Source organism: Balaenoptera musculus, chromosome 1 (assembly GCF_009873245.2).
Source record: "Balaenoptera musculus isolate JJ_BM4_2016_0621 chromosome 1, mBalMus1.pri.v3, whole genome shotgun sequence".
Lineage (NCBI taxonomy): Eukaryota > Metazoa > Chordata > Mammalia > Artiodactyla > Balaenopteridae > Balaenoptera > Balaenoptera musculus.
The window spans coordinates 116611570-116667713 of NC_045785.1; the positions used below are offsets into that span (position 1 = coordinate 116611570).

General features: G+C 49.8%; 2 protein-coding genes across 2 annotated transcripts; both read right to left on the minus strand.

Moving 5' to 3' along the window:
• Window positions 1-3441: 3441 nt before the first annotated feature.
• On the minus strand, window positions 3442-11921 carry VSIG8 (V-set and immunoglobulin domain containing 8). Its single transcript, XM_036843244.1, has 7 exons — window positions 11719-11921; window positions 7554-7729; window positions 6798-6999; window positions 6451-6672; window positions 5587-5706; window positions 5074-5251; window positions 3442-4136 (listed from the first exon to the last, which is right to left on the minus strand). Exons 1-7 carry the CDS (start codon window positions 11765-11767, stop codon window positions 3854-3856), a joined length of 1230 nt encoding a protein of 409 aa, XP_036699139.1. The 5' UTR covers window positions 11768-11921; the 3' UTR covers window positions 3442-3853.
• Window positions 11922-21735: 9814 nt separating this feature from the next.
• Window positions 21736-49340, minus strand: CFAP45 (cilia and flagella associated protein 45). Its single transcript, XM_036837003.1, is given in 13 exon segments — window positions 21736-21928; window positions 22325-22549; window positions 27484-27677; window positions 28266-28379; window positions 30837-30983; window positions 34559-34650; window positions 34653-34687; window positions 36822-37000; window positions 38182-38352; window positions 38691-38835; window positions 40994-41130; window positions 43382-43507; window positions 49279-49340. Coding segments are annotated over 13 exon segments (1647 nt in total). The 5' UTR covers window positions 49282-49340; the 3' UTR covers window positions 21736-21849.
• Window positions 49341-56144: the final 6804 nt, after the last annotated feature.

Here is a 56144-nt window from a genome sequence, read left to right on the forward strand (position 1 = left end):
CTCACCTGAGGCTCCCTTGGAGCAGAGGAGACAGGGCTAAACCTCCAGACAGGTTGCTGCCTAAGTTGTGATTGGGTAATTAATTCTCAAAACTCCTTTGTTTCCAGCGAAGCATGGAAAAAAAAAAAAAAAAAACATTAATCCCTCCCCAGAGTCACACAGTGTGACTGGGCCTAGAGTCACTGAAATGTAACAGGGCAGCAAGCATAGTTATTCTGCTAGGAACACAGAAGAAAAATCACTGGAATTCTATACAGTCATGCTGTTGAGAATTTCGGGTTTAAGAGACGATGACTAGAGAATTACTTCCTAAAACCTAAGCAAGAGGATTAGAGAAGGAACTGAGTCAGGAAGGATGCAGAATGTCCCTTGAGTAGACTTTCCAGGGTTGGATGCCCTGGGAGACCCATTCACGGAAATTCTGTGGATACCAAGTTAGGTTTCTGATGGTTACCAAGGACATATAAATTATCTGAATAAGTTTTCATCAACCAGAGGAACTAGAATTCAGTTTCCACAAGGCTGGGACACAAAAAGGCAGAACTAGGAAGTGGGATGAAGACAACTGACTTGGTGCTGTCTGTGTCTCTCTGGAAAAACGAGAAAAATCAAGACTGAACTTAAGATTCCCTCTCTATTTATTTATTTATTTTTGGCTGCGTTGGGTCTTCGCTGCTGCGCGTAGGCTTTCTCTAGTTGCAGTGAGCGGGGGCTACTCTTTGTTGCAGTGTGCTGGCTTCTCATTGCAGTGGCTTCTCTCGTTGCGGAGCACGGGCTCTAGGCGTGCGGGCTTCAGTAGTTGTGGCATTTGGTCTCAGTAGTTGTGGCTCGTGGGCTCTAGAGCGCAGGCTCAGTAATTGTGGCGTACGGGCTTAGTTGCTCCACGGCATGTGGGATCCCTGACCAGGGCTCGAACCCGTGTCCCCTGCATTGGTAGGCGGATTCTTAACCACTGCGCCACTAGGGAAGCCCCAAGATTCCCTCTCTTGAAGCAACATTTGTGTACACAGCCTTCTGCCTGCCTGGGGACGTGGTCTGCCTAAGTTTTGCAAGCCAATCATTAAATACAGCCATTATTAAAATTTAAACTATATCAATTTACAATTAAGTGAATTCTACTGAGACACAGGAGATAAGTAGTCAAAATTCATCCCTTCCTAATTAGTTTCTATAGTTCATGATTGTCTCAGTTCTTGAGGTTATTTACTTCAGCAGGGATGGTGTGATACTGCACATTTCTCACGACTCCACGCCAGGACATCACACTGGTAGCCTGAAAGCAGCCACGATCGGAGAATTTTCTTCAGGGAAATAGCACATGATACACATCAGGGCTTCCCAGCCCCCTATACCCTCAACCTCGCTCCCAAAGGCACTGGTAAACATTTACCACCAGAAATGTTCTCCTCTAACACTGACAACGTTTCATGCAGGAGAAATGAAAAAAGGTCAAGGTGTCCCTGAAGCAAAACCTTAGAAGCAGAAACTTCCCTCCCTCCTCACCCAGAGGTGATGAGTGCAGTGATAATTCATTTAGGGATTTGGGAACTTCCCTGGCTTCCCTGTCGAGTCACCCTGCCAAAAGTTGTTTGCAGAGTCTCTCTAAAATCTCTTACTGCACTTTAATGAGCTTTTCTTGCCAGAGCCTCGCTGTTCTCACCCTTCAAAGGAAGGCTAAGTCTGAGCCCAGCTCCCTGGTTGCTAGAATGGGGAAGATGATGTCATTCAACATAACCTGTACAGCTGACTGCCTCTGTCCCTCACCTCCTTGCAGGAAGCTGAGCTGGAGGCTCCTCAGACTGGGAGAGCCTTCCCCAAGTCACCCTATTCAATCCCCTGCCTTAGGGCAAAAGTGTGCCAGGCCCAGCACCCTGCTGAAGCTCTAACTCTCTATTTATGAACAAATCATCCTATAGGTGCTCATAAATGTTTCCAAATAAATGAGGGGATGGGTGGTTCCTGCAGTTCTGTTCCCCTCACTGCTTAATCCCCTTACCCGCTGTATCCCCATCCATCCTCAGTAATCCCCACCTCCCCACCCTCACTCCAAGACATTTGTTCCTGGCTCCCTCTGTCCCACCATCATCTCTACTTTCTCTTCCCAAGCTCTATCAAGGCAGAACCAGAGATGCCATCACCCTTTTGCAAATACCCAAGCCAACCAGAAGGGTTTCCTAGTTATGTACAACCAAGCAGGGTTTCAGGGCTTCCTCTGTCAACAGACTCTGAGGTCCATCCATACCCCACACTTCACATGGCCACAGGGTAGAAGCAGAAAGAATTAGGAAGCCCAGCTTCTCCTCAAGAGAAGAAGAGGCAAAAAGAAAAGGAAGTGCCTGGGCTCTCAACAGGCAGGTGGCTGGGCAGAGGCAGGTAGAACAGAGTGACCTTCAAGTACTATGCTCTTCAGAAGACCCTCAACCCCTAGACTAGGCATAGGTCCATTTGTGTGCCTGTTGCAGTCATCCTGTATGGAGTACAGCCACTTGGTCCACTAGAGGCAGCTGAATTGGAAATGTGATGCTTAGGGCTCCCTAAGAGTAGAACTTGGACCAAGGGATAAAAACTATGTGGGGTCCAAAATTGGGTTGAATAGGAGAAATATGGATATATCTCTGACCGTCAGAGGCCAAATGGACTGCTTTGGGAGGTAGTGAGTTGCCACTGCAGGTATTCAAGAAGAGGTCTTTTGTCAAGAAAATATCTTTTGTCAGGAATGCAGTAGAAGGAATTCAAATGTCAGAGAAAAAGTCTGATGTCCTAGAGTCAAACATGCCCGGATCAAAACCTGTTATTACCTTTGTGGCCTTGGTTAAGATAACTAAATCCTCTGAGCCTCAGTTTCTTCATCTATAATGGATACTGCACCTCATAGGATTAAAATAAGGATTAAATTAGACAAAATATGGGAAAGCACCTGGCATTCAGAGGGTGCCCAATAAATGTCAATCCCCCTTCCATTAAAAAAGGGACTAGATTAGATGAATTTGGTCTTTCTACCCCCAGAGTATGACTCTGAAACCCTTCCTGGTTTTTTGAGAAGAATGGCATACATCTGGGAGAGATAAGGAAGTCAAGATTTGGTAGGTAAGGAGAGAAGGAAGGAGGATGCTGAGAATGGTCAGGGAATATTCAGAGAGGTCATCCTTGCCGTTACCTTGTTTCCTTTCTTTTGATTTCTGGAATAAAAGAGAAAAGTGGGATTCTGGATTTAAAATCAAGCCTGAGGAGTCTCAGTTTCCCCATCTGCATAGGGAAGGGATAGGATTAGACAGCCCCTTCCAGCTCTAACTGTTCCCGATCTAAGGAGGGGGAGGGGGGAAATGGTGCAGAAATGATGCGGGACGACAGGGAGCAACGCCCCTCCCCCCATCCCTGAGCAGGGCCCACCACCCTGACCCCATGCCCAACCCTCCGTGGAACCAGTCACCTCAGTCTCGAGTCTTACATTTTCTTTATTGTGCTAACACTGCCGCCTCGGAGCTCAGACCTCACACGCACGATTCAGTCCAGACCCCCACCCACCCGGCCCCCGGGGCTCCCTTGGCTGGGAACGCCTGGCCTCCGGCCTCCAGCGCTCTCGGACACTTCCTCCTCCCTCCCTCTGCCCGAGCCTCGTGGCCCCGGGGATGCGGAGAGGGCCGAGACGGCCTCTCTTCCCTCCCCCGCCCCCTCCCACTTTAGGGGAGGAGGCGCAGCCGCCCAACTCAGTTCCCGAGGGAAACTCTTCCAGGCCCCCTGCGGCCGGGCGGCCCCGGGCAGGCGAGGTCGGCGCCGGCCCGAGCGCGTCCCCAGCTGCAGGCAGAGAGCCCGCACCCTCCTCCTGGCCGGGCAGGAGCCCGGTGCCGCGCGCTCACACCAGGAGGCTGTCCTTGCACGGCAGCGGCCCCTCGGCGGCGCAGTCGGCTGGCTCTGCACTCTTGACCTTGACGTAGACCGGGGACCGGTCCGCTTCGCAGTCCAGAGCGGCGGCGGCGGCGCTGGACGCCAGGGCCGAGTCCTCGGTGCCTTCGCAGTGAGGAGGAGCGTACTTGAGGCGCAGAGAGCGCCTGACCTTCTGCATCGGGTACCCCAGGATCTGGGTAACGCTGCTGCCGCGCCCCTTGGCCTTGCACCCGGGCGCCACGTCGTCCTCTCTGTGGAAAACAACAGGCGCGCGGGTGAGCGGGCTCCTCCGCGGCGCGGCGTGGGTACGGCCTGGGCAGAGCCGGGGGCTCTTGGCAACCTCTCCTCTCCCGCGCCTCCCTCCGCCTCCCCTCGCCTGTCAACCTCAGCCTCGACCTACTCTTTTCTCTGCCTCTTCCTGGGCCAGTGACCCCGCAGCACTCCCGGGGGCACCATCCCCACCCTCCAGACAAGGCTTATCCACACGTGTCCGGACAGCCCACGGTAGGCAGGCAGCCCCATCTAGGCGCCCTCCACTGCCCTTCTGATCTTTTCGCAAGACCACCGGCTCGGATAGAGAGGGCACCTTGGAGATCCAGAAGGAGCTGCTTTCCCTGTCCTTTCCTTAACTAACCTTGACCTTGCCCTCTGTCTCTCTCTCTCTCTCTCTCTCTCTCTCTCTCTCTCTCTCTTCTCCTCACCTGCCTCTTAATCTTCTCCCTCTTTTCCTCCATACCCAGGGCATTGCAATCATTAGCACTGCTAGTCTTGTTCTATTTTTATCTCTAGTTTGTTTCTAATATAAGTTATTAGCGCTATTATTTATATTAATTAACTCTTCTTAAGTAAGCATGTCCAAGAGTTCTCACTGGTGCAATACAGGGGAAAAGTGAGAAAATAAGTACAGGCCCTGCCCTGCAGGAGCTTACAGTCTAGACAAGACAGACAGACAGGTGCAAAGATGGGAGGGAGATGGAGGGCAGGGAAGCAGAAGTGAAGACTGGACACGGGAAGGCGGAGAGAGAAAAGCCATACGACGAGTGGCCGGTCAACATGCTGGGGTCCCAGCACTCCATGGTGATGGCAGGCAGGGTTGGGGTGGGGGTCCCAGCCAGCCGGTGGCAGGCAGGGGTGAGAAGGGGCAGGGCGCCAGCCCCCTGCCGCACAGCAGCATGCATCAGATTTTACCTGATATCATTAGGCAAGTCACAGCAGGCCTTTCTGCGGACCTTGCCACTGTAGCAGAAGGCACCGCGGGGCCCCCTGCGGCAGCCCCAGACGAGCCCCCAGATGCCCAACGTCAGACAGCCCAGCATGAGTAAAGAGCCCAGCACTGCGCCAATGATTATTCCTATGTGCCAGGATGCTGGGGAGAGAAATAAAGATTAGTCAGGCTTTCTGCAGCCTGGCAGATGGCTGGCTAACCAGGAGTTGCAGGGGCAGGGTGTCTCTGGGAAAGAGGATGGGGGACCCAGGGGATCTCAGGGCCCCAGGACACACAGGGAGGACTATATGGGGAGATGCAAGTTAACCCCTCATGTTTGCATGTTTCTCCCAGGGCTTCCCAGCTGCCCCTGGCAGAGCTATGCGCTGATGGCAGTGGGAAGGCAGAGCCAGCTGAGGCTCCAAAATACAGCACAAGTTCCTCCAGTCCAACCCTCCCAGCCACAGGGCCCCCAGGGCCACTGTCCCTGCACCCACCTGAGACCTTTACCTCCACCACACATACGCTGTAGCCTACATTGTTGGTCACTGTGCACTGATACAGCCCATCATCCTTGGCGGAGATGCTTATCAACACCAGCTCACCATGGTTCAGGCCTGAAATTGAAGGAGCATCAGAGGGCTGTGGTGAGGCCGAGGGGCCTGGTCTCTGAGAGCTTCACCCCAGCCTAGACCACTGCAGGGTGGGGCATGGAAAGAGGGAAGGGTGTATGCACACACACAGGTCCACCCCACTCTCCAGGTGAGTCACCTTCCCCCTGCTGAAACAGAGAGGCAAGGAAGGGGCCCTTTTCCAGCAACAGGAGAGAAACTGTGAATTCACTCGGTGACCTTAGGGGAATATGTCCCCTCCCTGAGCCTTGGTCTCCTCATTTGTACAGCGAGGGCAGGGTTACACCAGAGGAAGTCTAAGGTCTCTTCCAGCTCTGATAGTCTTTGATTGTGAGTACTAGGCAGCTTCTGCCTGTGCCAGAAGCTTTATACACCTCATCCATTTAATCCTTACACGCCCCTGGAAGATAGACATTATCATTCCCTTCTCATATACTGTAGAATGAAACAGAGAGGTTAAGCCACTTGCCTGAGTCTTGTAGCCAGTCGTGGTCCAGCCAGGATTCAAGCCCAGCTCTATCCCAGACCATTCTCTTTCCAAATTAACCATACTGCTTTCAACTGACTCTCCCCTTTTGCCTCCTCTTCCCTCAATAGCAGCTTCTGGAACAGGCTCAGAGGAGGGGTCTCCCACAGGGGTTTTATGTTTGACTTGGTGCCACTGATGAACCAGGGAAGCCCCAGCGGGACCCAGCGTCCCAATCTTCCCCTCTCCCCGGGTCCCCTCACCTTGACTTATGGAGATGTAGAAGGATTCGTCGTAGGAGGCCTCAGAATGGAAGCTGCCCTGGGACTGATAGGAGCTGGCACGGTAGGGGCGGGTGTACCCACTGATCTTGTCCCACTTGTAGGTGAGAGGCAGGCTGCCCCCAATGACAGAGCACTTCAGTACCACGTTGTTGCCGTATGACATGTGGCCCTCAGACCAGCACTTGGGCATCGCAGGCCGTGCTGCAGGGAAGGGGGGGCAGTTGTGAGCCAGGGTCCAGCCAAGAGGCAGAGCCAGGCTCAGGGTGGCCAAGCCGCCCTTGGCTCTGAAGTCTGGGGAAGAGGAGCTCAGAGGAGTCTGGTCCTACCTTGGACAGTGATGATGACCGTCCGGGTGGCCACGGTGGTCTTCTTCACCCGGCACTCATAGGTTGCTGTGTCGGATAGCTGCAGGTTCAAGAGGTTGATGGAGGCATCGTACTGGCTGGGATCTGGGGCTGCAAAGCGGACCCTCTGCTGCAGACTGGGGAGGCCGGCGTGGTTGACCCTCTTGTTCTGGTAACTAAGGAACTGTGAAGAGAAGAAAACAGAGATGGTGAGACAGGCAGAGCCAAGGAAGGCCTTGTGGATTGGCTGTCTTGGGCAATTCACTGAACTTTTCTGAGACTCAGCTTTCTCAGCTGAAAAAATGGGAACCCTGATGCCTGATCCACTGACTTTCAACAGAATGTGTGAGATCAGATGAGATCAACCACTATCTGCCTAACGTCTACCTTCCAGGGGCATGTGAGGATTAAATGGGATGAGGTGTATAAAGCTGCTGGCACACAGAGAAGCTGGCTGGTACTCAAAATCAAAGACGATCAGAGCTGGAAGTATATCGTCTGGGCCAGGACAGTGCCTCGTCTTCCCTTTGGAGTGGGGTGGGAGGAAGTTGACTGACTGGCTGACTTGAGTGGTGATTACAGAGCTCCTCCCTGTTCCCTCATTCTCTGAGAAGTCTTGGGGGAAGTTCAAGGCCTTGGTTTTCTTATCTGCCCGGCTTTTCCCCTCAGGGTGCTGGCTGCCCAACAGGTAGATACCATGAAGTGTAGAGTAAGGGGAATCCGGTGCCCAGCACCTACCACATTCTCCTGACGTGAGGGTTCTGGGTTGACCTGCATCCACTCGATGCCCAGCCCATTAGGACCATAGTCCTCAGGGTCCAGGATGTAGGGGCAGCCCAGTTTGATACTGTCACCTTCCGCCACGTTCAGGATTTCCTGGTTATCCCCATTGATCCGCACAGCGGGCAGCAGTGCTAGGACACAGGCAGGGCAGATGGGGTAAGGGGAGCAGGACCAGGGCTTGGGTGGTCAGCTTCAGCCCCCCTCCCTCCACCATTCCTGTCAGTGGCAAGCCAGGGCTCAGTGGGGGTTCCACAAGGAGGAGGGGCTGCTCTGAGCGTGTGCATAGGTGTGTGCGTGAATTGATAGACGCATGTCTATGCAGACTTGTGTAAGCATGTCTGTAGTCTATGATCGTGTAGGGTTGCATCTATACAGTTTGTATATATATATATATATAGCTGTTAAGAATGCTTGTATGGGGGACTTCCCTGGTGGTCCAGTGGTTAAGACTTCGCCTTTCAATGCATGGGGTGTGGGTTTGATCCCTGGTCGGGGAGCTGAGGTCCCACATGCCTCGCGGCCAAGGAACCAAAACATAAAACAGAGTGATATTGTAACAAATTCAATAAAGACTTTAAAACCAGTCCACATCAAAAGAATCTTAAAAAAAAAAAAAAGAATGCTTGTATGTTTGCATGATTGCGTATCCATGTATGGGTGTATACACATATGTACATTGTATGTTTACGAGTGTTTGTGGCCGCTTATGTGTACTGTAGGGAGATTCATGCATATGACCAGGTAGAGTGTCTGCTTATATATTTACATGACAGCGCATGTGTGTGCGTGTGTGAGTGTGTGTGTGTGTGTGTGTGTACAGGCACATGGAGCACATAGAGTTGTTAAATGCTCTGATGGAAGAGACTCGTTGGTTAAAAGCCACCTCTGGGGCTTCCCTGATGGCGCAGTGGTTGGGAGTCCGCCTGCCAATGCAGGGGACACGGGTTCGAGCCCTGATCTGGGAGGATCCCACATGCCGCGGAGCAACTAAGCCCGTGCGCCACAACTGCTGAGCCTGCACTCTGGAGCTCGTGAGCCACAACTACTGAGCCCGTGTGCCACAACTACTGAAGCCCGCATGCCTAGAGCTCGTGCTCTGCAGCAGGAGAGGCCACTGCAATGAGAAGCCCGCACACCACAACGAAGAGTAACCCCTGCTCACCGCAACTAGAAAAAGCCCGCAAGCAGCAACAAAGACCCAACGCAGCCAAAAATAAATAAATAAATTTATAAAAAAGAAAAAGCCACCTCTGTCTGGACCAAGTGAGGTGGTCGTGTCTAGAGGCAGGAGGATGGACACCGTGGCCCCTGGAGTCCCTTTCCAGCCCAAGGAGCAGAAGAATGCGTATGTCTCTGTGTGTCTGTGTATGACAGCGCATGTCTGCGGCTGTGTGCCCGTGTGACAGTGAATGCCTGGTTGTGTAAGTGCTCTGAGTGATAGTGCGTGCCTGCGCGTGACTGTGACCGCGAGCCTAGCTGGGTCTGTGTGTGATAGTGAACGACGGTGCTGGGACCATGGCCACACGCATCTGTAGGACAGGTGAGCCTCGTGTGAAGGCGTGTGGCATTGTGTGCGCTTTGCGTCCTTCCCCTTGTGTGATTGTGTGGTCACCTCCACGTGCTCGCTCCAGTTGAGGCCTCTCCCACTACTGCCAGCCTCAGCCCCACTGAGTCAGCCTGAGATGAGGAGCCAGGATCTGGAAGCTCAGGACTGATCTCTCCCTCCCTAACCTGAAGCCCCAGGCAAGTGCTAGCCCCAACCGGTTGGACCTAGAGAGGAATATGAAGGTGGAGGTGTGCCCAGGGCCCCAACCCTGGCTGGGCTGGCAGCATGCCACCTCCCAGCCTCCTGCAATCCTCCCTCTGCCGGCTCCTCCCCCAGCCTGGCTCAGTCTCCTCCTGTGAGAGTCAGCAAGTCCTTTGGAGCCCTAGCCCTTGGTCTCAGCAACTCATCCTGCTCTGCCCTTCTCTGGCTCTCTTCTGGGACCACCTTCACACTTAGAGAGCATCTCACACACACAACTGCACACTGTCACAGCCAAAGAGATCAACACATAGACAAACTCTTATAAGCCTTCAAAATGCAGATACCTACCTAGGCAGTCCCACCTTCTCACACACACACACTGTCGGATCCATACAGACACACATCTACACACAAACACAAGTGCGTATTAATCCAGAAGACACACCCGCTGTGCACACTTAGAGCCCCGCATGTGTATTCATGCAAGACCAAACATACCTGCAGAAGCTTAGTCCGGTTCTACAGAGCCAGCAGGCACCCTTTCAACACCCCTAACAACTCAGGCATCACTGAACCTGCCCCTCGGAATCCTGGCTGGGTCGTCAGCCATGTCCTAACCCCCTAGGCTCCAGGGTAATCCAGAGCAGGCAGGTTAGCTGCTGGGGCTCTAACGGGACCTGGTGATGCCTCCTAAAGCGCCAGGCCAAGCTAACACCAGCCCACTCCTGAGATAAGGATCCTGATGCCATCTGCCAGGTCCTGGGCTGTCACAAAGCAAACCAGGAATGAGTCAGAACTCAGCAGAGAGCAGAGGCCCCACCCTGGGGAAGGACTGCCGAAAGTAACCCACAACAAGAGAATGGTCTCCATGCCCTGGGAGCCAGCCGGAAAGGAGGGTAAGCATTCCAGGAAGGGGACTTGAGAAGGAAGGACAAGCTGCAAGAGAGTGCCTCCACCCTGCACTAGGCAGAGTGTCTGCCCTTGTCCCAGGCCAGGGAGCCTCACCCTAGCCTTTCCGTCTCCCTAAAAGCTTTCTCAACCTTCTGCCAAGGGTTCCAGCTTTTCTGCACCCCTCGCTCTCCTGGGGAAGTCGCCCCTGGTGTCTCACCTTCATTCCTCTTGCTGTGGCACTGAGGAAGTACTTCCAGGGAATGTGAGAGAAGAGAGAGGCTGGAGGGAGGGAAGAAGACCAGAGTGGGAGAGAGAGGTGGGCGCAGAGACTTGGAGGGAGGGAAGGAAATCACAACAGACTCGCCAGGGAAGAGGGCAGACACCTCAATAGTCGTGTCTACTCTAAGCTTGTAAGTCCTTTGTGAATTTTTCAGCTTCTTCCAGAGCTCCTAACCCTCCCTCTGCAGATGAGGGAGGGGAAGAAAAGGGAGGGGAGAAAAAGTGGCTCCCACAGAGGGTATTGGTGCATTATGACATCAAGACACTATACACAGAGATGTCCCAGGTCCCCACAGCACAGCTCCTGAGTGAGCTCTGCCGGGCCAGCTCTTGCCAGACAGAGAGGGTGTTGCAGGCATCCTGCTAGAAATGCAGTCATTCACACATAGTCACACTCTCACACCAAGGCTGAAAATGCAGCCCCCCTTCCTGAGCTCCTCCCCCAGGCCCCCTTAGCCTGAACCCAGACCCCCAGGAGGGTCTCAGAGCCATTTGCAGCAATGCCCACACAGATGGGCCCTTGCTGGGACTTGCCCCATCCCAGGCAGGCAGCCGTGATGTCCAGTCCTGAGCCCTGCCTTGCAGACGTGCCCCAGGGAGCGGGCTCTGGGAGTTACCCTCCCCACCCTCCCAGGCTTATCCTAGACGGGGTGGGTGCTACCCTGGCACGCTCACAGCACAGGGGCCCCGAGCAGAGGTCTCAGGCCCCGGCTGTCCCTGGCCCACTCACACTCCACCAGCCTGAGGCTCTGCCCTCTCGAGGCAAGCAGGGTTGGGGGAGAGGCCCTCCTGCTGGAAGGACAGAGGCCAATGGAAAGGAGATCTTTCCCAGGCTCTTTCTCAGCCCCCAACCAGCTTTGCTGCTCACCTGCCCTTCCTACCCCACCCCCAGATCCCCCAGTAACTCAGGGCGAGCCCTATGCTCCCACGCGCAACATGTGCATACATGTATGAGCCCCACACGTTCACAGACACGATGAAGAACCATCCAAGAACACGTGCCCCAAACCTTCAGGTGCAGGGCTCTCCTGGGGAGAGGCCCCCTTGGCAACATCCAAACCCCGGTAGCAGCAGGGCGAGGGTGAGCGGCATCCTGCCAGGGCATCTCAGCCCACCTTCCAGGTTCCTCTGTGAGCCCTTCGCTGCCCTTTTCCTGCCCATCCGGCGTCATGCAGGCACCCCTGCCCCTCCCCAGCCCCATACCTGGGCTCAGGCACACGAGCAGAAGGTGGAATGCTCCTCCGACTCTCATGTCTCTAGGCTCAGCGTTTCCTCCGCCTGGGCTGGGATCCCTGGGGCCGGTGGCTATGGGGCCAGCGGTGTTGGGTACGTAGGGACCGGTAGACGGAGGGGGAGCTGAGGGCCCAGATGCTGCCCGGAGTGGCAGGAAGGTGCAGTGAGGGCCCGGCTGGGGAGCAGCCAAAGTTATTACTATGAGAGGGAGGGGGCCTGGTCCCCACCTTGGGGAGGAGTCCCAGGAGCCCTAATTAGCAGGGTGACACAGTGGCTTACCCGGGAATTACCCAGCCCTTCCCCAAGCTCTTCCCTATGCTGAGAGTGGTGCAGGACGGCCAACGGGACATGTAATTAGACATCTGTTAAACTTCCACTTCCTCCCGGCCCCAGCCTCGGGGTGACAACAGTTGCCCAATTTTACAGTGTCCACGGAGCTCCCCTCACCACACATTTACTGCCTCCTTCCCCAGGGGAAATGGAGAAGAGGAAGGAGACCAGGCTGGGGATGGAAGGGTGGTCAGGCCTTGAAGGGCTCACACTGACCCCAGGGCACTGGTGTCTGACACGCCCGCCCAGCGCAGGCTCCAGCATTCCAAATTGCGGTCCCCTCCTCCTATCCCTGACCCTACAGACCCCCTCCCACCCAGGTCAAAGTCTGTGGGAAAGGGCACCAGGGAAGGGGTCACTGGGGCTGGAGGGGAGGTCCTGGCAGATGAAAGGGCCCCAGGACTTCAAAGGGAGCCAGGCCTCCTGAGCTGAAAGAAGGAGGGAAGGGGTGTGTAGGGGAACAGGGTCTTCCCCTGGCTGCCCCCTCTGGAGCTGTGCCCTCCACCCATACCAGAGCGTGAGGTCACCCCCAGGTGCAGGGGATCCCTGGGAGCTGGGGGTGTTACAGGGGATCCAGACCCCCACCTCCCACACAGATCTACAACCAGTTCAGTGAGGCCTGAGAGGAGAGGGACCAGGGTGTGTGGAGTGGGCGAGGTGAGTGGGCAGGTGGTTGAGGGGCTGCTAGGGAGAATAGCGCCAGGAGGGCCGGGAAAGGGTGTGCCCGAGTGCCTGTATACCCTCTCACCAGGATGTGTCTGTGCATCTTTGTTGAAGAGCGTCAAGCCCCTCTACGTGCCCCTCTTTCAGGGATCGCTTGGTGCCCTGGCTTCTACGCACAGGAAGGGAAACCAAGGACCTCATAACCGGGACAGGCATCAGGTGACTAAGCCATCACAGTTCTGGGCAGGTTGGAGCTGGGGTGGGGATGTCCTGCTGGGCAGAGGGAGAAGATGGAGGGCCAGCCCTTGCTTATTGGTCCAGGGGGTCCCAGAACAGGCCTTGGGCCTCCCCTGGATTCCAGGACTGCCCCATCAACAATGGTAAGGGTCTGGTCATGAGTTGCCTTGTTCAACAGCTTAGCCCTCTCAAAGGAATCAAGGGCCTGCCCCCGTCGCTGACAGATGCGCAAAAAGGGTAGGGGGGAAGAGTTTTGGAGAGAGTTATGGGACTCAGGATGCTGCCAGGGCCCACCCCCTGGGAAAAAATAAGACAGAACAATAAGGAAGCACAAGGACTCCGTGCGTCTCTGCATTGCAGCCCCCCAGCTGCACTCCCAACGATAACAGGGCGCTCTGGGACCCACAAAATGTACACAATGAATAGCCTTATTTCCTTATTTATTTTGAGGATTATGGGGTTGTCCTGCGCACTCTGGAGAGCAGGGATCATTATCCCCACTTCACAGACGGGGAAACAGAGGCCTGGAGAAACATGAGGATTCAGCACAGGTGATGCTGCTGGGGCCTGAGTGGGGGGTATGCAGGCGTCCCGACTCTCAATCCAGAGTGGACCAAGAAAAGGGCATGGTGACCCTATGGGTTACCAGACCCACCCATGGGGAAAGTCAGTGATGGGTGGAGGGGTGAACAGGTGGGACCAGGAAGAGGGAGTCTGAAAAGAGAGGAGTAAGTTCGTGGTTCCATTAGACTGAAGTATAAGGCTGTAGTTTAACTGGGTTCTGGATTTTAGCTGATGTTAGAGTTGGAGTGAAGGCTGGAGCTGGGATTAAGGTTGGGGTTAGTTAGGTGGAATGATGAATGAGGTTGAGGTCAGATTTGAAGTTGGGATGAAAGTTAACACTGAGATTAAGCCTAGAACAACAGCTAGAACTGAGGCTAGGGTTTATGGCTGGGATTCATGTTACGATAAGGAATAGTGTTTTAGCTTCGTTTAGAGCTTTGCCTGGGAATACAGTTAGAGCTAAACTGAAGGCTGCGGAGATTGATTTAGGATTGGATTTATAACTGTGTTAGACTTTAGTTTGGGATTTGAGTTAGAATAGGCTGTGGTTAGGGTTAGAACTTGGCTTAAAGTTATATAGACAGAGGATTCATGGGGATCAAAAATTAGGTTTTATTTATGATATAGAAAGACCTTAGCCTCCATTCACTAAATCTAAGTTTGGTTAGAATTTTCATCCCTTTGCTCTGGGAGAATACCAATGGCACATGTTGATTGGGGTCCCAAGATTTTGGCAAGAGTTCCAGATACACATGAGCCCATCTCAGGGGTACGAAGCAACTGAATCCCACAACAAATGTAACCTCTGAAATTCTGCTCCACGACCTAAGCTCACCACCTAGTCAAGCTCCCAGAAGGGCATTTGGGGAGGGGATGCAGGAACGTACAGCAATGAGTGGGGCTCTGACACCAAATTGAACTGGAAGATGGGGTCCATCAGAGGCAGTTTTACTAGGGAGGAGGGGAGTTCTGGTTTTGGAGTCTAGGAGACGGGAGTTGGGGAAGACTGAGGGCCTAGATGCTCTCGGAAGAACAGCCAATTTTGAGGGCTCCATACAGGGGCCCCTCAAAGCCTCAAAAGGCAGGGCACATTGTTGCTCTCCTTTGACCCACCTAGGTCTAATTGCCACCTCCCTGCAATCTGGGGCCCATTAAAGAAACTGTCAGCATTCCTGCCCTGTGCCCTGAGCCCTGCAAGGGTTTTGAGGGGGCAGTGTTGGAGTGAGGGCACTGGGGCATCAGCTCAGTTTTCATAGCACAAGTCCAGCCCATGGCCCCTCCCCTGGGACCAGCCCACAGCTCACATTTCTCTGTGGGCTTCACCCTCAGCAGAGGAAGAGGGCCCATTCCTGGGAGGCCACCTCCCCCAACTCCTCCCTCTCTTCTTCCCCACCAGTCTCAGCCCCAAACATCCCATTGCCCCATCCACTTCCTTTTCAGGTCCCATAAAGGTCTGGACAGATCTCGGAGACTACTGGGATTCCCTCTGTGCCCCGAGGGAGAAAGAGATTGGGAGAGGCAGTGGTTAGAAAAGGAGCAGAGAAACACATGTGCCATCCAAATGGCCCAACCAGAGGCTGAGAGAGAGACAGGAGGCAGAGGGCCCAGGCTACAGTCAGGGTCCCAGCACACCAATTTCCAAAAGAGCCCCTTGCTTTTCCCTGAGTAATCCATAGCTCCCCGGGGGCAGAATGGCCTCTCTTTTCTGCATACCCCCCCCCAGATTGGGTTGTATTTGCTTCTGTTCTAAGGCAGAAGGAGAAACACAAAGACAGAAGCTTGGAAAGGAGTGAACAGAGGTACAGAAGCAGAGGGAAGAGGTGAGACAAGGACCCAGAGAAGCCCAGAGATTGCTTCTGAGAGGAGGTACAGCCCAACCCCAGAACATCGCGGGGAGGGACAGGCCAAGGATGTGGCCCATCTACTCTTCCTCCAAAGTGCCCTTCACAGCAACTCTGCACAACGCCTGTAAGCTCTCCCCTCACCTGCCTGGACCTACCCCCAACCCCTCTCCCCAGGCCTCCCAGGCTCAGGTTCAAGCTCCCCATCTCCCCTCCAGGGCCCCGGGTCTGCAGCTTGACCCTTTCTAAGCCCTCACACATAGAGTCAGCAGGCTCCTGAGCCCCTCTCCCAAGTCCCCCTGTAGACCCAGGCTCACCCCTGCAACATCCATGGAGTGAGAAGCAGCCCTTGGAGTGGCCATGTAGAGAAAACCTCAGAGGAAATGGTCTGGGAGCAGGAGGGCCATGGGATAGACAATGCCATGCTTAGAGAGGACGGACAGAGGCACAGGGCACACACAGTCACAGAGAAGTCAGGGAGCCCCAGCAGCTGCTGCCCTTCCCCCAGCTCTCAGTGAAGGTTTGGGGTTGGAGGACCCCCAGGTGAGGCCCTGGCTTGGACGAAAAGAGTGGTGGAGCTTAGAGGTGGTACAGGTGGTGTGATGGGAGCAATTACGTTGAGACGAGGAAGGGTTACAGTTAGTTGTAGAGAGAAGGACAAGATCCACGTGTGGGGTTCAGTTTCAGGAATGGGATTGGGGTTTAAGGACTGAGGCCTAGATCAAGGCTAGTGGACAAGAGCTTCTGACACGTGAGACACAGGGATTCCCCGGGTCTTGGCTCAGGCTTCCCAAGCCTCAGCGATTCCTGCTGGTCCACTTCAGAAGAAGGGGAATCCTAGGAGGGAGCCTGGATATGCCCAGCTCTCTCCCAGCGGGTGATGATATCCTGGAGCTGACCCAGACTCATAGGAGCAAACAGCCCTGAAATGGTCCCCATCCCTAAAAGGAGTGGCCTAACCTACTTTATCAGCAAAGCATCTTAGCAAAGGGCGGCTGATTAAATGTTATAAACTGAACTGTTATCAAGGGAACAGTGGAGGAAAGAAGAATTTGCTTTTAAAGAGTATGCGAATCCCTGATGACAAACCTGAAGAAGAATTAAGAGACCCTGAAGATAAAAGATATTGCACCTGGCTGAGATCAACCATATCCTTCATTCATTCAACAAACCAGCGGGGCCTTGTGCTAGGCCCTGGGGCAGCAGTGGTTAACAAAACTCTATCTTCTAGAGCGCCCAGTCTGGAGGGGGAGACAGACAAGGGAAGGGGCACCAACCCCTCATCACAGGCTGCTGAGCTATGGTGATATCTGGCAAGACCCCCTGGCCTGGTGGAAATGACCTTTAAACGGCGATCTGAAGGATAACTAAGGATGTGTCGGGCAGGACTGAGAGTGGAGAGAGGTGGCCGGAAGAGTATCTCAGTCCTTGAGAAATAAACCAGGGCCCTGCCAGACATGGCAGAGAAGAGAGTGAAGTCAGGATAGATAGTTGATGGGTATTTTTGGACTGAGGAGGGAAGATCCTTGGGAACTGAACCTCTGGGACCTCCGGAGTGCTCAATGGGGTCAGAGCCAGACCCTCAGGATAGACTAGGCAACTAAGATTGATCATCCTGAACCGTGTGTGTTTGGGTGTGGAGAGAAGGACCTTGTGATGGATTAATCCACGTGTCCAATGGGACTTTGACCTTTGAATTTATAGAAATAAAATGTGCCTTGGATTCTGCCATCTGGATCCCCCAACACATATCCACAGAAGGGAGCTGTGGTCCCCCTTGGCCCCTGGGGCAGCCCCAGGCCTGCCTGGCCTTCTTGGAAGTTGCCAGGGAAGGTGTGTGGAGCTGGCAGGTAGCAGAGCAAAGCTGGGTGTGTGTCTGCTTCAAAGCCTTCCCCACTAAGTCCTTCCAACCAGCCCTCACTCTGCTCTTCCAGTTTGTCTCTTGTTTCCTGGACACTGGGAGAGGGGAAGGTGGTACCAGAGGGGGTGGGGCTCAGAGGCAACACAGCTTAGCCAAGGCTGCCTGAGACAGTGGGAGTGTTAACTGTCACAGGAGAGCAACATGCCCAGCCCAAGGGATAAAGTGGAAGGTTCCCCAATTTCTCCCACTTCCTCCCTCCAGCACACCCCTCTCTCCCCCCACCAAATGCTCAGAAGAGCATCGTGTTCCAGAACTTCGGACACTTCCCCACATGGGGTCGGGCCACACAGCAGCTGGGGTAGGAGATACCTGAACAAGTGTCATGAAGAAAACTTATGTGATCCCAAAGGGCAGAACTAGGGCCCCACAGCGGATGCTCAGGAAGACACGTATTGACTCAACATTAAGAACTTTCTGAGCATCAGGGCTGATCTGAGACAATTTCGGTTTGGCCTTACGAGGTAATGAGCACCCCATCACTTAGAGTGTGCAAACTCAGACTGTCCAACCATTGGATTAGTTTACAAAGGAGATTCAAGGACCAGAGAGTCTTGGAGGTCCTTTCCAGCCTCGACATTCTAAAATTTGGTGCTCACCCCCACTAGCCTGGGGACAAACAGTCTTTCCCCAGGAGCCATGCAAAAATGCGCATGATTGGGCTTCCCTGGTGGCGCAGTGGTTGAGAGTCTGCCTGCCGATGCAGGGGACACGGGTTCGAGCCCTGGTCTGGGAAGATCCCACATGCCGCGGAGCAACTAAGCCCGTGTGCCACAACTACTGAGCCTGCGCGTCCGGAACCTGTGCTCCGCAACAAGAGAGGCCGCAATAGTGAGAGTAGAGGCCCGCGCACCGCGATGAAGAGTGGCCCCCGCTCGCCACAACTGGAGAAGGCCCTCGCACAGAAACGAAGAACCAACACAGCCAAAAAATAAATAAATAAATAAATTTTAAAAAAAATGCGCATGAGCTCTGGGCAGTTTCTCTGATTCCCCACTCCCACCCACCCCCTTGACTCCTCTTTCCAGGAGTCTCCTGAGAAAGTCACCCAAAATCTCAACCCTATTCCTGTCCCAGCCTCAAAGTCATCAAAGGGCAGGGAGGTGACGACTACCCCGCTCCCAAGAGGACATGGAAAATGCAGGAAGAAACGCAGAGCTGGGAGGCTGGGAGCTTTGGGAGCTACGGCAGAGGGAAAGTCTAAGCTATTTAAAGCCAGTCAAATCAAAAATAACTTAGCCCTTTCTGGGACTCTAGATTTCTGTGATGTTGGACATGAGCTTCTTCCAGGTAACCTTGGTGTGATTTGCCAGGATATCTCTCAGAGTGTGGGAGGGGGAGGGAAAGGGGGGCAGGTCACCTTGGCGGCAGCCTAGAATTGGGGAGAGACCTCTGGTCTGGAGTGGCCCATCCCCTCCCCAGCAGTCCTCTCCGAGGCCCCAAGCTCCCCAGAAGCAGCAGTGGGGTCGGACGAGTGAGAAAACAGAGTGAGGCGCTCCATGGCCTCAACACCCAGACTTCTTGTCTGAGACTAAAGTGTCTCCCCTCCACTGTCACCTCAACAGCTGCCACTCCCTCACCCCAAAAGCCCTGATTGGCTTTGAAATCTCCTGAGCCCCTTTCATTCGAGCTTAATCAGAGTGATTTTACTGAAACCAGTTAATGCCCAGCGGGGGGCCCGAGTCATTGACAGGGATGCTGAGGCTTTCAGGGGTGTTGGAGGACATCCCAGGGCTCCACTGAGTCAGGGACAGCCTGGCCGGGCCACCAGGGTGGGCTGCTGAGTCACGTCCAACTGGTGCTGCTTCTGCAGCAGGTGCAAAGGTTCTGAGACCGCCTCCAAGCCCCAGTGCAACATGACTCAGGCAACACGCACACATGGGCAGGGAGAGCGTGGAGCCCAGCCAGGAGCTGGGGCATACGTTCCTAGGAGGCAGCTGCCTGCAGACCTGACTCAGTGCTCCAAGGTGGCACCCAGCCACTGGATATTCCAGGCAGCACCAGCCCAGTCTGACACTGAAAGGACCGGAAAACCCAAGGAACTGGTAAGGAAGCTGGGAAGTCAATCAGGTACACATACCACAAAGTTAGTAGCTTGGGCACTTTTTTTTTTTTTTTTTTTTGCAAGCTTCTAATATCTTTACATCAACAAAGACAATCCACCAAACAGTACTTCTTACTTATCTCTAGATTTCCCCAGCGCTGCTCTACAGCTTGGAATCGCACAGCTTCCTAGATACCCCGAAGATGATTCAGCAGCTTGGAGGGGTGCACAGAGTTTATTTCTACCCTTGAGCCCTAGGAGGGAAACTTGAAGCCATCCCTAGGAGAAAACACTGCCCACCCAAAAGTCCAACCTCTAGCAACAAGTCTGAGGCTGGTTGTTCCCGAGCAGGACAGGTGGGGGCAGTTGGGGGGAGGTCCACTTCTTGGCCTGTACTCCAAGGGAGCTTGTTCCTCTCAGCCCTGAGATGGATGACATCAGTAGGGAGCTGGGCAAACTCCAGGCACCTGAGGTCCTTTCTGGCTTTCCTGGGAAGAGGGTCCCCTGAAACAAGTAAAGTCTCACTCCTTGGTCCCTGCAGGTATTTTTAATCGTGCAATAGGAATGATTAGAGAGAACCTAAGCAAGTATGCCAGCTGCCTCAGTGACATTGCCATGTCTTCTCTCCCATCCCAGGCTGGGTACCACATCTTCCCAAGACCCCTAGGGAGGAAGGGATTAATTTCTTTATGTAGGAGGTATGCACTTAGGGCTATGGAGCAGGGAAGGTGAGAAAGCCTCTTCCCCTAGCAGCTGGTGGGGCTGACCCCCTGGTCTGGGGGAAAAGGGGGCCGCAGTCTTCTCTGGTGGGGAAGGTGAGGAAGGTGCCTGGGGAAGCTGCAGTTGTCCTGAGGCAGAGGAAGCACAGGAAGCAGCTTGCCCACTCTCCCTGGGCCCTGTGAAAAGAGGACTCTTGCCAGAGGTCCTTGTAACCTGGCATTGTGAACACTGGGGACGCGCCCAGCAGCTATCCTCTGCCTCCTCTTAGTGCAGGACCCACCTGGCTCTGGATTTGAGAAATGAAACCGGGGGAGAAGGAGTCTGCCATAGTGATGGGAGCCGGATGGAGGTCCTTTCCCTTCAAAGGCATACAAAAATGGGGGAAATGGCTCCATCCCTGAAAGCTAGCACACAGCCCAAAATGGGAGCCTGATCGTCCAGGTCCTTCCAAATAGGGTGAGACTCTTCTAAAGCTACAAGAAATTTTGTGGGAAGCAGCACGGGGGCAGTGGGAAGCTAGAGCAGACTGACTGACACAGATGAGAAGCTTCTGTGGAGATGGAAACAGGTCTGCTGATTCACTGAGAACTGACTTCACTAGCATGTACCTAGCACATGGTAGGCACTCAGAGGTACTTGGATGAGTAAATGAATGAATGAAGAATATTTGGGGGAAAAGCGAGGCAAGCTAACACAGATCTTTATCTTTCGGGATAAAGCTTTGCGGAGCCTCACTTGTTGGAGAGAGGTGGACTAAGGAGAGCCGGCCACCTGAGTGGGGCGGGGGGCTGTGTTTGGGTGAGGGGACCAGGCTGGCAGGGTTAGACGCTGGGCCCTGGTCATGCCCCGATGGAGGATGGAGCGGGTGCCTATGTCGTGTCACCGCCTGGCATTGAAAGGGCTCTGGCATGAGAGGGCTGAGACAGGAGTGTGAGCCACAGGTTCAAACATCACCCTCTCCACATTCATGATCTGAGTCACAGGCATGCAACTGGTAAGAGCTCTGACACCTCCTTCCCCAGCACCGCCCAGCCCAGCCCTTGCCCCAGCCCCACCCTGAGAGAGCATCTCTAGCTCCTTGCCCTGAAGTGCCTCTGAGCTGGGCGTGGAACGGGGACAGAGATAAGCCTGAGCTGAGGGCTCCCCTGGTGGCGCAGTGGTTGAGAATCTGCCTGCCAATGCAGGGGACACGGGTTCGAGCCCTGGTCTGGGAAGATCCCACATGCAGCGGAGCAACTGGGCCCGTGAGCCACAGCTACTGAGCCTGCACGTCTGGAGCCTGTGCTCCGCAACAAGAGAGGCCGCGATAGTGAGAGGCCCGCGCACCGCGATGAAGAGTGGCTCCCGCTCGCCGCAACTAGAGAAAGCCCTCGCACAGAAACGAAGACCCAACACAGCCATAAATAAATAAAATTAAAAAAAAAAAAAGACTGAGCTGAAAGTGGACATGATGACAGCATCCCAGAGAGTCACAGAAAAGCCGGGAGACACCAGGACAAAGGGACCACCTGGCTTAGGAGCGCGACCATGGGAGAGCGTCCTTCCATTCTCTGCCTCTGAGCATCAAACCGCCCACAGCCTGGGGCTCCCATAACCTATTTTGCTCCTCGTTCAGTGCCCGTGGCAGCCACATCCCCGCAGCAAGAAAGCTGGACTGCTCCTTAGAGAAGTAGAATAGATTTAATCTGTAACTCAGAAGTGTCTAGATTAGCAGCAGTTATGGACACCGAGAGCCTGGGAGGAAGCTGCCCCCTGAAGGCATCCCGAGGGGCAGAGAGGCACCCTCAGTTCACAGAGGTGTCGGGTGGGATGTTAGCTTTGCGCTCAGCTTCAGTGCAGTACTTCTCAGGAAGGCCGGTGGCTCTGCAGGGGAAACACAGGTGTAAGGGGGTGTAAGGGGTGTAATGGGTAGGGATAGAGGAGGAGACCAAAGAGGAGGCAGCAGAAGCAGGCTCTGGGTGGCGTTTACAGAACCTAGGGACCTGTACCCCAACCCTGGTCCCCCAATCCATCCCCCAAACACATCCCTGTCGAGGCTCCAGCATCCTGCCGAGGAGTTCCCAGAGAGCCAGGAAGACCCCATCCCAGAACTTTCTCCAGGAGCCCCCTTCAGAGGGCAACAGCCCATGTGGGCCTGGAGTCAGGAGGGAGGCCCTCCCCGCACCCCTGTCACCATCCCTTCATTCCCGATCCCACACTTTCCAGCCCACCTCCCTGGGGAAGAGGAGAGGAGCTGGGCAGGAAGGGATTCGGGCACACCTCAACTCCTCTATCTTTTTCTTCTTGATGTCTTCAATGCGCTCACGCCGCTTCCGGGTCTCCTCTTTGAGGCGCCGGCCCTCCTCGAAGGTGGCGATCCGGTCCTGCACCTGCTTCTGCTGGCTCTCCCGCACCTGGCGCCGGAGCTCATTGGCATACTGTAAGCGCCCCATGGCCTTTTTCTCCTCCTCCAGCTGCTCCTTCTCAATCTGCTCTCTCTGAGCCCTAGAGGAGGGACACGGTCGAATGGGCTGGGCTGAGCTGTCCCAGCCCAGGGAAGTCTCTGGGGGAGTTGCTGGGTAGCCTCCTCCAGGGGACACGCTGCAGAGACCAAGGCCCTCCACACTCAGGCCCTCCTCTTCTGTGGCTCCGAGATCAGCCCCAAAGGCTGATCCCAGCCAGGCCCGGGTTCATGGCATATGACTCGATGCCATGGGCATGTTTAGAAGGGCCCAGTGCTTGGGCCCAGAGCTAAGGCTCTGCTGTCACTGTTTTGAAATTCTTAATTGTTGAACAAAGGGCTCCACATTCTCGTTTTTCACTGAGCCCTGCAAATTTTGTAGCTGGCCCTACACCCAGGATGTCACCCACTGGAAGCTATTGTTCCTACTCTTCTCTCTTATAACAATGCCTAACTCCTCTCCAGCTTGTTCTGAGATAGCTTTCTTTCTCTCTCTCTCTTCCTTCCTTTCCACTAACAATAATAATGACATTAACAAAACCAACAAAGAGGATGTTTAGGAAGTTCAAAGAAGTTGTAAAGTCTGCAATGCTGGCTCTTCTTAGTTGCTGGAAGAAGAAGGAACTTAGCCTGTTATCTCTGATTTCTCTTACTGCTCCAAGTCTCCAACTCTCAGGAGCCTCTGCTGCAAGAAAACTTCACGAACCCTGGCATCAGAAGGAAAACGGCTAATGTAGACCAGATGTTCCGAGAAAAAAAACTCAAATGAAATGTATTCACATCTCAGAGGAAATGCAGTCATAGGCCATCCTGAGCTAACTCCTTTTTTCTTTCTCAGTGTAATCAAAAACAAAAACTAAATGTAAAATCACCTTAGGCCAGGACCTCTCAGCTGGGGTCACTCATACGCCAACCAAAAGCACCACTTCACAGACTCATTTCCCTCTAGCTATCTTCCAAGCTCCACCATGCATGGCATGTCCTCTCGGTGCTCAGCAACTCTTTTACACCATGTAGACACCTCTTAAAATTCTATACCTTCCAGGTTTATCAGAAGAAAACTGCTGACTTCCTTGCCCCTCTGTACTTATACACCAAATCCCCACTGCTCGGACACATCTGTGAAAGCAGAAAGATTCTCCTCCTTGCCTTGCCATTATTTTCCTATATAGAGAGCAGTTTTCTATTGTTTCACGTTATGTGAAACAGGGTGGAAATGGGGAACCTGTATGTGTCAATAGAGAGCCCCTGGGGTGGCAGGCAATTGGAACTAAACAGGGAAGGGCCTGGTCATTTCACAGGGCTGGGGCACGGATCCTGGAGGCTGGCTGCATTACAATCATCTTGGGGCTTTCAAAACTACTGATGCCTGGGCCTCACCCCAGACCAGTTAAATGAGAATCTATGGAGTTGGCTCCTGGGCACCAGTACTCTTTGAAAGCTGCCAGGCATTTATAAGAACCATTGGGTAGGGAAGGTCAGCTATTTCTGCTTAGTCAACAGGCTGACAGTTAAAGGCATCCCTCTGTCCAGAAGCAGGAAGTCCATATATAGGCCATAGAGGAGGCCATGCTCTCGAAGTAGGAAAAGTTGGAATGCTGGCCATGGAAGAGACGCTCCTAGCACTTGGAGATGCACATCATGGTGGTCACATGGCCCTGGAGACCCTAGGTCCAGATGCTAACCTAGAAAAAGATGAAATTGAACTTAAAGCTAGGGAGGGCAACATCGTTCTCAATGGTGAAAAACTGAAAGCATTTCCTCTAAGATCAGGAACAAGACAAGGATGTCCACTCTCACCACTATTATTCAACATAGTTTTGGAAGTCCTAGCCATGGCAATCAGAGAAGAAAAAGAAATAAAAGGAATTCAAATTGGAAAAGAAGAAGTAAAACTGTCACTGTTTGCAGATGACATGATACTATACATAGAGAATCCTAAAGATGCCACTAGAAAACTACTAGAGCTAATGAATGAATTTGGTAAAGTTGCAGGATACAAAATTAATGCACAGAAATCTCCTGCATTCCTATACACTAATGATGAAATATCTGAAAGAGAAATTAAGGAAGTACTCCCATTTACCATTGCAACAAAAAGAATAAAATATCTAGGAATAAACCTACCTAAGGAGACAAAAGACCTGTATGCAGAAAACTATAAGACACTGATGAAAGAAATTAAAGATGATACAGACAGATGGAGAGATATACCATGTTCTTGGATTGGAAGAATCAATATTGTGAAAATGACTATACTACCCAAAGCAATCTACAGATTCAATGCAATCCCTATCAAATTACCAATGGCATTTTTTACAGAACTAGAACAAAAAATCTTAAAATTTGTATGGAGACACAAAAGACCCCGAATAGCAAAAGTGGTCTTGAGGGAAAAAAACAGAGCTGGAGGAATCAGACTCCCTGACTTCAGACTATACTACAAAGCTACAGTAATCAAGACAATATGGTACTGGCACAAAAACAGAAATATAGATCAATGGAACAGGATGGAAAGCCCATCCTGCGCACCTATGGTCAACTAATCTATGACAAAGGAGGCAAGGATATACAATGGAGAAAAGACAGTCTCTTCAATAATTGGTGCTGGGAAAACTGGACAGCTACATGGAAAAGAATGAAATTAGAACACTCCCTAACACCATACACAAAAATAAACTCAAAATGGATTAGAGACCTAAATGTAAGACTGGACACTATCAAACTCTTAGAGGAAAACATAGGAAGAACACACTTTGACATAAATTGCAGCAAGATCTTTTTTGATCCACCTCCTAGAGTAATGGAAATAAAAACAAAAATAAACAAATGGGACCTAGTGAAACTTAAAAGTTTTTGTACAGCAAAGGAAACTACAAACAAGACGAAAAGATAACCCTCAGAGTGGGAGAAAATATTTGCAAACAAATCAACGGACAAAGGATTAGTCTCCAAAATATATAAAGAGCTCATGCAGCTCAATACTAAAAAAAAAAAAAAAACCCAATCCAAAAATGGGCAGACCTAAACAGACATTTCTCCAAAGACATACAGATGGCCAAGAGGCACATGAAAAGCTGCTCAACATCACTAATTATTAGAGAAATGCAAATCAAAACTACAGTGAGGTATCACCTCACACCAGTTAGAATGGGCATCATCAGAAAATCTACAAACAATAAATGCTGGAGAGGATGTGGAGAAAAGGGAACCCTCTTGCACTGTTGGTGGGAATGTAAATTGATACAGCCACTATGGAGAACAGTATGAATGTTCCTTAAAAAACTAAGAATAGAATTACCATATGACCCAGCAATCCCACTACTGGGTATATACCCAGAGAAAACCATAATTCAAAAAGACACATGCACCCCAATGTTCATTGCAGCACTATTTACAATAGCCAGGACATGGAAGCAACCTAAATGCCCAGCAACAGACGAATGAATAATGAAGATGTGGTACATATATACAATGGAATATTACTCAGTCATGAAAAAGAACAAACTTGGGTAATTTGTAGACACGTGGATAGATCTAGAGACTGTCATACAGAGTGAAGTAAGTCAGAAAGAGAAAAACAAATATTGTATATTAATGCATATATGTGGAACCTAGAAAAATGGTACAGATGAACTGATTTGCAGGGCAGAAATTGAGACACAGATGTAGAGAACAAATGTATGGACACCAAGGGGGGAAAGTGGCAGAGGGGTGGGGTGGTGGTGTGATGAATAGGGAGATTAGGATTGACATATATACACTAATATGTATAAAATGGATAACTAATAAGAACCTGCTGTATAAAAAAATAATTTAAATAAAATTCAAAAAAAAAAATGAAAGATGGGCTGCATCGCTCAATCTCTACTTATCTGAGCAAAATTTCTGTAATTTTTGTAGCCCTCCAACCTAATTAAAATTCTGTTTGGTTTATTTCCTATTTTATTTTATTTTATTTTTTATTTTATTATTTTTTAATGGCTGCACTGAACAGCATGCATGATCTTAATTCCCCGACCAGGGATCAAAAATGGGCCTGGCAGTGAAAGTGACGAGTCCTAACCACCAGACAGCCAGGGAATTCCCTGGTTTGTTTCCTTTAAAAAATTTTTTTTGATGTTATAGAGTCTGGACCAGAGCAAGAAGAGAGTCTTTCCCAGTTAGGTCAGAACACTTAGAGCCAGTAGAACGTCCCAGGGGCCAGATCTGGTGGTGGCAGATCTAACTGGTAGAAAGTAGAACTACTGAGACTGCTCACTGCTTTGGGGTAGGAGAAGGGAGACAGACAGTGAGAGGTGTGAACACTTAACTTCCACTTATGTGTTGGAATTATAACTGAGCCAACAGAGAGAACAAAAATAAAAAGATAAAGAGCTGACAAGGCCAGAAAGATGGAGAAATATAGGTGAAGTCCACCCAAATACGAGTCTCTAACATCCTTCTTAGATGAATGGGCAAGAATGGTGTTTTATTCATCTCTAATATCTCCCATAGCATCCAACACAGAGCCTTGACTTTACGTGCTTAGTACATATTTGTCAAAAGACCTCCCTAAAAGCCCTGCTCTGATGACTCGCAACCCTGAGTGTGTGAGTTCTTCTCTCCCTCTCTCTTCAACCTCCCCTGCTGCAGTTTCAGCCCAAAGTTGTCGAGGGACATGGAGGTGGGGAGGGCAAAAGGGACCAGATTTATACCTTTACTTACACTTTTAATGCTCCTGGGGAAATAATCCCTATAATCCCCAATTCCTTAATCACTTCCAGGTGCTATTTTCCAATTCTTTAATAAAATTCTTGGCTCAAGTGTCTTTGAAATATTTCAATTATCCATCTACTTAGTTAGAATGACCCCACCAACCTGGCCAAGGTGGGTGCACATCTGTCAGTGGACATGCCAGAAATTGCCTCTCCACCCAGTACGGACCATCCCTGCCACAGTACCAGGAAGGGAAGCTGAGGTTCCCAGCTCCACCTACCGAAGAATCCTCTCGAACTCATCCCGGTCCCGTTGCACTTGAACGGCCAGAGTGTGCTCCTTGAAAGCCACCTGTTCTAGCCGACTTTTCTGCAGTTTGGCCTCAGTTTCCATCTTCTTCTGTGCGTTTTCCTTTTCCTTTCTGCGCCACTCTCTGTCGGCAACCTCCTGGTTGCGTTTGGCCCGCAAGGCATCCTGGGAAAGGGGGGGGGGAACCACTGAGGATGCAAAATAACTTCAGGTCCCTTTAGGAAGACACCTACTTCGGACTCTGCCTCAGCTTGCTTTGAGAAGCCCCCCGAATTTCTCTAGCAGCAGGGTTATGCTAGGAAAGAATAAAGGGAATCCTGTCATAGAACTTTCAGGTCAGAAGATACCTTGAGGGGTCATCTTGTCCTTCCTCCACCCCCAGCTCATCCCAGTTCTTTCCCTATACCTGAAACACCTCCTGGCTGTCCTACGATTGCTTCTAATTTTAATAACTGCTAATGATGGAGATGGCACAGTTTCCTCTGGTGACACATTTCAATGGTTAGTTGAGGTTGAAAGTCCTTTATGTGGCAGCCAAAATCTGTCTCTTGGACCTTAAGCACGTAATACACTTCTCGATCCTTGCTGCCATAGGCTTGGAAGGAGGCCCATCCCTCCGTCCTCCAGCTACTGAAGTCGAGATAACTTGCATCCTCTCTTCTATACCCTCACCCTTGAGACCATTATACAGGCTGTCAAAGGAATAGTTAAGGGGATGGGAGAGGCCGAGAGAAGCTGAGACTGAATAGGTACCTGCTCTGCCTGGTAATCCTGGGCCTTCTCCTGCATTGCCCTCAGGCGGGCGATCTCCTTCTCTTTCTCCCTCCGGATTCTCTCCTGCTCAGCCTCAAACTCTGCTTCTCGAGCCTGCCAGGAAGAAAAGGCCTCACAGAATGGTTCCCATTGCCCCAGCCTTGCAGAGAGAAACTGAGCCCCTTGTCTATTCAATATTCCCCCTACCCTTTCCTGACTCCTTTTAAGGTAGGGCAAAATGACTAGCAATGCATTGACATGAAACTAATCAGCATTTGTAAGATGCTTCGTTGCTTACAAAATGCCTTCTCCTGTAATATCCCAGATGGTCCTCACAACATCTCATTAGATTGATATTATAAAGAAACTGATGTTCATAGAATTCAAGGGTCCTGTCCAAGATGGCACAGCTAGTAAACTACCAAACGGATTCAAATGCAGGTGAGCCCAGCCTTCATGCTCTGTCTGCTACTTCACAATTTCCAAGTTGCAAGGCTGCTGGGCCAAGTTTCTAGAAATAACAACTGTGGCTTCCTGCCTGTCTTGTAAAGTACAGGAGGTGGAAGTTGTCTCATTAGTCCTTGGGCAAATGGCCAACCGTGCGATGTGCAGTCCCCCAGTGGTTAGCAGACACCTAAGGAATGAACTATCAAAATTAGCTCCCCTTGCCACTTCTCTGAAAGAGCAGACATATCCTTAAAAGCTTTCCATACACAGCTTCCCAACTACCATTCTTGGGTAGTCATAAGACTAATGGCTTAGGTTGGGTGGAAATGTGATCATCCCGCAAAGAACGTTCCTTAGCCTTGTTCCACCTTTCCAGATTTCTGTGCACCCAATGGGTTGCCAGCTTGTGAGCTGTGCACAGCTGGCTGTGTGTCAAGCTGGTCTCTCTGCTCCACGTTGCCCTAGATGGCAGGGCAGGGAACTCTGGAGGCTTCCACCACCAATCTCTGCCTTTAGCTCTAAAGCGGCAGCCCCGGCTGTAAGAGCAGAGACCACTGTGAGGTCAGGGAAGGGCTTGTGATATACTTGGATACTTATGGTGGGCTGTGGGCATGCCCAAGTGCCCGATCCCTTTGCCAGTTTCCTGCTTCTCCCAGCTCCTCCTGCCAATGACATTTTCATGTATGAAGACAAGACATATTCCTCTCCTGCTCAGAAATCAATGGCAATTCCTCATCATTCCACACTTCCAGTTCTGCTCAAGGTCCAAGACATTCCCAACAACTGCTCTCAGCTCTCCATCATCTTGCTACCTCATTTCCCATCACAACCACCAGAGACTCTCTGCTGCAGCCAGTGAAACTGTTCACCAATTCCTACATGTGATTGGCTTATTATCACCACCTTCACTCATTCAGGGAAACAGTTGCTGAGTTCCATACGTTGTACATAGCATTACTCTAGGTACATTCAGCCTGTCTGATACTGAACACACACTGAAGCACTCAGGATCTTTTCAATCAGTCAATGACTAGGTTCACAAGGTTGTTGTAACGACTAGATAAGACAACACACAAAGCCCTTAGCACAGAGCCTGTGTACAGACTAAGTGCTTGATTAATGGTAGTTGTGTGATCGTTATTATGCTGGAACCCCCATGTCCCCAGTCTCACATTCTCACTCTGTTGCCTGCATATCCCTGGCATCCAGTAAGGAAGCCAAAGCCAATAAATGAGCTTTGCTGAGCTTCATTTTCTATCGTTTGCATTTGGAGTATAGAGGTATATCAAATATGCCTTTTCCAATTGCACCCACACCCTCCGCCTACCCATAATTAAGAATCCCTACCATAGAGAAGTATGGTATCATCATGGAACCTCAAAGCTAGCAGGGAAGGCAGGACTCACACATGAGGAATTGAATAACTCCTGCCACCTCAAATCTTTCCTTCTCTTCTTATAGAAATCCATGTTCACTCCATCTAAACCATGCCTAAAAGCTTTCTCTTGCCCTCCATTCCTCACAGACCCCAATCATGCCATTACTCATTCTTGCCCCAGAATGAGTCCGCACATTCATGAGCTGCATCTCCCTATAACTGTTCGAGGGTATTGCTCCCTGTTCCATGGTGCATTTGTTCTTATAAGTACTACAGGGGGTGGTGGTTGAAGGCTCTATTTTCTGAGCCTAGCATCCAGTATAGGATGGTTGCCCAATATAGGAATTTTCACAAGAAATTTATGGGGCAGCTGACTCATGATTGATTACTGAAGATATAATTATCCAGGTCATGAGGAATCCACGAAAACTTTACTTTCACCAATAGTTTTAATTTTCTTCCCTGCCTGCACCTGACCCTCACCCCAACTTCTAATCAAAGGTGTTAACAAGGACAATAACACCCTAATTGGGGTGTCCTTTCCAGGCTACTCTCTGGTAATGAACAAGGGGACTGGCCAAGTGGAAGAGAAAAAGAAGCCAGGCCCTTGAACTAAGGACATGAATTTTAGGATGATGACATAACTATCTTCTGTTGAGTGAGCTTAGTTCTCATGCCTGCATCTCCCTGAGACAGACACTCCATTCCTGCTCAGAAGTCCCAGGCATCAGTAAGCAGGTCCCTACCATCTTCTTCTTGGTAAATTCCATCACCATCTGGTCTGCCAGCTTCTCCTGAGCCAGCAGCTCTGCTTTCTGCCTCTGGTTTTCATCATTGATGCGTTTGATCTCAGCCTGCATCTTCAGCTTTTGCTGGTGTCTTCGTTCCAAGTCCTGCCACCGAAGGGAGAGAGTCTCAGAGTAGAAGGGGAAAGATCAAAAGATACTGGCCTATCAGGACAGAGAGACACAGATGGAGGCAGGGAGAGAAATGCACACTCTGAAGTCTAGCTCCAATTACTGCCCTTGATTAAAGCGGTTCTTTCAAGGGTCATCAATGACCTCTCCTAGCCAAATGGGCCTTTGCAGTCTTCATCCACCTTGACTTTGCGGCAGCCCCTGACACTGTTGATCTCTATGCGCTCTCAGGAAGTGGAGGCTCTTAAAATTCTACTCAGTGTCTTCCCCATGTCAGGCAAAATCCTATCCTTTGTTCATTATGCTTTCCTCCTGCCTTCAATTTCCTTCCCCTATTCAAACCCAAACTTTTGGTTTCTGTTCAATAGTGATGATTAAAATAGATAAAATAGAGTATTGCACTAATTGAGTACTTTTTATTCATAAGACACTTTATATAACCTGCGTCTAACACCGAAATGTGCCCCAAAAAACCCTGAAAGGTAGTCCTTGTTATCTTTCTTGTACAGGTGGAAAAACTGAGGCTCAGAGTTTAAGCGACTTGCCCAAGGGCCATACAGCTAATGAACTCCAGAGCCAGAATTTTGGAACCTGGTCTGTCTAAGCTAAAGTTCCAATCTTCTCTGGAGCTCTTACTTGATTGTCCCAAGTTTTAATTCTCTCTGCATTTCTGAATTCCCTTTGCACTTAAGATGGTGCCACACCTCCTCGGACTTGATCATACGTTGCCGTGAGGATCCCATTCGCTTCCTGTGTGTTCATTCTGCCCCAGCCAGAGGACAGGGACCATGTGTAACACTTCTTCTCTTTCCCAATACTGAGAGGGAAACAGCAAATACTCAATAATGAGGCAGGGAAGAGGGGGCCAAGGTGAGTGGCGAGTGAGAAAGAGAAAAAACCTCAGAGAGAAAAACAATGAGTGATGGACATCAGAGGCCCCATCACCCTGAGTGATGAGATCCCTTCTAAGGAATGAGCCTGCGCCTTTGAAAGCTCCCAGTGATCAGACCACTTCTGAGCACATCCTCAGGTCCCAATGTGGAGGGGCACTGGGACCTTGGGCAGTGGCCTCCCTACCATCTCAAACTTGGACTCCTTGCTTCAAACTCTCCTACCCATCAACTCACCCCACCTCCCACACTGCTCCCAGCTCCCTCCATTTCTTCAAAGACTAACCCCTACCTGGCCTCCCAGCTCCTCCTCAGCCCAGCTTCTACCCTGACGCATCCCAGGCAACACTGCTGACCCTCCCCCAGCTTAGCTCACTGCCCAGTGCAGGGCTGTTTCCTCCAGGAAGCCTCCTGAACCAGACCAGCACAGTGCTGTGTGCCTCCCCCCAGGTCCACGTGGTGCCTGAGTCACGGCCGCCAGCATCCCCTCACTCTCCAAGCACCTGCCTCCTTGCTCACGCCACAGTTCCCCTCCTGACACTCCAACGCCCACACTCTTTTTTCCCCTTTCCCTTTCTTCCTTTCCTTCCTACCTTCTTCCCATCAGTTTTACGTATGCCATTGGTACCCCAGGTAGTATTTAATCCCACTGACCCTCAAAGCTAGAAAAGCTGCTGACTTCTGATCTATGACATACATATAATCATATATTTACTTACTTCTTTGCCTATTTATTTACTTTTTGGTTTGTTGTTTTTGTGGGTTCATTTCATTTCCAAGAAACCAAAGGACTTCCCCTGTTTCTCATCTTTGAAGCCATCGTAAAGCAACCCCAGATAAACTCCCTTCATTCTCTCCATCTTGCTAGCAAGGTGGGGAAAGCTGCCTTTGCATCACCCGGAGATGATGAAGTTCTAGGCTGGGGAGGCAGAGGTTTCTATCTCTGCCTAATGATACTTCCTGGAGACTTAGGGAGTGCCTAGGACAGGAAAAGGACAATGACGTAACACCAGAGTAATTGTGTTGACTCAGTGACACCTGGAACTTTCTCAATGAACCCACCAATGCCCATTCCCCACAATCAAGTTGGATTTTCCAGTCTCCTGCATATCTACCCCAGACCTGTCCTTCCTGGTCCTTTCCCTCTCTCTCCTGAGCCAGGAGCTTGGCCAGGTCTTGTCCGTCTTCATGGCCCTGTTGTTCCCCTTCTCAAGCAGTTCACAAGGCTGCCTGCCCCTCATCTTCCCTGACCATCTGGTGATCAGCCTCCCACCCCTCACACAGATCTTCATACTGCAAGTGCTCGAGAAGCCCTCATAATTATAAGGCCCCCCATGAGATCCTTCCGGGCCCCCTGTCGCTCCTCACCATCAAATTCACTGGGAGATGACAACTCAATCACCCCTAAACATGGGGAAGGAGGAGAACAATAAAAGAATGTGTGTTCCACAAGTTAAATGGCACCATGAGGAAATAATCAGACAAATCAGAATGTGGGACATTCTTCAAGTCAAATGTCCTGGATGCTTCAAAATATCAGTGCTATAAAAATGAATGAATGAATGAATGAATGAGGGAACTCTTCTAGATCAAAATAGACTAAAAAGACTTAGTGAATGCCATGTGTGAACCTTGATTGAATCCTGGTTTGGATGAAAGAAAATAACTGAAAATATATTTTTGTAACAACTGAGTAAATTTGAGCATAGAGTAAATATTAAACGATATTATAGAATCATTGGATTCTAATTTTGTTGATAATGGTATTGTTGACTTGTAAGCGAATGTCCTTCTTCAGAGATACAGGTTGAAGCATATAGCAGCAAAGTGTCAAGACGTTGGCAACTTACTTTCAAAGAGTTTAACAATATCAAAATATTTATATACATCTAAAAGAGACAAACAACTCGGGCAGATTAACAACCACTAAATCTAGGTGAAGCATTGATGGGGGGTGGTACAGTTCTTTCAACTTGTCTGTGTGTATAAAATTTTTTAAAAGTAAAAGATTGAGGGGAAAAAAGAATAAATGCACCAAATGCTTGCCATGTACCTCACTGTGCCAGGGGCCTTTGTATATTGCAACAGATCAGGTAAGGCCAATAGAAGAAGATTTGTTTAAGTCTACCTGGTCTGAACAGGTGTGTCTTCATTTCTTTTGCAATGGCCATGGTTACTAATTTTATTTAGGCTAACAGGAAAAAAGGGTTTGGCTCCTCAACACAATTAATGACACTGGGAGGCAATGTACTTTGGATGAGGCAACAGCAGGGAGTCTGGAACTAAGACACTGCTACTCTTCACCTACGAAGTCTATAATATCCCTAGATAATTGAGGGAAGACAATAAAACATCCCTATGTTTATTTGTGCAAAGCATGTAGCCATATCTTTCCTTCACGTGTCCATTCACACGGATGTGTCAGTCCTGGACCCCAAGTCCCAGTAAGACAGGGACGGTATCCAAATCACTGCTCCTCCCCCATCATGACTCCACAGCCCAACAAATGTTTCATCTGGCAATAAAAAGTTGATGGTGACGATGATGTGAAATGAGCATGTGCCTGACGGAACATCAGCCCACAAACTCAAACCCCACAGTGCTGGAGGGCTTTTTCGCTGTTGCTGGTGGAGCTTGGCATTATGTGTGCGGCCCTGTTACCCTTAGATCCTCCTCCTGGAGCTGTTCCCTATACGCCAGCATCTGCTCCTTCTCCTGCTCCCGCTGTTCGGCAAGCAGCGATCGCTCCTCCTGTTCTTTTCCATCTGTTCCACTATGTGCCGTCTTCCTCTGGAAGAACAGTGCCACGGTGTCTTAGAAACCAAGGGTCTCTGTCTCTCTGTTCTAACCTCCACCCAAATAACCCCAAGATGGGAGGCATCGTAGGAACAGTGTGACAAGTGCCCCCTAACATGGCTATGCTTCATGAACCCAGGACCAAACTCCTTCCCCAGAGGGTCCTGGCAGGTTGGGTCCTCTCCCTTCTGAACTCCTGGTTCTGGGGCTCACTCTTCTTTTTTTTTTTAATTGGATGCAGTCCACTTTATTGATTTTTTTTCTTTCATAGATTGTACTTTTCTCTTGTTGCAGAGCATGGGCTCTAGGCACGAGGGCTTCAGTAGTTGTGGCTCGTGGGCTCAGTAGTTGTGGCTCACGGGCTCTAGAGCACAGGCTCAGTAGTTGTGGCACACGGGCTTAGTTGCCCCGTGGCATGTGGGATCTTCCCAGACCAGGGCTCGAACCCGCGTCCCCTGCATTGGCAAGCGGATTCTTAACCACTGCGCCACCAGGGAAGACCCTCACCCTTCTTGATATTCCCTCACTTCATTTGTTTGCCCAAGAGGCACCCACATCGTAACACACCTTCTCCCTTTCAGTGTGTAAGAGCTTCTGAAATCCTACCACCTCCCAAGCCTTCCCAGAGTAATCAGAGGGAGTGACCTTCTCAAGCTGGCTTCACAGAGCTTCCCAGAGTTAAAAAGCCCATGACTTCTGTCTCTGGTGCATCTGCTATCACCCAATGTATCTCGTCTTCCCACTCCACCTCCCATGCCTAGTTTGCTAACTGTCCTTCTTATACCCAATCGTATATTTTAAGACCGTCAGCTGCTGGTGGACAGGGCTGAGTCTGAGGAAGTCTCTCCACTCAGCAGTGCCCTGGCTCAACAATGGAAAGCAGAGAAACCAGATTCTACAATCAGTGTTGCCAGTGACTCCCTATGTGTTATTTGGATGTCAATAAATTTGGAAGCATCCAGATACCGTGATATATGAGTAAAGGCTGAGAGAGTGGGAGAAGACACAGATTAGGATAAGAATCTACGGGAAGGAATAGGAGATTGGCATTCAGATAGAGCTCTTGAATGGCTTCATGACTCCAGATGAAATACACTAGAGCAATGAGTAAGAGTTATATGGAAGCAGGTTTAGACTCAATATAAGGATCAGGTCAAATCATTAGAGCTGCTGATAAGGCAGGGATTTTCCTTTCATTGGAACTGTTTATGCAAAAAATGAAGAGCCACTTGGCCATGAAATAAACTTTTATTGGGAGCCTGCTATAGTGGACCAGGTACCTACTAGAAGTACAAAGATGAATGGTACATGAGAACAGAATACAGATGGGGAGAAAGAACTGCCACTCAGTGTGGTGCAATGACTATTTTTTTTTACAAGGACTATTTATAGAGGTAATTCTTGAATTATATGTTTGGCGTTCTAAATCCAGGATACTATGATTCTATAATTTACCTGCGTTGGGACTTGTCCTTTCCTGAAAAATGAAGGGGACTGAATTTATTCATTCTAACATATATTAAGCACCTACTACAGTCCAAGCACTCTGGTAGGCCCAGAAGCTACAGAAATGAATAAGACAGGGACCCTGTCCTCAGTGAGCATATAGCCTGGTGAGGGTCAGGGAGCCACAGTGCAAGGAGGGGTGTGCCAGAGTATAAACAGGGTGTGGCGGGACCCAGAGAAGGGAGCCCTAAAGCCTGCCAGGTGAAGTGAGGGAGGTTTCTCAGGGGAGAAGACAGCAAAGCTACATACTAAAGGAAGAGAGCGCGTTTTTCGGGGGAAAAGGAAAGAGAAGGGTATTCAAAGGAGAGGGAACAACAAAAGTCATGAGCTTTTGTCAAGATCTGGCATGTTGGGGGAAATGAAGGAAAGCCTCATAGAATGGATGGCAGGAAAGGGTGCAAAATGAGGCTGAATTGGGGCCAGATTATGAAGCACCTGTTGTGATCTTGGAAATAAGCTTTAAGAAGTTCTGTGGTTCTCTGAATCACTCCATAAAGGTTTTGAGATAATAACAGAGGATGATAATGACCATTTCTCGCATCTTCCCCCTTTGCAAGGCTATATGGACCTAAAGGCACGTGGAAATGACTTAGAGAGGGAGGTGCCAAAGCCATCTCTTTACCGGATTCTCTCTTCCCGCCTCTTTCTGTGCAGCTCCTCCTGCCTCTGCACGGATTTCAGGCGCTCCACCTCCATCATCTGATCCAACCGCTTCTCCTCTGCATCCAGTTCTTTTTGGATCAGCTGCTTCTCCAGAATTTGGGCATCCCGGATGGCATGGCACTTAGCATTGAGGATGATCTGGGGAGTGGAAATGAAGTTGTGGTACTAGGCCTGGGAGTAAAGATGGGGGGGGAGGGAAATGCATCACGGGGATGTGGAAGTTGGAGCGGGGAGAAATGGGAGTAGAATCCTATTGAGTGTGCTCACAAGCCCAGAAAAGCAATAGCGTCTTTCAGGGTATTGGATCTTAGTGTTTGGGGGGTCATGGATCACGCTTTGGGAATATGATGAAAGCTATGGGCTTTCTCCTCCATAAAATTCATTTGCATCTGTACACACAAAATTTCCATAAAACTTCAGAAGTTCATGGTCCCCCTTAGAGACCCATGAACCCCAAGTGAAGACCCCCTGTTCTACACTTCGGGGAAACAAACATTCTTGCAGAGGCCAAGCCACTAGATTTTTAAGCTAGAAGAGCCCAACATGACACATAAGGGAATGAAAAACCATGAGCCGTCAATAAGAACTATGGAGTAAAAGCTTTGGAAAATAAAAGGAAGTAGAGAAGATTTACCTGAGAGACAGAAACTGTAGATGAAGGGGTGGGGGAGTCAGCATTTTTCATTTGGCCAGGAAGTGAACCACATGCAACTGAGTTACACAATAGAATTCCAAATGAGCCTCTGGTCTTTATGCTCTCAGCTAAGGGAAGCACTTTGAACACGACAAAAAGAACCCAATTGCCTGGGACCACCATACGTGGCCAGAATTGAACTAGCAGGATAAAGATACAAGTAACATCCTCACATGCCTTTATCAACCCACAGTTCGCAAAGCCTCTCCCATATATCAGCATATTTAATCCTGCCAATAATTCTGCTAAGTAGTTTCACCACCCTCATTTTACAAAGGAAGAAAGTGAGGCTCAGGGAGGGCAAGTGACTTGCTGAAGGTCACACAGCAGGCACGTGGCAAGTGCAGCTCTCCACCCCATTCCCCTGCCAAGGCCAGACCCTGACCTTTCACCCCTGCACCCTGTCTCCAGCTGGAGCCCATGCTGTCAGGTGTGTGAATAAGAGATAAGAGGAGGGAGGACTTCCTTGGCGGTCCAGTGGTTAAGACTCTGTGCTCCCACTGCAGGGGGCATGGATTCGATCCCTGGTCAGGGAACTAAGATCTCGCAAGCTGTGTGGCACGGCCAAAGGAAAAAAAGAGAGAGAAAGAGAGATAAGAGGAGGGAGGGAGAATGGAGGGCTCACCTTTCTCATGTCCTTCAGCTCCTCCTCCTGCTCCATCCGCAGCTGGCTGGCTCTCTGAAGGAGGTCCTGGGCCCTCTCCTTGGCCACCTCCTCCAGATCGTTGAGCTTCTTGCTGTTCCTCCAAACCATTTCCTTCTGTTTCATGATCTTCTTGCGTGTGGTCACTGCGTCCTATGGGAGCCACGTCGGGATTAGTGGGGGGGTTACTCCCTGTGTTCTGTGCCCTGGGCACTAGCCTGGCTGCCACGGTTGACCCCAGATGAGTTTCGCATCACCCCACCGCACCACTGTCAGAGCCCAGGGGTTTCTCAGCCTGGCTTCCTCACCCTTCCCGCTGCCCTGCGGTTCCTCACACACACAATCTTAATTCTACAACATGTCCTCTTTAGCACGTTCACGCCCCATTTTAGGGTCCCCTAACTAGAGCTCCCAGTCTTGTGGGAAGCCAGCCTCTCCCCAGCCCTTCTCTCCAACCCCCCTCTGCATAGATGGGGGACGGGGGTAGCTACCACAGTGGCTTCCTTCTCCTTCTTGAAGGCCTGCTCCCTGGCCTTGAGTTCTTCTCTAGTCAGGACGTGGGATGCCCATTTGATCCGCTCAAACTCCTCAGGGCTCATGATAAGGGACTCCCCGGAGGGGTCCTTGGTAGGGATGCTGACACAAGGATTGAACAAAATTAGGGAGGGGAGGGGAGGGCAAGCTCTCAGCACCACACTGCAGGCTGCTCGGCTCTCTTCCCCACCCCTCATCACTGCCCATCACCTGCAGGGACTCGGGCAAGGGCAGGAAAGACAGCCAACTGCGCAACGGGTCCACTGGGGAAAAGGGGTCCCAGGCAAGAGTGGAGTAGCGTCACGGGCTAAAAAAGGGACAGTTTAAGGACTTTTCCTAAAAGGTCCAGTTCATATGCTACTTTCTCTGCACTGCCGTGTATGACCCTCCCCCATGTATACATACATAGACCACCTCCTTCCCTCTGCTCTCCCTGCCAGTGTTGTGAGCAACTTCTGTTTCCCTTGCTGGATCACAAGCTCCTCCAGGATACAGACTCTGTCTTAACCCCACAGGCAACCCAGTGTCTGGCACAGTGCTGGGCACAGAGTGAGGATAAATAAAGCTATTGAATTGAACTTTTAAAATAGATGATTCCTGGGCTTCCCTGGTGGCGCAGTGGTTGAGAATCTGCCTGCCAAGGCAGGGGACACGGGTTCGAGCCCTAGTCTGGGAAGATCCCACATGCCGCGGAGCGACTAGGCCCGTGAGCCACAACTACTGAGCCTGCCCGTCTGGAGCCTGTGCTCTGCAACGAGAGAGGCCGCGACAGTGAGAGGCCCGCGCACCGCGATGAAGAGTGGCCCCCGCCTGCCACAACTAGAGAAAGCCCTCGCACAGAAACGAAGACCCAACACAGCCAAAAATAAAATAATTAATTAATTAATTAATTTTTTTTTAAAAAAAAATAGATGATTCCTCAAGGATGACATAAAAAGAGCAAGGGGATGCCAGACAAGGATGAAGCGGATGCCAGTGAGAAACAAAAACATCCCTGTGCATCCAGCCCAGAGAGAAGCTTTGAACCCTAAATATTAATTAAACTCTCTGATCAACAATAGTCAGAGACATGTCTATAGACCTTTCTAGCCGCCCAACACATTCAACAAACCAATAGATAATTATAATGATTACAAACAAATGACACACATTAAAGATGGAGCAGAGGCATTAAAGATGTCTCTGGGTGAGGCGATTTAACAGGTACATGGCTAGGAGGCAGGAAGTTAAACTTCCTCCAATAAAACTGGTGCAGGGAAGGTGTCCAGGAGGTGGACGAATGAGGGAGTGGACTTGAGGCTTAGCCAAGATCTTGTGGTTCACTGGGTGGCGTGGCCCCAAACATCTGGGATCTGGAATAACAAAAAATGATCTAAATCTGAGACAGCATCTCACGCTGCTCTCAGCAGCCCTGACAAGTCACCAGCAACTTCACCTCCAACATGTTTTTTAGGACTGGACCAGTCCAAGAAGGAGACATTTCTTGGGCTCCAGGAGTATCTGCAGGGCTGCTACCACATCTGGCCATTTGATGCCAGAGCTGACCAGAGTGCTCCTGGAGCTCTGTCCCAGCCATGCCTCCCCAGCTTGTGACACAGGCTGCATTTCCTGGGAATTCAAGTTTTTAGTGAGTGGAGCCAGAGTAGAAAGAACGGTTTGGAGAATGAAGCACTAGCACAAGAGCTAAACCACTGAGTGACAGTGTTGCCTCATTTCACACGGCTGAGCTGGGCCTAAACCCCACAGGAGAGGCCCAAGCAAGGGGACCGCTCCAGTCAGGAAGCCATGCTGAGCTAATCCCAAAAGAACCCAAGAGCCCTTGGGAATTTCCTCTTCTGGCCTCAGAGCCTGGGAAGAAGCCAAGGGGCTAATTAGGCATCTGGTCAGTTTCCCTTTGCTTCCTATTCTTGATGCAGCCAGAAGGAAGTGACTCATCTGGACATTTCCCTTTACCAGTGGGAAAGTGCACTAATGGGGGCTCAGAGAGGACCCCTAAGCACCTCCCCTCTACCAGCCCCATAGGACCCACGGCAGCCAGAAGAAAGGGAAGAGAAAGAGAATCAAGGACAATGGCAGTAATAGATACAAGGTGGGGAGAAACAAAAGAAACCAAAATGGAGAAAAAAGGAGAATCAAGAAACAAAAGGGGGGAATGAATAGGAAAGAGGTGGGGTCCGCAATGACAGAATGAGACCAGGTGGGTTTCCCCATCTCCCCGCAGAGGTCCTCAGTGGAAAGGCTCTGTGCGCTAGGTACTCACATGAGCTCCCGGACCATGTCCCGGGTGATGAGCTGGACGGTCTCTGGCTTGTGGTCCAAGCCCAGGGCAGTGAGAGTTTTCCGAATGGCATGCTTATCTCGGAGCAGCACGAGGGGGCTGTCGCTCTGGGTCAGAGGCTGTGGTGTCAGGAAGGACAGCTTAAAAGCTGGTCACCACACTTCCTGCTGGTCAGCCCTAACTTCAAGTACAGCCTTCCCCTCTCCTGGGGCTTCTACCCCATCCAGCGGCAGGGGAGGCTGGCTGGGGCCCAGACTGCAGGGACACCAAGAGTAGCCAAGGGCACTGGAGAGAGAAGCAAGGGTACTCTGCCCTTGAACATGGGCCAGATGTGCTCTGTAACGACCAGCTCTTCTGAGAGCAAGGTTTTCTTTATACCTTGTACAGATACTCCAGAGCAATGGGGGCGCGGGGGGAGGGTGCTAGCGTACGTCCATTCCTAACCTAAAACCATCAGGAATGAAAATTTGGGGTCTCTAGGTCTCCTTCCCTCCATGGTTTACGAAAGAAAAAAAATAATTTAGCTCTCCTGACCACACTGTGGGTTTGAAGCATACAATTTGTACGGAACCATCCAATCTATGAAATTTGTTATGTTTAATCCTTTCTAGTGATTCATTTACTTCATCCCCAAAAAAGCCATATGGAGGAAGTTAGAAATAGCTAAATGGACCTGGTGGAGCCTGCCCTTAAATCTAATGGGGTGAGGAAGTCAGTGAGTTAGAATTCAGCAGGAGAATACAAATTAGATATATGAGGTTTTTTTTAAAACGTTCTGACCATGAAGGAGTTACATAATAAGAAAATGAAATCACTTTTCAGGAAATTTTGAACACAGGAGAGAATTTCATTTGTCATGAACGCAGTATCTGTGGTCCTGAGTAGAGGCAGGGGGCATGGCTTCGGTGGAGGTCCTTCCTGTCTGGAGAATCCCGCTTTTGCACACCCGTCCCTGGAGTCTGCTGCCCCTGGTGCCCATCTCTGCTTCCAAGTGGCACAGCTCAGTCAGGTCACAGGCCACTTCTGCCCCTACTGCCGGCTGGGAGAACTTCCGGGACTCTCACCCAGCAAAAAGGCAAAGAACAGGCCAGGAATAGGCATTACTTTGCCTGCACACTCTTGCAAGTCAGCAGGACTAAGTCTGGAGAACTCGGCCATTTCCAAATCTATCTTCACTTTAACTAGAAGACTCCCCATGGACTCAAAACAAATAAACGACACGTCTGTAAGTGAAATTGCATTGCTTTGATTCTTTCCCTTGTCAATAGGAAACTGTTGCAGAGTGGGCATCTTCTAAATGGATAAAGATGCCCATCTGGAACACTCTGGAAAGTCCTTTTTTGTTCGCAATGAGGATAGTGAGGGGCAGGGGTAGACATCAACTCTCATCTCCCCAGTCTGCCTGCAGCCAGAGCTGTTCACACTAGTATTCACACCACCACTGGTATCTTTCTTCTTTTTCGCTTTTCTCTGCTTCTTTTTCTTTTCTTTTTTTTCTTCCAGTTTTCTTGAGACATAGTTGACATACAGCACTGTATAAGTGTACAGCATAATGATTTGATTTACATCCATCATGAAGTGATAATCACAATAAGTTTAGGGAATACCCATCATCTCATACAGATGCAAAATTAAAGAAATAGAGAAAAACATTTTCCTTGTGCTGAGAACTCTTAGGATTTACTCTAACAACTTTCATAGATAACATACAGGCAGTGTCCCTTTCCTCTCTCAATCTCTCACCACCCTTCTCTCCATGTCTCATCCTCCTTCTCTCCTTGCCTCTCTTCCTTCTTACTGCCTGAACATCACGTGTACCAAGGTTACTCCAAGTTACACTCTGGTTCCCCTTCTCTAGTCGTCAGCCTCTTGGATGGGATGACATTTGCAAATAAACACCTGCCTGTTTCCCAAAGCAAAGTAACTGTTTTAGCTGAGCAACTGGGAAAGAAGGATGATTTTGTGCTTTTTCACTCTGATGCTATTCTCGGATGGAGGGGGAATTATGTTGGTCTGTATCTGCAAGCTTGGGCCAGTGGCCCTCAAACATTTCCATCACGGGGCGCTCGCTGAACAAATAGCGAATATTGAGTGCTCTGCAGCTGAGACTCCCTTCAACGTTATAACAGATTTTTAAATGCTGTGAAGACGTAAGGATTTCATGGTGGAGGAAGCCAGGTGCCCTGTTTGCTTGGGCCCCACTAGGCGTCCGAGCTCGTGCACTCGAGCCTCAGAACCCCTCCCTGTCTTCAGTCTGAGAATCACCTGGGAGGGGGGTGGCCTGCCCAGAGCTAGCATTGTCCTGAGCAACGCTAGTTTGGGTCACTGCCTCCAAGTGGCAGCTCCCTGGAGGGGCTGGGTGAGGGTTACCTTGATAGCTCCGAAGAGGCTCTCATCCACCTCGGAGTTCAGGGCTTTGGTCCGATAGCAAGGCCTGTTCCTTGACCTGTTGGAAGTGGTAGAGGAGGAGCTCAGGACGCCGGCTGTGCTTAACGGCTGCAGGGAGAGGCAGAGAATTGCGATCATCAGTACTGAGTGCCATCTGGACCCCGGGCAAGGTAGACACTTCGCCAGCCCGTGCTGGGGGGACGTTGGATGGGCACGTGGGAAAGCACCTGGGTAAGCCCTGAAACGTAGGGGACACCCCACAGGAGCAGGGGCTGGCACACCAGCTCAGTGAGGAGGAGGACTCCTGAGGGTCCCCGGCTAAAGAAGGCCAAGACACCGTGCGGCGGAGAAGGAAGGAGAAAGGACACAGGATGGCAGAAGGATGACCTCAGTGTCAGCTCGGTTCTAGTCTCCCACAAGCACAGTCTTGTGAGGCCACGTGGGCTTTCCTGCCCAGATATGTAGTGTCCTCTTCACCTCCAACCTCCTCAGCCCGAGCGCCAAACCCCCTTCACAACTGACACTACTATTTGACCTCCTTCATGTCCCCACCATCTCACAAGGTTGTGCTGGGGACCTGAGGACACTCAGGATGGAAAAGCACTTTGCCCACTGCTGGCGGGTGGTTGGTGCCTGATAAACTTCAGTGTATTAACAGCTACCAGCTACAGTTAGGCAGACCGGTTCACAGCATACACCATGATGCTCTTTCACTCCCAGGACCCCTTTAATGTGCATTAGTCAGTTTTTAACCATCCAGTACTTTCTAGATTTGGGGAGTTCCCTATCTAATGAGGTGAGAGAGACAAGGATCATCCCTGAATGTAGAAGCTGAAAACACCAGATGTTTGCCTTCCAAGCCTGGGCAAAGGACCCCTAGGCTGAGCCATCAGATGCCCCAAGCCTGACAATAAATAGGGAACTAGTGATGAAAGAAGGAGAACATGGAAACCCCTTCTGACAAAGGCAGCCACACCCCGTGTCTGGGGCAATGCCGATAAGGGCACCAGCGGCAACTGCCCACAATAAAGCTGCCAGTGCTGGAGGTGCAACAGTGCATCGAGGGTCTTTGCCAGACCATTTCTGGATTGTGATTTAGGCCTAGGTTCTGGCTGCAGTGCCTCCTCTGTTCTCATTTTGCAAGCCTACTTGCCCAGCATTGGTGTGAAGTCTGTGCGCGCTCCAAAATCCTCTCCATACATTCCCATCTCCTTAAATTCGAGTTCTGGCTCTGTTGCTTATAACCAAGAACCCTGACTGATACAACCTCCTTTCCCCAAGGTCAGTCCAGCTTCAGCTCACACCCAAGAGGAGAAGTCTATCTCCAGGAGGCAGTGTCTATGAGGACTGCAGGACAGCTCCAGGCTTAATCTAAAGCTGATTCAAATCTCACTCTGGAGGAGCCCACATCTCCCGCAGTTCTCTGAGCTGGGACACCTCGGGCGAATGGGCTGGACACGTCGGGTCTACCAAGCCTGGGAATGAGCAGCTGTCAGGAGGACAGGGTGAACGGGGAGATGCATTCCAGGTCACTAAACACTGGACAGCGCGTTTTGAAAGTTCCCTCTGGTCCGCCATGACCACACAGACACCCTCCCACCCCGGCAGCACCTGTTCCACCTGTATCAGGTTTTCACACTAAATCGGGCACTTATTCTCCAGCTGGCTCTGTTCCATACAACGAGCACCGCTGTGTGCACCCTTTCCCTCCCAGCCTGGCACAGCCAGCAACAGGCTTACAGAGGGCGCCTCCCTTTACAGCCTCAGTCAGCACCCATACAGTAGAGCAGAGAAGCTCGGCTTTATTAAAAAGTAAATACAGCAGCCCCAAGGATGCCTAAGAACAGACTCTGAAGGGTTATTATATGGTAACTGGGGACCAACAGCTGCCCTTTCCACCAAAAATAGAATAAGGGAAATGAATAGAAACCACTATAGGTGGGATTGAGGCAAAGCATTGGGAATAACCAGAAAAGATGGAGGGCAATGGAACATGAGAGATGGTGTGAATTCTGTAGACAGCTAAGGGGAAAGGTGCCTGGCACGTAGTAGGAGCTCGATATGTATTTGGGGAAGAATGAATGAATGAAGCCAAACAAGACGACCTCTTGGGGGCTGCAGACCAGATTGAGACGGAAGCCTTTCCCAAGTATGCCACCACTCCACATTTTCCATACCACGTATGTGCTCTGCACTGTGGAAAATAATGTATGAGAAAGGGCTTTGGAGCACAGATGGAAAGCATTATTGTTGTTTTGCATTTGTTTTCCTGTTCCTTTTCAAGGGCTCCTGCAAGCTTTTCCCTTGGCCTTGGGTGTCCACCAGACTGTAGGTTCCTCCAGGGCCGGGACTGCATCGCTTCTCTCCTATGCTCTTGATACCCAGGTCAAAAGGAAGTCGCACAAGAGATACTCGACTGCCTGAGCCTCGAAGTCAGAACATAGGAAGGAAAACAGATGATGACCACAGAAAAGCGGCCACTGGGCAGAACAGAAGGAAGCCCTGAGCTCTGGGGTTGGGTGGCTGAAAACCCTTATTGGGGAAATGCTGACTTTGAAGCCACAAGCCTTACACCAGGGTTAGAATAACCAGTCTTGCCAAAAGCAACAAGAAGGATTAGGGAGGTCACTGTGTAAAAGTACTAGAAAAAATGAAGGACCAAGCAGAAATGGAAAGTTAGATCCCTCTGGGCTAGAGGCAATAGCCAAGAGGTTCTTTCAGGAGGTGAAGGGCTGGTTTTATTTCTTGCATGACCAAATAAATATCCCCAAGAAGCTGAGCCATACCTAGAGAGAAGCCGGCTAGTCTTCCCTGGGGGAAGGCAGCTCTTTTTTTTTTTATTTATTTTTGGCTGCACTGGGTCTTCGCTGCTGCACGCGGGCTTTCTCTAGTTGTGGCGAGCAGGGGCTACTCTTCCTTGCGGTGCACGGGCTTCTCATTGCAGTGGCTTCTCTTGCTGTGGAGCATGGGCTCTAGGTACGCGGGCTTCAGTAGTTGTGGCTCGTGGGCTCTAGAGCACAGGCTCAGTAGTTGCGGCGCACGGGCTTAGTTGCTCTGTGGCATGTGGGATCTTCCCAGACCGGGGCTCAAACCCGTGTCCCCTGCATTGGCAGGCGGATTCTCAACCACTGCGCCACCAAGGAAGTCCCAAGGCAGCTCTTGAAGGTAAGGAAAGACCGCTGAGGAGACAAGGATGATTGGCAAAGATGAGGACTGGGACAGAAAAAGATGCCAGCTCTGCCTTGATATTTTCCTTTTGGTGACCTAGCTGACTCCCTGTCTCTTCAAATACCATTCTATCCCAGGTTTACAAGAATTCAGCCATTGCTGGGGGCTCTGGGAGAGACTGATGCAGAAAGATTAGCTGGTCATTCAGAAGATGATTTTCACTCCATTGTAGATACAGGATGATCTCCCTAACATATTAAGTTTATATATATATATATATATATATGTTCTAGTCCCTGCTTTCAATTCTTTTTTTGTTTAATATTTATTTATTGGCTGCGTCGGGTCTTAGTTGCCGCATGTGGGATCTTTCCTTGTGGCACGCGGGCTCACTAATTGTGGCGCGTGGGCTTAGCTGCCCCGCGGCATGTGGGATCTTAGTTCCCCAACCAGGGATTGAACCGGCATCCCCTGCATTGCAAGACCGATTCTTAACCACTGGACCACCAGGGAAGTCCCCATATTAAGTGTTAAAGAAAGCAGATTATAAGAAACATGCAAGTACAGCAGTAAAAATGTTCATATGAAGGGTATGCACCCAGAATGTGTTACTAAAAGAAAGTTCACAAGAATGTTTAACAGTAATTTCAGGTGAGTATTAGCATCTTAAGGTGTTCCTTGTATTGAATAACGTTCTGCACTCAGTAGGTAACTCTCTTTATGACTGGGGCAGGGGGAGGGGGCAACTATTTTTATCTGACTACAAAACAAAGCAGTGGACCCGGTGCCCTGACTCTGAACACAGAGAGTGCAGCCCTTAAAAAGCTGCAGTGCCCGATGTCCTGAGACCCGGTATGTTCAGCTCAAATCCGACAAGACAGATCTCGAACAGGGCTGGAACAGGGCAGTGTGGAGTTTCCATGATGTAACTGTAACACCTGTCAACTGAACAAAGACAAAGGCTTGTCCTTTCCTGGATGTCCTCTCCACCCTGGGATCTGGTGTCTCTTTTGCATATAGGTTCACCACAGGCTGGCAAATTCAGGCTTTGAGCTCTTAGCCTGATTCTACCTCCTTTCTGTAGACTTTGGTTACTAAGAAGGTGGGGATGCCCATGAACCAGGCACCTTACCTTCCACTGAGTGATACATTTGGGTCACCTCTTTCCTCAAATAAGACTAGGTTGGCCATCTGTGGAGTACCACTTGAAGATGACATCCTACTCAGTACTGAGGCCCTATCCCTCCTTCTGGGGGATGTTATTCATTGTTTTTGTAAGAATCCTGGAGGTCTGCCTAATTGTGACCCTCCCCCCAACTATCACCCCTCCCCACTCCTCCAAACACTCTCAAAAACTAGTAGCACCATACACACACACACACACACACACACACACACACACACACACACACACACTCTTGGTCTCACAGAAGGGCAGAGATCATTAACTTGACCCATTGCTTCTCAAAGGTGCCCATATGCCCAGTCCTGTCCAAGGGACTTCAGAAGGGCTCAGTCAACAGACCAAAACCCCTTCCTGAGTGGCCCTTGGGTGGGGAATCCCTGATTTGCATGAGCCAAAGCCCACAAGTCTAGCCCAGGTGCAACTCACTGATTAATTTGGACTCAGAAATATGACATTTTTGAAACAGGAGAAAAAGAGAACTAACATCTACTGTGTGCCCTTAGATGCCAAGTGTGATGCTAGGCCCTCAGAGACAGACACACAGCACTGGGCCTGTAAATCACCCAGGAGAGCTGGAGATAAATATGCATCGTAAAATGCGTAAGTGCTCTTTGTGGGAGATTTGTTTCTTTTATAACTAACAAGGCTCTTCTTGAAATCCTGACTTGGGGACCCTGAATTTAAACCACTGAGCCCCAGAAAAGCAGTGTGACCTCTGAGCATGAAGTGTGTCCACAGGTACATCACAGACTCCTTTGCCACCGGGTGTGCACCCAGAAATTCTAAGGTTATTTCCAGTAACCCAAGGCTCCAACACCTATCCTCTGCCCCTCTCACTTATTCCTCAGGGACCACACCGTCCTCATGGGATCCCAGACATCTCCTTCATACCTCCTCCCAGGCCCGCTGCCCTTTCAACCCTCATGACCCTTGTCCTCTCCATCCTGGTGAACCCCAGGCCTGCTAGACAGTCCCAATCCCTCTCCAGGGACTTTCAAATCTGGTACCCTCTTCATTCATTCATTCATTCATTTGCAAATGTTTGTTGAGTACCTATGAGTGACCCAGAGCCCCAGTAACAGAAGACAAAACTTAGGCTCAGGACATTAGGTGACTTACACATTGTCACCCTGCTGGTCAGAGGCAGAACGCGTACCATGACCTGTTATCTGGCCTCCTCACCGATGGTTTTCCCACATCACATCCCACAATCCCCAGCCCATGGAGGCCCCAGACCGATAGGAGGGGGAAGAAGGTTGGGACAGCCCTTCTCCCTACTGCCTCTGCTCAGCACCGGATCACATTTCCAATCGCTATCGACCCCACCCCTAATTTCTCTTTTGGACCCCCCTCAGGACTTCCCTTGCCTCTTCCAGGGGTGTCATCCCCGCTCCTGGGCCTTCCTGACCCCAGACCCAACTTCTGTCTGTCTCCCAGATGCCCACTTTCCCAGATTAGAACCCCAACCCAATTGAGGACACATGAGGCCCCCATCCGAGGTTCTCCTCCACACCCGGGACCTCACCATCTCAGCCGCACTCTCTAACTCCGCGCCTCCACCGCTTCCGCCACCCACTGCACCACCGACGCTAGGTGTTGACGCATTACCATAGTAACCAAGAGCCCGCATTCTCCGGCCCGGGCCCCGCCCCCGCCCGGCCCGGGCCCCGCCCCTCCGCTCTGATCCGCTCTGGCTGGTAGACGCGGCGCGCTGTGGCTTTAGGAACACGAGCCCCACCCTCTGACCATTCCCGCCGGCGCTCGAGCGGGAACTGGCTCTGAAAGACTGACCCGCCCTGGCGCGCCCCGCTCTTCACTTCGCTTTGGCTGAACTCTTGGGTCAGGACCCAAACCGTCAAGGTCCTAGCATGGGCCCAGGGGGGTCTGACTTGCTGGCAGCCACTCCAGGAGCCAGGCCCAGGGTCACGGTTTTTCCCCTACACCCCATCTAGGTTACCATGGTAACCGTTGCCCCAGTGCCTGTGAGGGGCCAAGCCAAACCCTGATGAGAATTTAGTCTGCAGAGAAGCAAGCAGGATCAGACGAAACAAGTTTCACAGCAGCAGAGAGTCTGGTTAGACCAAAGAAGGAACTTCCAGCCGTGAGGATGTGTACGTAGTTTCAGGAGCAGTTCCTTAAAATGTGGGCCTCAGACCTCCAGCTCCGAATCGCCTAGGAGAGTTTATTAAAAATGAAATGTAGACCCTACTAGAGTATCTGAATCGAAATCTATGGACCTGGTTTTAGGGAACCTGCCTTTTAATGCTTCCCAGTTTGTATGTACTGTTCTGGAAAGCTTTTTAGGAGTTTTATGATTTTCCCAATTTGGTTTGGCACCTATACCTCCCAACCTGCAGGGACAAGATTGGACTTACCCCACAGCTGTGCCTGCTCCAAGCCTCACAAAGCCTTCCCACAAGACCAAGTCCTTTTGGTTTTTTCTCCAGTGCTGATAAACTGAACTCTTAGACCAAAAAGAAGTGGTGACTGCAGTTCTGAGCTACTTTCCCACGCCCAAACCTCCCTCCACAGCCCACCTTTCTGGGGCTTACTCCAACCTGACTTTTGTGTTGTGAAGCCAGTCACTGCCTCCTCTGACATACTCAGGGCTGAAGGATCGGCTGCAGAGCTAGGGTGGTTGAGGGCTGTTTACAAGCTCCAGGGGAGTGGGGGAAGGGAGACCAGGTCACCTCCAGTTGTTTTTAAAAGGGCTTAACTCCGGCAAGCTTCACATTCCTTCCCTGGATTTTCCAGCCTTATCTCCTTTGGGATCCTCAGAAGGACAAGTTAGGGGGTGGGGCGGGCAGAAAGTGTTGGAGGTGGGATCAGAGGGAGGGAGAAGCCAGGGTAGCTACCCTACAGGTGCTGGCACGATCCTCCCGGCTTGAGAATGAGGGAAGGGCTTTTCTGTTCCTGGCACCCTTCCTTCCCCAGCCTCTTCGTTGCAGCCCAGAGAGGAGGGAAGATGAAGTAACCAGTCCCCTGTGGATTGGATGCTTCCCTTATGTTTTCCACCCAGTTCTCACAGCCACAACTCTATGGGGTAGTTATTATCCGCATCAGCAAAGAAGAAACTGAGACCAAGAGAGATAACTGTCCAAACTCAAAAGTTAGTGTTCTTTTCTCAACTCAGGCTGCCTCTCTGAAGGAAAGGTGTGAGGTTGAGGCAGAAAGGAGGGGGATGACCAAATGCAGGGTAAGGGAATTGCTTCCCAGGCTTTTGTTTGAATTTACCTCAAAGCTATCAGTGCTTAAGCTTCAGAGCCCCTTGAAAAAGTAAGTTGAGGGAATTCCCTGGTGGTCCAGTGGTTAGGACTCCGCGCTTCTACTGCACGGGGCACAGGTTTGATTCCTGGTCAGGGAACTAAGATCCTGCATGCTGCGCGGCACGGCCGAAAAAAAATGTAAGCTGAGTTAAGGATACATGTTACTTTGGACTTAATGAAACAGGTTTGTGTGGTTCTCCACCACTTACACAGATAGTTAAGTTACTGCCAGCTGTCCAGGTGGAGGAACGGCTGCCTGGAACACTCCTTCCACCAAGCCACTATGCCACCTCACCTGATGTCAGGACGGGAAAGACTGGCCGTAATCTCCATGGGAATATGTGCTACGATGCTCACACCAAGGGTATTTGCACAGTGGAGGAAAAACAAGGTTTGAAATGAACAAAGCCAGAAGTCCCTCTGTGAAAAGATTCTAAGCCTCTGTTATGTAAAACTGTAAGTGAGTATTCTGTTCTCATCAAGACCTGTTCAAACTGAAGTTCTCTCTGGCCTGGAAGAGACCCAGTGATGCAACATATGTAATTATAAACACAGTATGCATCTCATCAGAGAAAAAAAGCTGCCTTCAAAGGACCTAAACTCATTGACTACTTCTGTTTTTCCAACAGTGATAGGTTTTCTTTTTGACTTCTTCTCCTAGATAATTTTAAACACACATGCTTACTTGGATTTTTCTAGGTATAATGAGATGGTCTTTCCATTTAAAAACTACTTAAGCCTTGTGTATTAGTTTTCTACCACTGCTGCAGCAACTTACCACAAACTTAGTGGTTTAAAACAACATAAAGTTATTATCTTACAATTCTGGAGTTCAACAAGGGTCTTACTGGGTAAAAACCAGGTGTCGGCAGGGTTGCATTCCTTACTAAGGCTCTAGGCTGAATCCTTTATCTAGTTTCTAGAGGCCACTCATGTTCCTTGGCTCATGACCCCCTTCCTCCATCTTTAAAGCCAGTAACATTGTGGGATTTCCCTGGTGGTCCAGTGGTTAAGACTCCGCTCTCCCAATGCAGGGGGCCTGGGTTACATCCTGATCAGGGATATAGATCTCCCAAGCTGCAACAAAGATCCCGCTCGCAGCAACAAAGATCCCTCATGCCGCAACTAAAACCCGGTACAGCTAAATAAATAAATATATTTAAAAATTAAAAAAAAAAAAAACAACAGTAACATTGCATCTCTCTGAGCACTCCACCCTAGTTGCATCTCGTTCTGGGAAAGATTCCCTGAGTTTTAGACTTGTGATTAGGTTGGGTCCACCTGGATAATCCAAGATGATCTCCCCATCTCAGGGTCCCTAATCGAATCATGTCTGCAGAGTCCCTTTTGCCTGTAGGTAAATATTCACAGTTCTGGGAATTAAGAGGTGGACATTCGCAGGAGGGGAGGTGGTGCACTGTTCTGCCTCCCACACCTTGCTACATAACAGTGACATTTTAATGATCTATAATATATTCTCAAAAAGTTGAAACAACTTACATATGCCTTTCTAAACTGCTTTTTGGAAAGTGTCTTTAAAAATTTAAATAATACGGACTTCCCTGGTGGCGCAGTGGTTAAGAATCCACCTGCCAATTCAGGGGACACAGGTTCGAGCCCTGGTCTGGGAAGATCCCACATGCCGCGGAGCAACTAAGCCTGTGAGCCACAACTACTGAGCCTGCACTCTAGAGCCCGCGAGCCACAACTACCGAGCCCGTGTGCCACAACTACTGAAGCCTGCGCACCTAGAGCCCACAAGCCACAACTACTGAAGCCCGCACACGTAGAGCCTGTGCTCCACAACAAGAGAAGCCACCGCGATGAGAAGCCCGCGCTCCACAACGAAGAATAGACCCTGCTCGCCATAACCAGAGAAAACCCGCACACAGCAATGAAGACCCAACGCAGCCAGAAAGAAAGAGTACATTTTCTTCTTCTGTCAACTTTACAAGTATGTATTAAAGGACAGAAAATTTACTTAAAAATTAACGGGTTTATTCCACACAGCAAAGGAAACCATCAACAAAAGGAAAAAGCAACCTACCAAATGGGAGAAAATATTTGCAAATCATATATCTGATGAGGGTAAATATTCAAAGTGTGTAAAGAACTCATACAACTCAACAGCCAAAAAAAAAAAAAAATTGAAAAATGGATAGAGGATCTGAATAGAGATTTTTCCAGAGAAGACATACATATAGCCAACAGGTACATGAAAAGATGCTCAACATCACTAATCATCAGGAAAATGCAAATCAAAACCACAATGAGCTATCACCTCATAACTATTAGAATGGCTATTATCAGAAAGACAGGAAATAACAAGTATTGGCGAGGATGTGGAGAAAGGGGAATCCCTGTGCACTGTTGGTGGGAATGTAAACTGGTGCAGTCTCTATGGAAAACTGTATGAAGGTTCCTCAAAAAATTAAAAATAGGGCTTCCCTGGTGGTGCAGTGGTTAAGAATCCGCCTGCCAATGCAGGGGACACGGTTTTGAGCCCTGGTTCGGGAAGATCCCACATGCCGCGGAGCTAAGCCCGTGCTCTGCAACAAGAGAAGCCACCAGGATGAGAAGCCCACGCACCTCAACCAAGAGTAGCCCCCGCTCGCAGCAAATAGAGAAAGCCCGCACGCAGCAACGAAGACCCAATGCAGCCAAAAATAAAATAAATGAAATAAATTTATTTTTAAAAAAATTAAAAATAGAACTACCATATGATCCAGCAATTCCACTTCCGGGTATTTATTCAAAAGAAACAAAAACACTACTCAAAAAGATATATGCACCCCATATTCACCGCAGCAATAACCAAGACATGGAAGGAATCTAAATGTCCATCAATGGATAAAGGAAATGTGGTGTATATATACAATGGAATATTATTTAGTTATGAAAAAGACTGAAATCTTTCTATTTGCAACAACATGGATGGCCCTTGAGGGCATTATGGTAAGTAAAATAAGTCAAATAGAGAAAGACAAATAGTGTGTGATATCACTTATATGTGGAATCTACAAAAAGAACTCATAGGTACAGAGAACATACTGGTGATTGCCAGAGGCAGGGCAGGGGGTCAAAAAGTACAAATTTCTAGTTTTAAAATAAATAAGTCCTGGGACTTCCCTGGCAGTCTGGTGGTTAAGACTCCATGCTTCCACTGCAGGGGGTGCAGGTTCAATCCCTGGATGGGGAACTAAGATGCCATATGCCATGCAGCACGGCCAAAATATAAAAAAAAATAAATTAAATTAAATTAAATTTAAAAGTCCTGGGGATATAATGCACAGCATGGTGACTGTAGTTAGTAATACTGTATTGTATATTTGAAAGTTGCTAAGAGAGTAGATCTTAAAAGTTTTCATCATAAGAAAAACACTGTGTGGTGATAAATTATTGTGGTGATCATTTCACAATATATACAAATATTGAATCATTGTATTGTACACCTGAAACTAATACAATGTTATATGTCAATTATATTTCAATAAAAGATATTAATGGGTTTATGAAACACAAGTAATAAAAATGAACCATGAATCAGTAGAAATTATTTTGAAATTGAGAAGCAAATTGAAACAAAAATTTTCAGATTACCAGAAAAGGTAATTCAATAAGAGGAATAGACAAATTTTGAACAGAATAAACAAGCACTTGGATTGTTTAATAATCCAACTAACAAGGGGAAGAAAATTGTATGAATACATTGGGGAAATATTAAATTTCTTGTTGATTTGATATAAAAGATTGACACTGATGGAGACTGCATAAAACTCACATTAGTACACTAAAATGAGGACTTATGACAATCGGGTAAATGAGTGTCATGAACTCAAAGAACACTTATGATTAATTACTGAAGGACTTCCCTGGTGGTCCAGGGGGTAAGACTCTGTACTCCCAATGCAGGGGGCCCAGTTTCAATCCCTGGTCAGGCAACTAGATCCCACGTGCAAGCCGCAACTAAGAGTCCGCATGGCGCAACGAAGATCCCGTGTGCCGCAAATAAGACCCGGCACAGTCTAAATTAAAAAAAAAAAAAAAAAAAGATTACTTACTGGACAATCTCCTGAAATTCTACAACTCATATAAGAGAGAAATTTCAGAGATTTTTCGCAAATTTGACAACAATCAAAAAATTGATACAACAAGAAGCTGTGAAATGAAACATTCTAATCTATCAATAATAAAAGTGCTGATCAAAATCATGCCAGAGTAAAAAAACTGAATTATTGTTCTGTTCTCCATATAAGGTAATATTATAAAATCTTTATCATGTGAAGAGACAAAGAATAAGCGGCCAAAAAAAAGGTAAGGGCGAAAACTATTTTAGACTTGTTTCAGGCAGTGAATTCATATGAATCTTATGTCACTCTTCCAGATGTTATGATGTTTATAGTATTTGCCAGATTTTTATTTTTTTAATTTTTTTGCCACACCGCACGGCACGTGGGATCTTAGTTTCCCAACCAGGGATGGAACCCTTGACCCCTGCAGTGGAAGCACGGAGTCTTAACCACTGGACCACCAGGGAAATCCCTGCCAGATTTTTTTTTTTAATGTATAATTTGTTGCGACATTATTCTAGTTAAATGTTTACTCCTGTAATTAATTTAGTTTTGTTTTTCTTAAAAGGAGCTTCCAAAATTGTATAAGCTTCAGGCCTCACAAAACCCAGTTCCACCTCTGAGAAGTGGGGAGGCAACCTTTCCCTTCTCAGCAATTGGCTCAATTGCCCAGCCGTGTCCGATGGGTGTGGGGCGGATTGCCCTTGCTCTCACCTCCCGACCTCAGCCAGGCTCAGCCCACTCCTCCCCTCACCGTCCTGTTCCACATTCTCCCCTGTGCCCTTCCTTGTCTTCCTGTCTTTTCTACTTGCTGTGCATCTTTGGGGGCTTCCTCCTTCTAGCCCAATCCTTAAGCTCTCATTTCACTCTCCTCCTGTGCTCTGCCCCATTTTCAGCATTCTCATTGCCTAGCAAGCCGAGGGATGAGAACGACGGGGGAGGTTTAAGAGGCTGGCTCCTGCCGCCTGAGGAAGAGGGCAGGTCCAGATTATCTGCCTAACCCTAACTCCACCTCCGGCTGCCTGACCCTTCCTACCAAGTCGCCACTCCCAGAG

Excerpts from the sequence above, each read along its gene's own strand:
- VSIG8 (XM_036843244.1), bottom strand. The coding sequence starts at position 11,767 with ATGAGAGTCGGAGGAGCATTCCACCTTCTGCTCGTGTGCCTGAGCCCA. Across the intron at positions 5,252-5,586 it reads GGTGGAGGTAAAGGTCTCAG|CATCCTGGCACATAGGAATA; the intron begins GTGGGTGCAGGG and ends TTCTCTCCCCAG. Across the intron at positions 4,137-5,073 it reads GACTTGCCTAATGATATCAG|AGAGGACGACGTGGCGCCCG; the intron begins GTAAAATCTGAT and ends TGTTTTCCACAG.